At 44.7% G+C, this 72,089-nt stretch overlaps 1 protein-coding gene across 1 annotated transcript; it reads right to left on the bottom strand.

Moving 5' to 3' along the window:
* Positions 1-12,938: 12,938 nt before the first annotated feature.
* Positions 12,939-49,026, bottom strand: USPL1 (ubiquitin specific peptidase like 1). The gene is made up of 9 exons (XM_056109879.1): positions 48,890-49,026; positions 44,981-45,146; positions 44,353-44,481; positions 35,518-36,139; positions 34,208-34,321; positions 29,669-29,798; positions 22,341-22,466; positions 17,315-17,472; positions 12,939-15,092 (listed from the first exon to the last, which is right to left on the bottom strand). The coding sequence occupies exons 2-9, from the start codon at positions 45,077-45,079 to the stop codon at positions 13,192-13,194; spliced, it is 3,279 nt and encodes a 1,092-aa protein (XP_055965854.1). The 5' UTR covers positions 45,080-45,146; positions 48,890-49,026; the 3' UTR covers positions 12,939-13,191.
* Between the last annotated feature and the right edge of the window lie 23,063 nt (positions 49,027-72,089).

Genomic DNA, 72,089 nt, shown 5'->3' with positions numbered 1-72,089 from the left:
CACTGCCAGGAGTGATTCCTGAGTGCAGAGCCAGGAGTAACCCCTGTGTATCGCCAGGTGTGACTCAAAAAGAAAAAAAAAGTTAAGCTTCATTTAAGATTCCATTTCTTCTATTTCAGAGAAGCCTCCTTGGTGAGTAGCTCAGCATTTTCAGAATTGTGAAAGTCTCAGTGAGAAATGCCAGGGAAAGAAAAGTTTCCTTCTGCCTTCCTAGGCTCTCGAGGCTGGTCTATCAAAGGGCACAGAGCAGAAGATGAACAGGAGAAGCAAAATTAGTTTTGCAGGTGGGGGAACACCACAGAGGCATGGGGTTTCTCAAGCAAATGAGCTGCCTTCTTAGGTGAGGGAGAGTCCACAAAAGGTCTGGGGCTTTAAAGAGGAAGAAAATCCATAGGAAAAGGCCGGGGGGGGGGGGGGGGGGGGGATGGGGGATGGAGGGTGAGAGGGATGCTGGGACACGTGGTGGTGGAAAATGGGCACTGGTGGAGGGATGGGTGTTTGATCATTGTACAATTGAAACCCAAGCACAAAAATTTGTAAATCTACAACTGTACCTGATGGTGTTTCACTAACAAAAATTTTTAAAAAATGTAAGTGATGGAGAATGGGCACTGGTGGAGGGATGGGTACTGGATCATTGTATAACTGAAACCCAAGCATGAAAATTCATAAGTCTACAACTGTACCTCATGGTGTTTCACTAATAAAAATTTAAAAAATAAACAAACAAGCAAAGACTTGCCTTGCTTAAATCCCTTTAGGCCTACCACATTGTAATGTCCTTCTCTGTAGTGAGTTTGGGCCCTTCCTCACCTCCCAGAGGTTCCTTTAGGCATTTAAGGGAGCAGTAAACTCTTCCTGCATGCTGAGTTGCCCTGAGCTCTCAGCTCAGCACAGTCAGCATGCTCAAGGGATGTACTTTAGGGATGACCCATTTTTCCCCTCTCCACATGTTCATAGCTTTTTAAAAAATAAATTGATGTCCTCCCCACCCCAATGAGACCCCAAGTCATCGCCCATGAACGGCCTCTCTGGCTCTTGATCAAGCTGCTTAACGGCCATGATCTCAGAGACTCAGAAACAAATCTCGAAACCCACCGGCTTTTGGCAGAAATGCGTCGAACCCCACAGTAGGTTACTGTTGCCGGGCCACCCCAGAGGGGAAAGGGTGTTGTCACTCCGCCTGCTCCCCCTTGGCGGCTCAGTGGCAGTCATCCTCCAGAGGCCACTGGACAGTCAGGCTTGGGCCCGCAATGACAAAACTTGTTGGGCCTCACGGGATGGGGGTGGAGCCGGTTCTGTCCTCCCCGTCCCAACAAGACCCCAAGTCATCGTCCACGAATGGCCTCTCTAGCTCCTGATCAGGCTGCTTAACGGCCATGATCCCAGAGACTCAGAAACAAATCTCGAAACCCAGTGGCTTTTGGCAGAAATGCGTCGAACCCCACAGTAGGTTACTGTTGCCGGGCCACCCCAGGGGGGAAAGGGTGTTGTCCCTCTGCCCACTTCCCCCTGGCGGCTCGGTGGCCGTCATCCTTCAGAGGCCATTGGACAGTCAGGTTTGGGCCCACAGTGACGAGACATTTTGGGCCTCACTGGATGGGGGTGGAGCCGGTCCTGTCCTCCCCACCCCAACAAGACCCCAAGTCATCACTCACGAACGGCCTTTCTGGCTCCTGATCAAGCTGCTTAACGGCCATGATCCCAGAGCCTCAGGAGCAAACCTTGGAACCCAGCAGGTTTGGGCAGAAATCCCTCCAGATTTAAGTGTTAAAATTTTGGAATTTCAAAATCGCGTGGCCACTACTGCAGCCACGTGACATGTTATTCATAACCAGCAATAGAAAACAAATTGTCTACTGTTGCCTTTTCAGCAGATCTGAGTGTTGGGGTAAAATCTCAAATAATAATGGTGGGTCTGGTGTCAAAATATTGAATGTGATCAAAGTAGAGAGAGAGTAATGCAGAAATCATCTGCCCCACAGGTAGGGGGAGGGTGTGGTATGGGGGTATACTGGGGTTGTTGGGGGTGGAGAATGGGCACTGATGAAGGTGTGGGTGTTTCATTGTATGACCGAGACTTAGACCTGAAAACTTTGTAACTGCTCTCATGGAGATTCAATAAATAAAATTATATAAAAAAATATAAAAAAGTAAGGTGGAGTTAATGCACAATTCAATCAGTTAACCAGTGGCTGAATAAATAGCAGTACTCTTACATAGGGCTGGAGCGATAGCACAGTGGTAGGGCGTTTGCCTTGCATGCAGCCAAAATGGCCAACCTGAGTTCGATTCCTCCTCCCCTCTCGGAGAGCCTGGCAAGCTACCCGTGACGTACTCAATATGCCAAACACAGTAACAACAAGTCTCATGATGGAGACATTACTGGGCCTGCTCAAGCAAATCAATGAACAACGGGAGGACCGTAACCGTGACCCTGGTTCATAAAGGCCAAGTGTAGAGCAGGGTTAACAACGAGGCCTGTACTCCTACATAAAAAAAAAAAAAAATTGAGCACCAGAGTAATTGTACAACTGGTAAGATGCTTGCCTTGTATGAAGTCAACCAGAATTCAATCTCAAGTGCCCAATGCAGTTTCCCAAGCCCCACCAAGAATGAACCCTGAGCACAGAGCCAGGAGTAAGCTCTGAGCATGACTGTAAAAATAAATAATCAAGAGGTAGTTCGGTGGGTAGGGCATTTGCCTTGCATGCAGCTAACAGGGGTTTGATTGATCCCCCAGCACCCCATAGGGTCCCCTGAGCCCAGCAGGTATGATCCCTAAGCACAGAGCCAGGAGTGAGCCCTGAACATTGCCAGGTGTGACCCCAAACCCAAATAAATCAATTGAGAAGACATTTATTGAATAATTGACACAACTTTGCTGTTTCACAGTTCCAAAATCAAGTTCTTTCTTTTCTTTTTTTGGACACTTGATCTGTTCTTTTTCCCATACCCTAGTCTTGGCCCGCTGACTGTCCTGAGAACCCTTTTGAGGTAGGCATGTAGATCGGGAAAGGCCCTTGGCAAGGAAACATGGATTAACAAAGTTTCATGGAAGAAGAATTCTAGGACTGATCCACCTTGTGGATACAGAAAACAAAGACCTGGTAAGACCATCGGCAGACCCTGGGGATAGAGGCCCCCTCCCCATGAAGTTCCTCTTTTTGAAAATCCTCAGACCTCGCTTTTAATCCGATTAACTTCAGTGACCCAGCCCCAAAGAGATTCCAGAACATCCCGAATCAGAAAGGACTCTCGAAGGATCTATAAAAGCCAGCCCAAGGGCCCATTTGAGGCTCTCTCCAGCCTTGGAGAAGCCCGCGTTGTCTCTGAGCGCGTTACTCTGTCTCTTACTCTCCATTCCCCCACTTATCCGTTTACCCCTTTCTCTTTCTCTCTAAATAAAACCTGTTACTTCACTGCTTGTCTACTCCTGAAATTCTTTTCTGTGAGCAAGACAAGACCCCTAGAAATCTGGGTAAGGCCTGGGACTGGCCTCTCCTTTCCTGCAGAGAGCAAATCCTTGCCCCAACCGGAGTCTGTGGCTCCCAGAGCAATTGGGTGGCAGGGATCAATTCCTGAGAAGACCAAGCAGACTTCAGGTGTGGCCTGACGGTCACCTTGTGGGGCTGGCGGGGCTCAGGCCCAGGCCGAGCAGGGGCTCATTGCAGACTTTACTGGTCCTAGTCTTCCCAGGGACTCCTGGGTGGCAGAGGCAAAGTGAGGGAGGGTGGCCGTCTTTCTCTCCTCCCGACTCGCGTGAGCCACCCGTAGGGTCCACCGTCATCACTTTCACGGTGCATCTTCGGCACGTCTCTCCCTTTCCAGCTCTGCTCTCCATTCCTTTCTATAGCTTCTAAGCAGAGGAACTGGTGACTGCAGGAGTGGGTCAATGGGACAGTCCACACAGCCAGGGAAGTGGCTCTTCCTGGAGAGTTTCCTCCTTCCATCTCCCCCTGAGCAGTTCTATGATGTGACACATCTGTACGGCAACCCCCTCTGCAGTGTGGCACTGCCCAGCCTCAGCCAGCGGCCGCAGCATCAGCACCCTCACAGACGGTTGTGTATAATGTCCCCGGGATTCTCTCCGCAGCAGAGTTCTTGCCCTCACCCCACCCCCACGACACATGCACCAAGCTGTGCTCAACCCCAGAGCGCTCCTGGCAGGCTCTGGGGACCATATGGGACACGAGGCATCTAACGTGGGTTAGCCACGTGCAAGGCAAGCATTCCACTGTACTACCTCTCTGGCCCCCGTGTTATACTCTGGAGTGAGCAGATAGAAAGGACAAAATACATTCATTGTTGCTTTTATAGATCCCATCTACAGCTCTTTATAGAAACAGAACCATTTTTCACTGATTTTGGCCTGTCAAAGAGGACTCTATCCCCCAATAAGTAAATCGGAGACATACACTGCAAAACAAAGATATGCTCAACTTCTTAAAAGAACAGCAGCAGCAGAGATAATTACATATCATATATGTGTGGGCATTGTGATGGTTTATGTACACTTAATTGAACAACATACTTCCTTAGAGTAAAATAATGGCTGCTTTGCTCATTCCAATTCATTAAAATACACGTAAAGTGAAAATCTGCAGTGACTAATATGCAATACAGAACTGGGTTTGAATGTGGAATTCCACAATATTACCCAGCTCAGGGGGGGAGACATCTATTTTCAACCACAGCATTCCACCAAGCAGCTGAATAGACATGGCGGAAGGAGTTTTAAATACCAGGTGAATTGTAGAGACACTTGAACTTCCTCAGCATATTCAGATAATCTCTGCCTCCAAGCCCAGTGGGAAGGCTCTAATAAGGAGAATGATGGGGAGAAGGCGCTTTAACCCCCTATTAAGTGCCTGCAAGAATGCCACTTGCATTTTATTTATTTATTTTTTATTAGTGAAACACCATTGGATTTCAATTATACAATGATCAAATACCCATCTCCACCAGTGCCCATTTTCCACCACCACGGGTCCCAGTCTCCCTCCCACCCCCATACCCCCATCCCACCCTGCCTCTGTGGCAGGGCATTCCCTTTTGTTCTCTCTCTCCTTTTGGGTGTTGTGGTCTGCAAAAGAGGCATTGAGTGGCAATCACGTTCGGTCCCATAGTCTACTTTCAACATGCATCTCCCCTCCTGGGAGGATCCTCCAAACACCCTTTATTTGGTGCTCCCTTCTCTATCTGAGCTGCCACTTGCATTTTCATTTGGAGATTTGAAGGATTTCCTAGGAGCTTCCTTTTCTCTGATGACTTCTTGCTTCAGTGGTTATATTTAATCTTCTGATTATTTTAAACATCTCTGATACCAGATTGTCACTTTAGCACTTTCACTGTCTTAAGGAACTTAATAAGCACCTTTCTGGCCAGTGTGCTTTACAGAGCCGCCTTCGGGCCAGCCTTGCAGCTCCTTGCCTGGGGGAATTCTGAGAGGGAGAGGGGTGCAGACCTCCAGGTGTTGAAAACCCAGAGGGCCAGAGATGTCAAAGAAGCTTGCTGAGAACACCCCTGGGAAGACACAGCCCTGTCCTGTGCTGGGTGATGGGGTGGGGGGGGGGGGGGTGGAGGGGGGATGGACTGCAGGAAGACTTGCTTCTAGAAACTTCCCAGAAAAAAAAATTTTTTTGGACCACACCGAGCGAGGCTCAGGAGTTACTCCTTGCAGTGATCAGTGGCCAGATGTGATGCTGGGGATTGAACCCAGGGTGGCTCCGTGCAAGGTAAACACCCTGCCCACTGCACTACAGCTCTGGCCCCAGAATAAAAACATTCAATTGACGCCAACTGGCCCTGCAGTTTGTGATTATGAAACCACCAGTGTGCTGTGAGCCACTGGTGGTACACGCCAGCAAAACTGTTACCACACTTTGGAGGAGGGAAGATTTGTGCCACACCCAGTGGTGCTCAGGGATCATTCCTGAGTACATATGGAGGGCAGGGGATGGGGACGCTGAATACCACGAAAGCCACTGGGGCACCATCTGGGCTGCTGCTGATCAAATCCAGGTCTGCTCCTTGCAAGACAAGTGCCCAACCCACTTTACTATCACTCAGACCCTGTCACTTCTTTGGGCTGTTTTCTACCATCAATTCCCACCACCCTTTCCTTCCTCGGCTCCCAAACATTTAAGGAACAACAGCTACTGGCCCCCAGACTAAGTCCATTTTGTGTTGTTTGCTTTTGTGGTATTTAGCGCCCCCACCCCCGCCCTCCAGATCTCCAAGTATATATAGTTTTCACTTGCCATACTTTTTTTTTCTGACTTGCTGAGTATAGAAGCAAACAGTTACATTCCTAGATTTTTCTTAAGGAAATATCAGTATTTATTTACACTTCATTAGCACTATACACTATAAACCATGGCTAAATGTCTTCCCACCTAAACGTCCTTCCTACAAGAATGGAACAATAAATGGAACATGAAAGAGATAGAAATGGTGTGTTCTGAATGGTTAAAAAAAAATACAGTAAGGCTATGCAAGAAATGGTATCACTATCATATCACCATCGTCCAGTTGTTCATTGATTCACTCAAGTGGGTGCCAGTAACGTCTCCGTTCGTCCCAGCCTTTGAGATTTTAGCAGCCTCTCCTTACTCGTTTTTCCCAATGCATATTGGAGGCTCTTTTAGGGTCAGGGGAATGACACCTGTTATTGTTACTGTTTTTGGCATACTGAATACGCCAGGTTGCTTGCCAGGCTCTGCAGTGCAGGCAGGATACTCTCGGTAGCTTGCCGGGCTCTACAAGAGGCATATATATATATGCCTCTATGATTTGTTGCCTATTGTTTGAACCCCATCATACATGGTGTGGTAATTATGGAAAATGGGTAGGCTGTTTCTCCTGGAAGGGAGCATAAAAATGAGGCAAGAAATGGTATGTAAGCAAATTCAAGAACTGTTGAAAGCAATTTACTATCCAGTGGAAAAGAAACCTTGCTATAGTACGTCAAGCCAAATTACATTCCTAAAAGTACTAAAATACCCTTTTTGCAAAAAAAAAAAAAAGTGAGGAGTGGGAAGAAAACCCCTAATTCATTAGTAGATAGATGTGGAATGAAATCCATACTCTGGCTCCTTGCTGAACCTCTGCAGTAGAACTAAGCAAGCCACAGTGTCACCGGGAAGGTTCAAGTCCATGGCTACTGGAGGGTCAATCAAATGACCCTCCAGTGGTGAATCAGAAAGGACTTAGGGCCATGGTGGATTCATGTCCTCAAAGCAACTGTTTTCCCTGTGCTGACCGCGAGCCTACAGGGAAAGGGAACTGGACACACACTTTCAGGAGGGGTGGGTTACAGGCCTGTGCCCACCTGGGTGATCAATGCATTCGTCCAGGGTCTCATCCTGAGGCACACTTCCACTGTAGACTGCAAATAAAGATTTCAGATCGTGGTTTCTGCCCTCATCTCTGAGGACAAGGTAAAGGGGACCGCTCAGCGATGCCCAACCAGATAGGCTTTCTGGCTTTTCCCCCTCGGACTCAATTCAACACGTTTCGTTCCTCTGGCTTCAACAACAGGTGCAAGACTGGGCCTGGAATAGCCTGATAATAATGCACCAAGATGGACCATTAGTGGAGAGAGCACAGTGGGGACAGCACAATGGGGACAGCATGGCCAACCAGGGTTTGATCTCTGGCATCCGAAAAGGTCCCCGAGCACCACCCGGAGTGATCCTTGAGTCAGAGCCAGGAGTAAGACCTGAGCACCACTGAGTGTGGCTCCAAAACAAGAGTGAATCATTTGCCTTCTCCCACACCTCAAATGTTTCCCACTTCTGCGAACGGAGATCTCAAAATCCAAATGCACTTTTTCCTTGTTGAACCAGAATGTTGGGAACTATGAGTTAGTGAAAAGACGTGCTGGTTACTTCAAATTTGGTATTTTCTTGTGTTGAGATTGACCCACTTGCCAAAATGGCACCGCAGCACCGTAGCACAGTCCTCCCATTGTCCCACCGATTTGCTCGAGCGGGCCCAGTAACGTCCCATTGTGAGTCTTGTTGTTACTGCGTTTGGCATATCGAATATGTCACGGGGAGCTTGCCAGGCTCTGCCGTGCGGGCGAGATACTCTCGGTAGCTTGCCGGGCTCTCTGAGAGGGGCGGAGGAATCGAACCCGAGTCTGCCCAGTCAGCCGCGTACAAGGCAAAGGCCCTATCCGCTGGGCTATCGCTCCAGCCGCATAAACCAAAATTTGCATTGGAGGGACAGGAAAGCTGATAGGCAGAACTATTTGCTGCTTCTGCTCAGAAATCCTAAGCTTAAAACACACAACACAGGAAATTCTCTTTCCAGGGGCCTGAGGGACAGCTCAAAGGGCAAAGAACAGGCAAAGCATGATTTGCCTGCAGGAGTCCGAGGTTCAGTCCCCGACACTGTGTGGTCCTCCTGAGCCCTGCTGGGAGCAATAGACCCACAAATAGCCCTGAACACCATGGGATGTGTCCCCACCCCAATCTCTTTTCACAGTGGTGATATTTTAATATATATGTAAAACTTCATTATCTGGATAAACATTATGCTCAAGGGTCACTCCTGGCTGTGCACTCAGGAATTAGCCCTGGTGCTGATGGGGAGGTGAGGGTCTATATAGGATGCCAGGGATCAAAGACCCCAAACCCAAGTAGGCTACCTTGGAGGCAATGCCTTACCCGCTGGACTCTCTGGTCCCACATAGCATAAGGTTAATACTATGATCCCACATAGTATAAAGTTGCCTGCTGACTGGTCACAGCTATGTAACTACGCTTTTCTCTTAATGTACTTGTTAACAAAAGCAATGGCTCTAGAGCCAGGGAACCAGGGTAGGAGAGGAGAGACTGACCCACAAACAGCTAGACTCTTCCCTGACATGGGGCAGAAGAGGCCAGCTTGCAACCCGGATATTGAAGAGGGAGCGGGGATGGAGAGTCCCCGTGTCCATCCACGGGTCCCAGGTTCTTCAGTATTGAGTAATAAAGATGCTCAGACTCAAGAGTTAGAAAACAAAGTTTACTGGAAAGTAAATCAAAGAGAAAGAGACTCCCCGCAGGAGAGGAATGTAGGAATGTAGTATAAGACTTAGTATGGCTTAAAAAAAAAAAAAAGGAAAACTGGGTCTTTTGTGTTACTTATCAGAGTATAGAGGATTCTCACTCACTTCTCAGAGATGTTGTTACCCTAGGGTCCATCTGTGTTGTTAAGATAAAACTAACACCCTGCATGACGTGGTTAGGACCTTTTATTTAGTTGGCCATGTCCCTGGGTATTATCCATCATCTCTTGGTCTCCTGTGAGCCTAAGAGATGGTGCAGAATTTATGGTCTTTGGAACATGTAAAGTTCCATCTTAAACATAGTCCAGGAATTTAGAGGGAAACTTCCTCAAGCCTAACAAGCTCCCTGCATCCACCCACCGGACTGCTCCAGTATCTTTTTCCTTACACCCCTCCAGGGCCTTTGCAGCACAAACCGTGAACCACACACCAATGACTACCAGCTGCCACTCATGGCATTCTGCCTTCCCTTGAGGATTTTTAGCTAGCCTCTTTCCACCCAGGCCATGGTTGTCATTTTGCCTCCCACAACCATGCTGAGCCACAACCACGCACCACTCTGTCACCGAGGTTAACAGCTCACTGCTCATTGACTTCACTCCCAATCTTGGCCATACACTTTTTGTGTTCCACTTCAGACCTCATCATCGCCAGTAACTAGTGTTTCCCCCCCATGCCCCCGCCCCCACCAAAAAAGAACTCACTTTCAAGACACTCCATATTTAAGTTAAATTCCTCCACTAGCCCCATCCTGATGTTCTTTGAACTCATCTCCAATCCATTGAGATCTGCGGTACTTTTCTGTTTAAGTGTCCGTCTACACCCGGCAGTGCTTGAGGCAACTTCTGACTCAGCTGAGGGTCTCTGCAGTGCTGGGGATCAAACCTGGGGATTCTACACGCAATGTGTGTGCTCCAGCCCTTTAAGCCACCTCTCCACAGCCGACCAGCATTTTTTAAGTGGCCATCACCTCCAATGTCCCTATTTCCCTCCCTGTCCATCACTATAATCATTTTGTGTAAAAACCTGAATTCCTTTCTCCTCTATCTCACAGCTCTGACAATAGCTCTTTGAGTCCAGATCTGATCTGTCCTGCACTGAGCAAGCACAGCCGGAGAATAAAGCAGCACCATTTTCACTGATCTGTTCGATGGATGCCCACATATCTCTGGGGGGCTTTCAGCACTGCCCAGAGAGCCTCCTGCACATCCCTAATTAGCCTTCCCAATCTTCAACTTCTCACCACTAGCTGATTTTTACCGTTCTGAGAATTACAAAACCCTTCTTAATCTCTGACCATCAAATATCCGATAACCCAGTATTATCAGCATTAAAGACCATTCATATTAAAATGGCTCCACCCTGGAAACCCTGGAGAAACCTACTCCCACATTTGTTTTCCTGCATGAGACATTTATGGCCATATGTAAACACTGCGACAGATGGGAAGTCCTAACACTGCACATCTTAAAACATGTAAGCCAATGTTAGTTAAAATTTTGTATTATTAAAAAAAAAAATCAACAAAAGCTGAGCTCCTCTTTGCTTTCTAGGCACCAGGGAAACGTTTCTGGGAGCCCCACTGCAATGTCCCTTGCTCAGCATGGACTTCTCTCTTGAAGCCAATTCCAGTCTCAAGCCAGTTACTCAACTCAGCAGCAGGACAGATCAAATCTGTCCCTTAAAAAAATTTTTTATTTTTTGCTTTTTGGGTCACACCCGGCGATGCTCAGGGGTTACTCCTGGCTTTGCACTCAGGAATCTCTCCTGGCAGTGCTCGGGGGATCATATGGGATGCTGGGAATCGAACCCAGCTCGACCAAGTACAAGGCAAACGCCCTACCCACTGTGCTATTGCTCCAGCCTCATTTTTTTTTTAAATTAAATCACTGTAAAATAGTTACAAAGCTTTTTGATTTTCAGTCATACAATGATCAAACACCCAAGATCTGTCCCTTCTTAAACCTTGCTTTATCTGATTTTTAGGCCTCCTCTGGTTTTCCTCCCCCTTTCCACTCTCCACAGCTTTCAACTGCCTAAAGGAATCCATCCTAGATGGTGACATTAAGTAGGACTCATGTGCCCGTTAACTCTCAAATGAATATAAGCTTTGTGCCTGCCTCTGAGGTTCAGTATCGCACATCCAGCTTCCATCAGCTCTACTTGAAGGTGTAACGGCAATCCCAAGCAGAATAAATTCCTTCCTTGAATTCTTTTTCCCAAGTCTGTCCCCTCCTAGTAAACAGCACATTTGCACAGGCCACAAAGCCTTTCTACTTACCCACACTGTCTGCTCTACCTTGAAGAAATCCAACGATGACTTCTGGTCACTGGTGGAGATAGTCTAGGTCGCTGTAGATGTGAGGCTTTCTCTTTACTATTCTATACTCTGACCCAATCCAACTACTTCTAAATCCTCAGACTTGCTATTCTTCTGTAGTCATTCTTCATACTTCAGTGAGCCTTTCAAAACTCATTACTGCGTCATATTAGTCTCTGCCTGGTGGCCTTCTAATGGCTTTTCATTATTCTCAAGCTAGACAGGACCCTAGGACCCACTAAGCCGTATTTGGATCTGGCATCTGTTCACCTTTCGCCACGCTCTTTGCCTTCTCAACCACAACGGCCTCCTCCCTGGCCTCAATTATGCCAACCGCACTTGCTCTACTGGCCTGTTGCTCTTTTCGGAATGCCCTTCACACACTAATTCCTAACATCATTGTGGTTCCCAGTGCAATTACCCATACCCAACACACACTCCCAGAGTCCACGTACTTGAAAACCACCCTCCCCTCCACTGATCCCCATTTTTCCCTTCACTGTACTGCAGTCCAACATTAGTTAACACATTATTCAGACTTGTTTATATTTACCTACTTGCTACTTGTAACCATAAAAATATTCATGGTGTTTTGTTTTGGAGTCACATCCTATAGTACTCAGGCATCATTTCTAACAGTGATTGAATGACAATACGTGTTACTGCAAACATCAGTCCGTGATGAAAAAGAAAAGGGTCTTAACACCTGTACTATCTCTCCAATTTATTCACGGTGTTTTTTGAGTTACTTGAGTCAATTAAACCCAACATTTCCAGTTGAGTTCATTACCACCTTTTGGTATTAGCTCTCGCTCTACAAACAAGTCTTCTTTTTATGTTCTATCTAACCATAAAGTACTAGTTTTCCTAAGCACAAAAAAAGTGAAACCTGGGATGTGGAGGTGCCATATAGAGAAAGTACGTGTCACATAAGCTTCATTCTAGCGAGGCTAGTAATATCCACGTTCAACACTAACACAGGCTGCTATTACTACTTTTGTCCTAGGGGCCAGAGCAAATAGTACAGCAAGTATGGAGGGCATCTCTGCCCCGCGAGCGGGCTGCCAGGGTTTGATCCCCGGCATGCCATATGGCTCCCTGGATGAAATGGAGTATTCCTGAGTGCAGATCCAGGACTGAGTCCTGGGGATCGCTGGGTGTGGCACCCCAAAATAAATAAACAAAAAGGTTAGATGGTGTCCTTGTTTTCAGAAACAGAAACACATTGGTAATGTGATTTATTTGTACATCAACACAAAAATAAATTACTTTTTCCTGTTATAGATGATTTAACATTAAAGCTCTACTAATAAGGTTTCCTAAAATCCTATTTAAGAGAAAAATGAGGTAAGTTGTATGAAGGATGCTAACATTCCATAACATTCTGCCAGTCTTTATGAAATAAGCTTATGCTGTTTTCTAAGACAGATTAGCAACTACGCATTCACATACCATATACTGCGGCTTAACTTCTGTTATAAATTCATGTTTTCCCTGAACCAACATAACCAAAATCTAAAATGTAGCTACTGATGTACCCAAATATACAATTTGCAAGAATCCAGACAGTAGTTTTTATTTTTAACATTTTGAAATTCTCATTCATCTCCATCCACAAAATAAAACACAACAAGGAGGACAGATTCTGGATCATTGTGCCTTATAAAATAGCTCACATGCTTTTGGGGGCAGAACCCAAAGTATGACCTTCAGCAGCTTACATTCTGTTTATGACAAAGTCAGTGTCTCAACACTACCTAAAAACAAGGAAATGTTCTAAGAGCAATAAATATTAAACTGAAATAAAAAGCATTCAACAACTTTCAAACAGATACTCATCAAAATGAGGTAAGTCTAATGTGTCATTTGCTAAAGACTCGAATGCTGAAGTGGAAAAAAACTCATCAAAAATATCAGTCTTCAGGGTACTCTCCAAGCTCAACGATCTCACACAGGCATCATTTGCTGGTGAGTCTAGCTGAACTCGACACTGATTCTTCTTGCTGGGGCTGCAGTAATTATGGTCCTGTCTTAGAGGAGTGTCTGGGGGAATATTGCTTAACTCACTAGTTACTGGTGCTGGGATGTGATTATCTCCCATTTCTAAATACCTAAAGTCAGCCTCCCCATTTTCTGAGAGCTCTGTTGAAACAACAGCTGCAGGAGAAAGCAATTCTGCTAAAATTTCTTCATGAGTCTGACCACTGCAGGGTGAAACACTGGAGTCGTCAGGGCATGCGGATTTATTATCGGCCATATCAATCTGATACTGCAGTTCTTTTAATAAGTCTTCTATTGATTCACATTCATTTGGAGAGCCTTGAGTCACAGGTTCTGAATTTCCACTCGGAAGTGTTCCATTTTTGGGGGAAGACGAAAGTGCAGCTAACTTCTTCTTTTTTGCTTTAAGCTTTTTAAGAAGTTTTAGACGAAGTTTGTGAATCTGGGCCTCAACTGAGTCTCTGTGGTTTGCTGCAGAAGCACCATTATCACAAGAAACACCATTTTTAGTTTCAGGAGAACTGTGGTTGAGCTGAGTTCCAGAGGAAGTGTTTCCAGCTTTCTTGCAAACTTCCGCACTGATGCTAACATCAGCAGGAGGGTGACAAATCATGCCACTCGATGACTTGCTTGTGCTCCTGTGAGTTTTCTTGGCAGCCCGGCTGGCCTTCTGATTTGTGCCTTTAGTTTTAAAGCCACCAAAATTACATGCCCCCTTAACGGAAGGCTGCAAGTCAGTGACGGCATTCCTACTATGTGCCGTGACACAAGGAGGCATGAAAGAAACACCTCTGCTGAGTAAGCCTTTGACCCAGCTGCCCACAAAGGGCTTCTTCTGATTTTCTTTCGGAGAGGGAGTCGGGAGCGATTTGACTGTGACCGTCCGAGAGGCTACTTTCGGAGAGGGAGTCGGGAGCGATTTGACTGTGACCGTCTGAGAGGCTACCACTGTCTCTTTCTTCAGGTTCACTTCTGGAGATGAGTGCGGTACTAGTTCCACACTCTGGGTTTTTGGTGGAAGGAACTGTTCTAATGAAGCGTTCGTCTCCAGACCAACAGATCCCTCCATTTCCACTGATTTCACTCCCTGCGTGGGGCCAGCAGCAGGGTCAGTCCCCACCGTGCCAGCACCAACAAAGTGCTTGGAACTGAGCGGTCCTGACTGTGTGCTGCTATTTACAACTGCAGGCGGAGAGCTGAGAGCCGCACAATTACCCGGGGAGAGTGGTGCCCTGCCTGCCGCCGACACCAAAGGCCTTACCGACTCACACGACGGCCGAGTATCTAGCTTGACAGGCCCCGTGGCTTCTGCTACAGGTCTATTATCCAGTAGGAAACCTTCAGAGTTAGCCTTGATTTCTTCAAGTGTCAAAAGGAAAATGTTTCCATTAACCGAAGTATCACTAGGCGCTACAGCTGCATCCTGTGAGTGAGTTTTTGGGGCCACAGACACATCCACAGTGTGAACGCTGGAGGATATCTTAGCTGAGGCAGTCTGACCCACAGAATTCACTGGTGCAGATACTTGTCTCTCACCACCCAAAGCATGCTGATCAATGATCTTTTTACGCGGAAGACAGGCAGCAGCCTTATCTGTCATTTGGGAGATTTTTCTTTCCCAAATAACAATATGGATCTCTGAAGCAGGCACTTCAAATTTCTCACGCCTCTTAGAACAAGGCCCCTTTAGGTCATCGCATTCCAGCCAACTTCCTGGAGGAGGGGGAGAGAAGAATTTAATGAAAACTGACCACCTTTCGGTCCTTAACATTATCTTTTCTTATTCTGCCAGATGTCAAAGTCCTTATTCTGAAACACAAATGATCTCAAAAACAAAAACAAAAACCCACAAAGCATTCAAAAACTGAGGTCAATTTCTATTTTTCCAAAAACAACTATAAAAATCACAACTATTATATAGTACAGCGGGTCGGGTGCTTGCCTTGCACACAGCCAACCTGGGTTTTATCCCCAGCATCCCATATGGTCCCCTGAATCCATCAAGAGTGATCCCTGAGAGAAGAGCCAGGAGTAACCCAGAAGCACCACTGGATACCCGTCCCCACACCCCCCAAATCAGGACAAAAATAAATTTAACTTTTGGAATTAGACTACAATATTGCCTAATGTATCCAACACCATCTGAACACGTAGGAAGTTGTTGGGTATGTATGAATTTCCAAGATTAATGAAGCTCCCTACCTCAAATACCAATTAATTTTGATGCTTATTTCTGAGGCTGTTTTCTCATTTATCAAGTGAGAATGAGATGAGGGATGAGAAGCAAAGTGATTATCCTGCCCCTTGCACTCAGAAACACTCAGAACAAAACTATTTATTATGTGGTTTCTGTGGAGACACCTTTGCACACGACTTGAGCCCACAAGTTCTTATTCGACACCCACGAACACTTTGAGAATCTTTCCTTTGCCTCTGACAGAGATTCTCTATCATGCATGAACATCAGAATCCACTGACTGATATTTAGGCCAAATCAATTACCAGAGGCTGACTCACTGGTTTAAGGTAAGCCTCATTTTGATAACAATCTATGATTTTTTAAAATAATGCTGTCAGAGTTGGTGGAACCAGGCGCTGGCTGAAGAGAACATTCCATTCACTTGAGCGCAAAAGAAGACAGAAACAAGATTGTTTTCCAGGTTCACTTATGTTTTTGAGACCCATTTTCCCTCAAATTCTGAAGCAAAATAAAACTTAAAAAGTACCATCTTAAAAGTATAATCCTATCTATGGATTTGAGTGTGCAAAGTATTTTTCTTACACACCGAGTAGCCATCCAAACCATCTTAGGAGAAAAATATTAATTATGAGAAGTGATTAAACAGAAAAAAAGGGGAGGGGGAATCAAACAATTCGTGTCAACTGTCTGAGATAACATGACAAAAAGATTGGTTATCCTGTCTTTGACAAAGTATACATTCTGAGAAAAATAAACTCAGTAACAAATAGGTTGGGGGTGGGGGGGTACATAGTCAAATTAAAGAGTATGTATAGATGCTTTGCCCTGACTCGAGCTCTTAGCAAACTAGGAACTTCAGATACTCAAATATTCTCTACCTCACAACGAGAGAAACTCCAGTCTGCTATGTCTAATGGTTATTAAAAGAAGTATTTTTTTTTTTACTATTACAAACTAAGAAAACCTTTATTTTTGCCATTCCTCCCCCTCCATTAAGAATACCAACATGGGGGCTGTACACTGACAGTACACTGGTGGGTGAGGCAGGGGGTGTCTAGCTTTGCCTTGCATGTGGGTCTCCAGCACCCCGTATGGTCACCAAGCCTCCTAGGAGTGACCCCTAGGAGCACAGCCAGAAGCCCTGTCCATTGTGGGTGTGGCCCCCAAACAAAAACTGGGTCTTGGTTGCCACATGCAAGCCACGGGGCTTGACTCCTGAACTCTTTCGGGCCGCCTGTTTCTTTCCTTTTTAAAAGTAGCCACCTGGAGCTGGAATGAGAATACAACAGGAGGGTGCTCGCCTTGCATGCTGCAGACCATGTTCAATCCCCCACATCCCATGTGGTCTCTCAGGCCTGCAAGGAAGATCCCTGAACACAGAGGCAGGAGTAAACCCTGAAACTGCTGGGTGTGAACCCAAACAAAACAAAACAAAACAAAACAAAACAAAACAAAACTATATATAAAGCAGTCATCTAAAAATTTAAAATTGGGACCACTCATTATTCTATACTGAACATGTTGATCATATAGAATGTTAATCATGTAAGAACAAAAAAATAAAAGCATAGATGCCGAGTGGAGGAAAAAAGTAAAACAACAGAAGTATCTGACCTCATTATTTGCTTAAATAAAAAATATATAAATATATATAAGGCTAAGCCTAAGTTTGTCTGGAATACAACATAAAAAACTAGTGTCTAGTTGCTCTTATTGTAAAAGAAAAAACACTTACCATCAGCACCTAAAATCCATGTTATGAAGTGATTATTTGCTTGGTACTGAATCACGGAAGTGATCTGATAAAGACAGCCTTCAAAATGAAACGAGTAGCACTGCAAGTCATTCTGCGGCAAGCCCTCCACGAAGTGCAGCATGAATACGGAAGAGAGACTGGGGGCGGAGAAGGGCAAGAGAAGTCAAATACATTTCATGCCACATGCCTGGTTTTACAAAAGAAGGTCTGAAGCCAGAAGTGCCACCTGACACTCAAAGCTCATGCGCCGATCCTCCTGGAGGACCTCCCAATGTGTCCCTTTGTTTGAATCTGGGAACAACTCAAGGAGGATGCAAGAGCAAGCCCCTCGAGCGACAGAACCACCGACAGCTGGAAATCCTCATGCAATGAGGCCCTCACACAGAACATTACACAAAAATTGCTCTGTACACTGCTACGCTGCTTAGCCCCAAAGAAGATCTCTTGGTCAATTACTTAGCAGAATCAAAGCAAGAAATCCAGAGCTGAGATTTTCCTGGACACCCATTACTTAAATGGACTGCCTTTCTCAGATGAGGGGGAAGAATGTGAAAGAAAACAAAAGTTAAAATATTCAAATATATTTTAAAACAAGCACTAATTCGGTCTAGTAGGTGTTCTCAGGATACAGTGAGGGCCATCAAATTAAAATTCTGACTTGATAGAGAAAGTAGGATTTGTCATAAGTTGTGCAGAAAACAGAATATACTGGTTGATTTCCTAGAAGCTTCAAGACCAATAATTCTCAAAACATATTTGACGGTTACAGTAACACACCAAGCCAGAAATTCAGTACTAAGATGGGCCTCAAATAGCTAATTGAAACAAAACTCTCGGGAGTTAAGAAAAATGTTGACTCTTTCTTTCTCAATATTTAAACAGCTGTCAAACCTTCCTAATCAAAATTCACTCAGCTGAAATGAACCTGAATCAATGTCCAAAATGCAGTCTTCAGACTGACAGGAGGATAATTTACAAATTATCCTCTTGTCAGTCATTCTGTTAGAGAAGAATCAAGACTTCAAACCTTAAGTATCTAGGGGAAAAAAGGCCGACAAAACTGCCCATAATGCTTCCTAATGTTCTTTTTTTTTTAGGTTTTGAGGTAATACCTGTTGGTGCTAGCTTCAATTCCAGCCCTGCAGGTGACAACAGACCTTTAGCCTTAATTTGGCAAGAGATGACTCTCAGAGACAAGGACAAAGCGACAACCCGCCTCAATCATACAAACTGAAGAAGTAGAATTAACAGCACCTCCCACCATGGGACCTCAAGGATTCACCAGTGAATTCAACCTACATTTGCACTCGCTGCTAAACACACTGGTGGCAGCAGTGCCACTTGTTTTAACTGAATCACAGTCAAGTGTGAGCCACTAGTGGTACATGCTAGCATCAACAGGTGACAAGGCAGCCAAGCACCCATCCTTGGAAGATGAAGGCAAACAGGTTGGAAGAGGGCAAACAGGTAAGAGAAAAAGCAAGCATAAGGGAACACCAAGTGACAGTCACACAAAGGACAGAGTCACAAGCACATGCCTGGCATAAGGCCAGGGGTCTGAGCCCCCAGAACAGCTCTGGAGGCACAGGCCTTTGGAATTCCTAGTGCCACACGCCAAATGTGTGATCTCCACCACCAAGCAAATGCATGTGGAAGCACCACAAAGCAGGATCACAGCTCTTCACGAAGGGGAGGAGACAACAAGAGAGAACAATCAGTATCTTGAACTAGTTCTCCATTTTCATCACCTAATATAAAAATTCTTATATTTAGGGATAGAGCAATACTTCCGTGAGTAGGGGGCTGGCTTTGCACATGGCTGACTTGGGTTTGACACCCCCAATACTACAGATGGGTTTCCAAGAGTGCAAGCCAGGACTAAGTCATCTCTTGCCTGAGACAGCCAAGTGTGACCCTATCCCCACAAAAAAGCATATGAAAAAATAATGTGAACTTCTGAACTTATATAATATATGCTTAGACGGCGGTAGGCTTGCCTAGCAAGCTGCCCGCCTGTCCAAGCCGGGTTTGATTCCTCTGCCCCTCTTAGAGAGCCCTGCATGCTACTGAGAGTATTTCGCCCGCATGGCAAAGCCTGGCAAGCTACCCATGATGTATTCGATATGCCAGACACAGTAACAACAAGTCTCACAATGGAGACATTACTGGGCCCGCTTGAGCAAATCAATGAACAACGGGAGGACAGTGCAGTGCTACAGTGCTTAGACAAATAGATCTGCAAATGTAATTTTAAAACCTCATTATATTCCAGATCTATTACTAAACTATTGCAAACAGACAAAAACTTAATGGAGTAAAATCTCAAGTAATTAGATTAGTTCATATTAATGTCAGAAAACACACAACTGTTTAATAATGGTTTATGAACTGTTCTTTTGAAGAAATTCAAAGATCTTATAATAAAGAACTTTTATACAATAGTGAAGATTTAAACTAAGACACTATCTACCTATATCAGATTCCAGCCAAACTTTTATATGGAAATGTTTATATGATTAAAAAAAAAACACAAGGAGCTGGAAAGATAAGAGTGAGCCATTTGCCTTGCACACAGCCAACCTGGGCTCACCCCATGGTACCCCCTAACAGTCCCCCAAACACTACCAGGAGTAAGCTCTGAGCACTGCTGGGTGTGGGAGAAACAGCTCACTGAATCGAGTGCTTGCTTCACACGTGTTCAATCCTCAACACCACCCAGTGACCTCCAAGCACAGAGCCAGGAACAGTCTGACAAAACTGCTGGGTGTATATAGCCCCAAACACAAGATGAAGTCTCAAGGGGCCAGAGGTATCGCTTAAAGGGTTGTACATGGGAGGTCTGGGCTTGATCCTCTGCATCACATGGTCCCTTGAGCACTGCTGGAGTGACCTCCACGCTGAGAGCCAGAAAGTCTGAATGCTGGTGGGTGTGGTCCAAAGAGAAATCAAAGACTCATGCACAAAGCACACACACAATAAGGAAGGCAGTTTCAAAGTGGACTGCACATGCCGAATACACATCCGACAAGGGGTTGATATCAAGGATATACAAGATACTGGTTGAATTCCACCAGAAGAAAACATCCAACCCCATCAAAATATGGAGCAACGAAATGAACAGAAACTTTCTCAAAGAAGAAATCCGAATGGGTAAAAGGCACATGAGAAAATGCTCCACATCATAATCGCCAGGGAGATGCAGTTCAAAACAACAATGAGATATCATTTCACACCACAGAGACTGGCCCACATCCAAAAGAACAAAAGCAACCGGTGTTGGCGCGGATGTGGCGAGAAAGGGACCCTCCTTCACTGCTGGTGGGAATGCCAACTGATTCACCACTTTTGGAAAACAGTATGGACGATTCTCAAAAAATTAGAAATTGAGCTCCCATCTGACCCGGCAATACCACTCTGGGAAATATATCCCAGAGAGGCAAAAAAGTATAGTCGAAGTGATATCTGCACTTGTTTGTTCACTACAGCACTCTTTACAATAGCCAGAATCTGGAAAAAACCCGAGTGCCTGAGAACAGATGACTGGTTAAAGAAACTTTGGTACATCTACACAATGGAGTACTATGCAGCTGTTAGAAAAGATGAAGTCACGAAATTTACATACAAGTGTTGCTACATGGAAAGTATCATGTTAAGCTTTGAAATGAGTCAGAAAGAGAGGGACAGACATTGAAAGATTGCATTCATCTGGGGAACATACAGTAACAAAATAGGAGACTAACACCCAAGAGTGGCCGAGATTAGTACCAGGAGGTTTGCTCCATGGCTTGGAGGCCAGCCACACGTGCTAGGGGAAAAGTCAGCTCAGATAGAGAAGGGAGCACCAAATAAAGGGTGTTGGGAGGACCCTCCCAGGATGGGAGAAGCATGCTGAAAGTAGACTGTAGACCAAACATGATTGCCACTCATTGCCTCTTTTGCAAACCATACCACCCAAAAGGAGAGAGAGAACAAAAGGGAATGCCCTGCCACAGAGGCCAGGGGGATGGGGGAAGGGGGGTGGGAGGGATGCTGGGACCAGTGGTGGTGGAGGATGGGCACTGGTGGTGGGATGGGTACTCGATCATTGTATAACTGAAACCCAAGCACAAAAATTTGTCCGTCTACAACTGTACCTCATGGTGTTTCACTAATAAAAATTAAAAAAAAAAAAGTGGACTGTGCACAGAGGAACCAATCCCTAGCACCTCATGACTTCTTGGGTATAGCCCTGGAGACCCTTCAGCACTGCTGAAGAGGCTCTTGTGACCTGTGGCCCCACTAAACCCCAGCACAATGGCCAACTTCACAGGGTGTGTCCCTGCTCCTGTACGCAATGTTTTATTGTTACTGTTTTGGACACCCAGCGGCCACTCTGGTTGTTCAGGGGCCTGTATCTGGTGCTGGGAACTCAGGCCAGGCTCGTAGCCATGCTGTAAAAAAGGCGTCTTCATCCCTTCACCCTCCAGCCCCTGTGCACATTTTAGTAAACTCTATACCCATGGAATGCCTTAGTTCTCTTCTTACTGCTCCCCAGCATTTGTACAAAGACACAATGTGTACATAAATAAGGTGCTCAAATGACAAGCCAGGAAAGGAAATTTACATGGAGATTAGAAAGCAAAGATTTGAGAAAAGATGGAGATTCAGACATAAAACCCTGCTGATCTCTGTCTGAATCATCTTGCTTCTTCAAATGGGCTTAAAGAAATGCCAGGATTCCAGTGACTCCTGGCACCTGACAGAGAGAAAATGGAGTTTCCTATCCTGAAAGGAAGAGGCAAAGGACGGCAGGACAGGAGAACCAAGAGGAAATGACCACCAAAACCAGCTCCTCAAGGGTGCCCCTCGTGGGAGCTGCTGGTAGAGAGAGGCACAGCATAAGTGCCGATCAACTCACTCTTCTCCAAAGCAGGTTGCAGGCATCACTTTCCTTCAATTCAGTATTGAAAACAATGTTAAGCTACCACCGTTTTGTTCTTAAGTTAGTAAAGCCGTTTAAACTCACTTTTCCAATACCATTTTTCTTATTTGTGGCTTACTGCTGCAGTTGTTACATGGACCAAAGTGGACAGCATTAAGTGGGTGCCACTTGGGGATGACATTTGTAAAGGTGACCAGATTCTTCGTACACCTAGAACAAAAAAAAAAAAAAAAGGAGACATAACTTAAAATTCTATTCATTTATATTAATTTAAATCAATGCCAAAACTTGCCTCGCTGGTTATTCAGACTTTCCAATTTCCTCAATCATGTAAAAGACTAATTTGCCAGTATTCTTCCCTAATCACAAAAGGCAAGCCACAGAGGCGAGAGCTTCCTCTGCCACAAGCCATTTGATCTTCACAACATCACTTGTGAGCCGGACAATATGAGCAGGCGGGCTGCATCGTGAGAAGCACCCGTGTCTGTCCTGCCCCACTCCAGGGTTAGAACCCAGATGTCAGAGCCTCCACAGCTCAGACTCAGCCCAGGGGGTGCAGGAGACATTCAAGGAAGGGTTCTCAGGAAAGATCACGGCCACGTGGGGCTGGGCAGTTCACTACCGTGGACACAGCGGGATGACTATCAGCACTGCTAGCCTCTGTGGACTATGCGCCAATAACAGCCTTGAGCGCTGGGGCCAGCACCTCCCCATACTGCCCAACCCCCCACAGAAGGCACACGGTCCCTGAAAGCCCTGCTTGCAGGACTTCACCTTTACTACAAGCGTCCTCCATTACTCCATCCCTTACTGGAACTCCTCACATTCACTATGTATTACTGGCAACAAGAGCAGCTATTTATAAAATATAATATAGAATGTAAAAACAGGTTACATTTCTAAAGATACCATCAGGAATACATACACTTGTAATCGTATGTCTATTAGCAAAAGAATTTTGCTTTGAGAAGCTACGCAGTTCTTAGTTTGTATTTTAGTCAATACTTGGGAATAAGAGGTATCAAAAAAAGGAAAACATTCAGGATATACCCTACAATTCAACGGCAGTCTTTGAAACAACACTTATTACCTAAGAGACAGTAGTTTCTTTTCCAAATAACAAATATTGATAAACGACAAGATGCAAGTGAGAGCAAACACTGGTTGTTAAAAATAGATTCTCAGGGATGGTGTGTGAAACGCAGAGCAGCATTAAGGCATCAACAAGTGCCTTCCCGACTCTAGGATCTCACAGATAATGGCTAAGTAAAAGCTCCTGCGTATTTACAAAAGAGAATTTTTGATCTTAGCAAATAAGCCCTACTGCCCACATAATACTCAGCCTTTTGGAACATTTATAGGACAAAGCAGGCCAAGAACGATCTTCCAAACACCCCCTGCGGTGGGGACTATTCTCATCCCCACTGCAGAGATGAAGAAAGTGAAATACAGAGAGCGCATCAGATGGTAAATTTACATGGTGAGCTGAGTACAGGAAGTGAGGCTCCAAAGACTACGTTCTATTTAAGTAAAATCTGAAACTGGGAGGGAGAGAAGACAGGAGGGTGTAAGGGCAGAAAGGAGGGGGGAGGGGCAGAGAGGGAGAAGCAGGGGGAGGAGAGGGAGGGACAGAGAGAGAGGGAGAGGGAAAGAGCGAGAGCGTGCAGGGATGAAAGCACTTGCTTTGCGAGTAGCCAATCTGTTTATGGCACCACAGATGGCTCCCTGAGCATCACCAGGAATGACCCCAGAACACAGAACCAGGAACAGGCTCCACCCCCTCACCAAAACCCCCTATACTAATGTTGAGAACAGCTGCACAGACAAAAAGGAGCCTGCTGGTGACTGGCAGTCAGTCAGAATACACAGAGCTGTGACATGCATGCATTTAAGGATGGGGCAGGAGCGATAGGACAGCGGCTAGGGTGTTGGCCTTGCACACAATCAATCCAGGTTCAAGTCCTGGCAATCCATAGGGTCCCGAGCCTGCCAGGAGTGACCCCTGAGTAAGGCTATGACCCCAGGAGTAAGCCTTGAGTACTGCTGGGTGTGACTCCAGAACAAAACAAAACAATTAAAACTTCTTTAATGAAATGCCACTCCATTTTCATTTATCCCCCTTCTCTGGAGGGGAGGGGCAGCCACATGCGGTGCTGCTGAGGGCTGCTTGGGGCAGTACTCGGAGGACAACGCAAGTGTCAGGGATCTGACTTGGCTTGCCTGTGCAAAGTACACTGTGTGCGCTCAGCCTGTGAGCTATCGTCTGGTTCTAGTTTCCCCTTTATAACTTAAATTTTTATTTTATTATTATGATTATTTTGCTTTTTGGGTCACACCGAGCAATACTCAGGGGTTACTCCTGTTTCTGCACTCAGGAATTACTCCTGGTGGTGCTTGGGGCATGACCTGGGATCCTGGGGATGGAATGTGGGTTGGCTGCTTGCAAGACAAATGCCCTACCTGCTGTACTCTTGCTCTGGCCCCCTATAACTTGGATTTTTAGAACAAAATAACTGTCTTTTAAAAATTTTTGGAAAAGCCTGCATCAAGTGCCGGAGGGGGAGAGGGGGTTGTCTCCTTCCAGGGAGCGCTGTCCTCTCCACACACCTGGCAGACACTCCCATGTCGGACCCGGGGGCTCTGTCCTTCCCACACACCTCTAAGAGACATTTCCTACATCAAAATCGAAGCAGCCTAACACACTCAACAAACCAATAACCTATCAGCAGCCCTGTAGTACGTCTATGTATGTCATCTTGCTTTGTGAAGTCTGAACTTGACCAGCGTAAAGATTATTTCTGTTCAGTTCCTGGCAGGTAGCACTAACAGAAAGTGGGGAGACCAAGATGCTGATTTTTGAAAAGCTCTAATTAAACAGATTTTAACCATCAAGCTTGTTTATATTATTTAAAGTCCAGGTGGTAATTTTGTGGGAATAGGTTGCAATGAGCAAGGAAGTCTTAGTGGCCAAAAATCTAAGTCTGAACCGTGGCTCTGGCCACTCTCTGGTGTCTGGTTTCGACCTTCTAGGTCCAGTTCTCTCCCTGGCCGATGAAGAATGATCAGAGCGTCTACAAGTATCAATGACAACAGACTTAGAAGCTGGTATTTCCGTTCTCATACTCCTTCAATCACCAGCACGCTGAACATCCACTGAAAGTGAGACACCAACACTTCCTCTGTTCTAGTACTTTCAAGTGATCTGCTAAAAAGGAAATGTTTGCTAGTTTTGCTGGTAGAATTCCATAGATTTTTTAAAAGCTCAGTTTTGACTCTTCTTAACTGGGTCCCTGAGTAACTAACAAACACAGGGCCCAGGGCAGCTGCGAGGTGGCAGGCAGCACAGACACCATGACCAGTCTTCACAACCACATAGAGAGCAGGGACAGGGCCTGGGAGGCGCAAATTTCTTAAAAAAAAAAAAGGGGGGGGGTACGCCAGCAGGTCAATCTGTACCTGTGATGCGAGTGCACCAGCAGCCTGATGGTGCCTTCAGACTTCCAGATACTCCAAAACTGCTCCTGTGCCTTTGGCCAGACCCCAACAACTTATGGCCAAGTTTACCAAGAAAGTAAGCGGCCAAAATCTAGGTATATGGGAGACACACCCACAAACCACCTCTGGCTCAGCTATATAACTGGAGGCAAGGTCGCTCTGGTTCCTGATCCAACTGCTTAACGGCCACGATCCCAGAGACAAATCTCGGAACCCAGCAGCTTTTGGCAGAAATGTGTCTAAACCCCGCAATAGGTTACTGTCACGAGGCCACCCCAGGGGGGAAAGGGTGCTGTCCTGCTGCCTGCTCCCCCTTGATGGCTTGGTGGCCGTCATCCTCCAGAGGCCACTGGACAGTCAGGTTTGGGCCCGCTGTGACAAGACACGTGGGGGGGGGTGGGGTCATGGGATGGGGGTGGAGCCGGCCCCTTCCTCTCTGCCCCAACGAGATCCCAAGTCACCACCCACGAATGGCCTCTCTGGCTCCTGATCAAGCTACTTGACAGCCACAATCCCAGAGACACAGAAACAAATCTCAAAATGCAATGGCTTTTGGCAGAAATGCATCTGGTCCCTGCAGTAGGTTACCGGTGCTGTGCCACCCAGGTGGGAATACGTTTCATGCCTTGCCCTGTTCCCTCTGGCGGCCCAGTGGCTGCCATCCTCCAGAGGCAGAAATCCCTCCAGATTTAATTGTTAAAATTTCGGAATTTCAAAATCATGCGGCTGCTACTGCAGCCACGTGACATCATGTGTTATTCATAACCAGCAACAGAAAACAACTTGTCTACTGTTGCCTTTTTGGCAGATCTGAGTGTTGGGATAAAATCCCAAAAAATAATGGTGGGTCTGGTGTCGAAATATTGAATGTAATCAAAGTAGAGAGTAATGTGAAAATCATCTGCCCCACAGGTACGGGGAGGGTGTGGGACTGGGGGTATACTGGGGTTTTTGGTGGTAGAAAATGGGCACTGGTGAAGGGACAGGTGTTGTTTCATTGTATGACCAAGACTTAAACCCAAAAGCTACTCTCACGGTGATTCAATAAATAAAATTATATAAAAAAGGGAAAAAAAATAAGGTGGAGTTCATGCCCAATTCAATCAGCCTAACCAATGGCTGAATAAATAGCAATACTCCTAAAAAAAAAAAAGCTCCAAAAAACCACCCATGTAGATCATGAATCTCCAAGTGATATTTCCCTCTCATATTTATTACATCTTATAACTAACAACTCCAGATTTTCTAATGTGTAGTTGGTGAGTATGAGGAAAAAAGGGCAAAGGATTATCTCCTTTATTGTTACTTGAAGAAATGAGAAAGCCAGGTTGGTAATTTCACAACTAACTGCCAGCCAACAACACTCTCAGATACAGATTAAGTGAGGTTTATCATTTCTGATGAGAACTTTCTCTCCTTAGCTCTTAACTTTGTTGTTCTTAAAGGTCATGGCTGGTGATGATAAGGGAACTAGGAGGTAGGCTGAGGATTGAACCCAGGTCAGCTGAGTGCAAGACAAGCACCTTACCTGCTGTACTCTCTCTCTCAGAACAAACAACTTGCATGCAATCATAAAACTCCCTGACCAGCCAAAGCTATTCAGAGAAAAAAGATGACAAAAAGAAGAGATACTGCAATTTTTGATTTAAAATTATACTATAGAGCAAGAGATCAATATAGATTGGTCGTAGAAAAAAGACATATTCTCAGACCAATGGCATGGAACAGAGCACCCAGAAATAAAGTTTCAGGTTTACAGACAGTTTATCTCTGACAAAGGAGCTTAGTGCATGAAGTTGAGCAAGGAAAGCCTCCTCAACAGATGGCGGCTCTTCAATCTCGAGGGAGGGGAGGGCACGGGGGAGGATCCACCTCATATGCCTTACACGAATGTCAACTGAAAGTGGAGGGAAGACCTGGAGATTAGACCAGAGCCCAAAAAATATGCCGAGGAAAAATGTAGGCAGAATGCTTCGGGGCAGGGACCTCTGAGACATTGCTCATGATTTGATTCCACTGGCTGAAATAAAACCAGAAATATACAAATGGACAAATTCAACGTATAACAAATTAAGTTTTTGCTTGACAACAGGACCTCGGGCTAAACCCAAAAGGCACCCTACCAAATGAGAGAAAACATAAGCACACACACATTAAGTAAAGGGCTAATATACAATATATATTCAAAATATATCAAGTATGCACACAGCTCAGAAACAAAAATGCTAATAGTAACCCCACCCAAAAAGGCTGAGAGTCGACACTTCAACAAGGATGACATACAAACAACCAGTAAGAGTGTATGAAAACGTGTTCACTGGCACTTGGTACTGAGATGCAAATTAGCAGAATAATAATGAGACATTTTCCCCCCTTTTTTCTTTAAGTTTCTGGATTGTAACTTAATGCTCAGGGATTACTGCTTAAGGCTTACTACTGGTTCTGTGCTCAGGGATCATTCTTTGGGAGCTATATAGGGTGCCAGGGATTGAATCCAGGTAGGATGCAGGCAAGTGCCCTACCCGCATGATATGCAGTTTTATCTTGCTTTAAGAATGGCTTATTTATAAAGGACTGGGTACAGTCAGCATTAATGAGGATATATGTGAAGAAATTCACTGTTGGAATGTTTGGAAACAAAACTGAGTTTCCAAATAACCCACCAATACCCCACACAAAACTAGCCCCGTGTGCAATAGTCTGAACACAGAAACAACCCAAAGCCCAGATCAATATATGTCATATATGCATTTATACATACACATCCATACATATATATATGTACACAGTGGAATACTATATAGCCAGAAGAAAAGATCAAATCACATCTGGACAGAGATGAATAGAACAGAGGTGCCATGAATTGGAGGGGTTTAGGGGGATGATGCGGGAGACTAAAAGTGACACAAAGACACCAGTAACAGGTCTTGGACACTTTGAAGGTGAGGTGTGAGCTAACCGTTGTCTATCAAAATCCCAAGCACCAACATTTCTGTAAGCATGGGACCCCAACTATAATTATCGGAACAAATGGGGTGGTCTGCTAAGAAGAAGGGATGAGGTCAAGAGGACCTCGGACACTGGAGGAGGGACACTGGGATCAGCTCACTGTATGCCTGAAACTCTTATCATTCGCAGCAATATTGTAAATCATAGTGCCCAAATAAAAGTGTGTGTGTGTGTGTGTGTGTGTGTGTGAGTGTGTGTGTGTATGGTCAACAGGGACCCCCAAAACCAAAGCCTAATTCCCCCCTTCATTATACTGTATGTGTACAGAAACTATTGCATCTGCAACTTCTCCAAATTATCCATTTCAGGGTCATGTCTATCAATTATGACCCATCTAATCCTCACCTAGATGAACAGGGAAGTGGAAGGCGTGGCTGGGACAGCTCACATGTAGGAGGATGCTGGTTGTGGCTGGTTTTTCAAGAGACTAGGGGAAGGAATGGGAAAGCATTAAGTTACCTCTAAGAGATTCTGCCCAACTCCAGGAGCCAAAGGTCAGTTCCATAATTAAAAACATAACAAAATAGAAACCCTAGTTAAGAACACAGGAGTAAACAAAACAGGCCCTTTCAAGGAATTCAGAGATATTCTTAGTGAATACAGATGAGTGGAGAAAAGTATGCAACTATTACCAACGCCCCAGTTTTCCCACTGAAGAACTAAAGAAAACACCTACTAGTAATCTATCAGGCAATGGGTTTTAACAATTCTAGTTTCAAGAAAGTGAGCAAACGGCAGCTTCAAGTGCATTAATTTTTCCTTTAAAGCATAATGGTAACAGGGTGGGAGATTTTTAACAGGAGTAAGAAGTTAGAGAGTGCACTGCTACCATGACAAGAATTTTCATTCAAATCTTATAATTCAAAATCATCTTTGACAGAATCTGTTTTAACAACAGAAAAACCAACCTGTTTTGATATTTGTGGCCACACTGTGAACATTCAAAGTTCCAAGAAAAAGAATACTTGAAGAGGTTTTCCACCTGGGGCTCCATTTTTAAAAGCAGGGGAAATGCAAACACGGGGCTTTCCATATCACCTTCAAAGAGGAAAGGGACGGACAATTAGTGCTCACAGTTAAGCAAGAAGTACAACTATGTTACAACCATCCTCACTATATTCACAGTATGAACATACGTAAGTTTGCACATGTACTGATGACAGAGCAGTGAGTTAATGATAGTTGGACAAGGGAAAGGTTCAACTTTTAATGCACATTTCCAAAAATGTCTATCATAAAGATTTTGTTATTGGGGCTGGAGAAACTATACAGTGAGCAGGGCACTTGCCTTGCATGGCCAATCTGGGTACAATTCCGGCACGTGGTTCCCCAAGCACTACCAGAAGTGACCCCGGAGCAGAGCCAGGAATCAGCCCTGTGCATTACCAGCAAAATCCCGGCCCTACATGTATGTGCAACACCATACATATAAAGTGTTTACTATAATAAGGTTTACAATTAGTTATCAGCCTTTGAATGCCTACTCTATCACTATTAATTTAAAAAGAAATTCACATTTTGTAATGTCAACAGAGTATCTTTATGTAGTTCACAATGAATCAAAATATCATGAAATAACTTCAAAAACACAATTAAGTTATATGATTACAGCTAATTCTGGGCAATTTATGTAGTTTCTACATTGATCTTATTTTTATTTTGATAGATTTTGATGGAAATTAAGTACAAAGTATGCTACTTACTAGAGAACATGTAAAACCAATGCATAATTTTAATTTCCTTAACTTCCTGCTTCAATTATTTAAATGGTTCCTTTTCCCCTAGTACCTTAAGCCCAACTCCCCACCCTTAGTGACTCCAACCCAATGATCTAATTTCCCTATTTTCTTCTCTAAAGCACCTTCATTTGCCAAGATAAGACATTTTTCATCAACTCTTTGTTGTCTAGCAATTCAATTCAACTGAAGCTCCTCTGTTAACTGGCCAACTTCGTCTTTGGGGGGCCTTGCTCAGGGCTTACTCCTGACTCTGCACTAGGGATCACCCCTGGAGGGTTTGGGGGACCATATAGGGTGCTGGGGATCAAGTCACAGTCAGCAGTGTGCAAGGTAAATACCCTAATTTGCTGCACAATCTCTCCAGCTCGCCTTTGGCTATATTTTTTATCAGGCCATTGTTTTCTTTTTTAACTGGTGCCTAAAAATTCTTTGTAAGATATTGCAGACATTATTCTTTATTTATTCTGATGCTGGGGATCAAACAGAAGATTTCAGAAATATGGAAATACATTCTACTGATCGGCTAGACCCAGGTCCTTAATTCTGCTACATCTTTATCCACTAATTTTAAAGGGTTTTTTTTTTTGGCCTTTTTGGGCCACACCCGCAATGCTCAGGGGTCACTCCTGGCTCTGCACTGAGGAATTACTCCTGGCGCTGCTTGGGGGACCATATGGGATGTCGGGGATAGAACCCCGGCAAACGCAAGGCAAACGCCCTACCCGCTGTGCTATCGCTCTGGCTCTTAATTTTAAAGTTTTAATGTATTCCTAATCATCAATCTTTAAAAAGCAAATCCTTCCTACTCTGAGCAACAGAATGTTCACCTATTATTTTCTTCCTAAGTCTTACAGCTCTGCGTTTCATGTTTAGCAGGGACCCAACTTCTTCTCCATGAGAATCCACTTCTTTTCAGATCTCACTTATCTATGTCACACTTTTCAGCGGCATGAGGTAAGCAAAAGAAGAGGACTTGACGCTTTTTACTGGAGGGTCTTTATTTTCAGGTTTTGGGGGACCACACCTGGAGGTATTCTGGGGCAATTCCTGGCTCAGTGCTCAGGAGTCACACCAGGCAGTGCTCTGGGAACCAGGTATTACCAGGGGAAATTTGGGGTCAGCCCAGTGCATGGTGAACACCTTAACCCCTGAGCTATATCCTGGGCGAAGAATGGTCAGTCTACTGTCAACTGATTAAATATAATCAAAGACTAGACACTACTCTAACTTAACAAAAGTAAACACGGAAACATTATCTTTACCTTAAAAATAATAATTAAAAAAATAGAAATAAAAACACTGAAGAACATCCAACAGAAGACAGTAACTGCTGTCATGGGGAAAGAATGACAGACTTTAAAGAGTAGACCAAGGGCTTTCAGTTATATTTCTAGTACTTTTCATTTTTATGGGGTGTATGGGGAAGGGTGTGAGGGTATTAGGTGGGGAGCATGGCCCCATGTTCAAGGCTTGTCCAGCTACTGTTCAGAATCCACGAGGGTCACCGTGAATTTAGGGACCAAGGGTCACCATGAATTTAGGGGCCGAAGGCAGAGACGCGCTGACAAGGGGCCAAGGATCAGATTTCAGGCCTCCAATGTGCTTAGACACAGGCTTGGAACACTTGTGCCATGTATCCCCCGCTCAGAAAATGTGCCATTTCTTTAATTCTGGAGAGGAAGTGCAAAGAGGGTAGTTCATAATGCACTTTTAAAAAATAATGAGACTGTTAAAATGTTTAACCACCATTAAGGGTCAAGAGATTCTACTTCTTAATATTTTTAAATATAGTTAAAAAATAGTTAATATTCAGGATGATGATGCATGCACTGTTAAGATTTTTAAACTGATTTATGTAGCTGAAATCAGATGTCAGCCAGATTTTAAATTCTAACATGGTACTGCTGAACGAGTAGCAAAAACACAAACAGTAGAGGGATTCTGTTTTAATTTTTGCATTTTATGCTCGTTCAACTGTTATCCCTTCACAAAATAACTTAAGAACCTCTTCACTATTGCCCTGAAAACCAGACCCAAGGTGGCAGTGGAGAAAAATGCAACCAAATTCCACATATAATATCTGGGATGAGAAGCGAGGCGTCTCAGACTGATGGAGAAAGCCATTCTTTAACTTGATCTGGAATCATAACAGGGATTCTAAACGAAACCCTTTGGGTTACTCCAGGAGAGAGCTAATATTGACAAAAGATACCAACATGGGATTCCTTCAATCTATTCTCCAGTGACCTACTGATACGGGTCCTCTGACATGAATATTCTCCCGACAACAGACCAGTGGTTAAGCATCAATGGCTCACCATAATCTCAGAACCAAAATTTTCTAGGACAATAGGTAACGGCTCTGTTTTTAAGTTCTGAAGTATAGTAATGGTTATGCCACCGTATCTAAAATAGGTGTAAAAAAAGGAAGAACACACATTCCATCTGAGACCCTCACACCCAATTAAGAATTCTAACAGTCCTTTAGACTTTTAGAAGTCAATGTCAGAGATTTGGCACATGGAAAATCAGAATATGGATTTTTACTCCTTAAGAATAGAGTAGGGGCTGGAGCAATAGCACAGCAGGTACGGCGTTTGCCTTGCACGCAGCTGACCGGAGTTTGATTCCCAGCATCCCATATGGGCCCCTGAACACTGCCAGCGTAATTCCTGAGGGAAAAGCCAGGAGTAACCCCTGTGCATCACCGAGTGTGACCCAAAAAGAGGCATAAAAAAAAAAAGAGTAAATTTATATTTGTAGTTTATCTGAAAACTAACACAAATGACACAAAACAACTCAGGGACCAAACTGTGGGACAAAGTTATACACAAAAGACACTGCCTATAAGTAGAGCATCTGGGGTCTGATGAAATAAATGTCACTCAGAGAAAAAAAAAAAAACGAAGGATATGGGTAATTTACTAACAGGGGAATCCTGCTACTACAACATCATATTAATGTAAGAATAAAGAAGAAGAAGAAAAAACCTCACTCCAAAAACAAAACGTACTGGCACCCTTCTACAATGACAAAATATCTGGGAAGACTGGAGATTCTGTTTTCCACTCTACTCCCAGAAGCCCACTGCCTACAAGTTGACAAGATCAAGAATTTGTTCCAGGGACTGGAGTGATAGTATAGCAGGTAAGGCATCTGCCTTGTATGCAGCTGACCCAGGTTTGATCCCTAGCACCCCATATGGTCCCGAGTTATCCTGGAGCACAGAGCCAGAAGTAAGCGCTGAGCACTACCAGGTGTGGCCTCCAAACAGAAAAACCGGGGGGGGGGAGAACTATTAAGGTCTAACTCCCATTCCTGAGATTCTTATTTATTGGACCCTTGGATCCTTAATAGTAGTTTTTACTCTTAAATTCCTTAGGGCACTTTTTATAATACAGTCAAGGCTGGAAATCCTGGGTAAAAGGTCTAGAGAGACACATTAAGAAAGCATAAACTCCCACAAGCACATTTACTGGGTTCTGAGATCTGTACTCACTTTCCAGGGTATAAAACACAGGTTGCATATCGATATAGAAAAACTGACCACCAACAAGTAACGTAACCAGTGGAGGACTGCAAACTCAAATGACCCAGATTCTCTCTCTCAAGAACCTCTCCATACAAAGTAAAAAGAGTACTGTATTTCTTATGCTGCAAGGATTTATGGGAAATGAGCGATATAATTAAACCACACAAGTTACTTACCTAATGTGCATCTAAGCTGAGGTTGAAGTCTAGTAAAAATGTCATCTCTGATTTCATTTAAGGAGGTCTCTATCTTTCTAAATACTTCTGAATTGAGCTTTTTACACTCTCCACCTAAAATTAAAATATAGGGCATTATCAATTTCTCATCAAATCTGTTTTTCACAGAAAAATAAAGACATTGCTAAGTATCAAAGTTCGCCAGTCAATAATTCTTATCAGTTAAGTAGCAAAACTTTGCAAAGAATATTAAAGAATACAACATTTTATTCACGCCTCCTCCAATCTCTGTGGCACACCATATACTCCCTCGATACGAGTTTACACTGTGAACTTCCTTCTTCCTGGATAAAATCTTAGTGAAAGCCTTTCTCATTCAAATAACCACAGGATTAGGAAAAGAGCAAAGCCTTCATAGATGGCACTGCTCAAACAGCTGACATTTTCTCTTAGAACACATGATTCTAACTTATGTTTGAGACATCAAGTAATGTAATTCCACTTGGGAACACATTATTATCGAACCTGGGTAGATCACAGGAGCTGATGAATCTGTTAACAAACCTTAACAAGGCTGTGATTATTTGCTAATATTTTAGTTTCTATTTTTGTTTATAAACGTCGTTTCCTCCTGTTGTTTTTTAAGAAGGGTGTAGAGGAGTCTCCTCATGACAAAGCATTTATACAGTTCCACATCCTGCTTCTTCATTAGAACCACTAGGCTTGGGGTAGAGAGAAGGGGTAAGGTGGTAAGGTGCTTGCTTTGCATGTGGCCAACCCCAGTTCAATCCTGTCCATTGCAGGGTCCCCAGGGGCAGACCCAGAACAAGCTTGGCACAGAGCTGAAAAGGGTCCCCCAAACAGAAACAACTCCAGGCTCCTACCTCAAACACTCCAAAGGAACCAGTTTACTTAATCACTCACTCCCCAACTACTCCCCCCCCCGCCCCAAGTATTAATACTACCACAATAAACGTCTCTGTTGACTTGTAGTTACTTCTGTATTCTTCTTTACAGAAACTAAAACTCTTAAAGCTGACCTTGGTGAGTTCCATAAAGACCACCAAGGCACAGGCAGCGGAGACATAACCACAACATCTGCTCTCTATGCTTCTGGGTTTTCAGAGACAGCCGCTGGGAAAACGTTGCTGCAAGTAGCGTCCTCAAGCGCCAGGACATTAGCCCTGGGTGTTGAGTCCCAGGTTTTGACTTAAAACACAGGCTATTAATGGCACCCAACTTCCCAACATGCTTTGAGAGGAGATTTCACATGACCCTGGCCTAGAGGACAATCAAATACCGGCACCTACCTGTAGCTGGGTCGAGCCGAGAGCTGTGCAGCAGCTTATTGGCTTCTCTGAATCTTGCAAACAACCTCCGGAACACGGATTCCTCCTGGGCACATAGGTCTAGCACTTTGTTTTTGAGCACTTGCAAATGCACCAATGCTGAGAGTATGCAGTCTAACCAACAGAGAGCGTAAGCATTCTCCCACTGCACATACGAAGTCTGGGCCACCACGGTGCCCTCTGAGGACGGTTCAGGCTGAGATGCACAGCCTTCATTCCGAGGGGATGTCTCTCCAGGTCCAGAGACACTGACCCTGGGCGGGGCTCCGTCCACAGCCACCTCCACAAGGTCAGTTTCCAAAATCTCAGTTTGCGCCTTATCAGTCGTTTTAAAGGAATTCTGCTGAGGATGGGCCTGTAAACTTGGTGAGGCTCTGGCATACACTTCTCCACTCTGTACGTCCTTCAAAGCGTGTTCATCATCAGTTTGGTGTTTTGTCTTTTTGGAATTTGCTGAAAGAACCAAATCTTGACAGTTGGTTTCCAAGACTTTTCTTTTCTGAGGCTTATTTGGAGTGTGACAATCATCCAAATCAGGAGAAATTAAGTTCTGAAGTGATTTAAAGCCCAAAGGGTAGATGCACTAGAAAAAAAGTGATAAAAACTACAAGCTCAAGTATGACTTTACAATTTCTAAGTCATAAAATTATGTATAAAATTTTAGCACCACTTGACGTGAGAGGGCATAACATTATCGATTTAAATTTGAATGAACAAGGAATAAACCATTTTAGTAAAATAAGGGGGGGGGGAATCCCAAAAGAATCGTACTAATTTGAATTACACTAGGGAAAAAGTTAAGAAGGAAAACACATTTTTTTCTTTAATAAAATACCTAATGTTGAGCAGATTTAAATCTTTATAATTTTTTTTGGTCACCCCCCCACTCCCCAAGTGCTAGGGATTGACCCAAGGGCCTCAGCCAAGCAAGGGACATGTTCAGGCAATAAGCTACCTCCTCAATCTAAAGAGTGCAACAGTTGAAACTGTTTAAACTGAGTTGGGGGGAAATAAAAGAACTAAGGTAACATTAAAAATCAGGACCAGCAGCCAGAGCTGGGAGGGCACTTGCCTTGCACGTGGCTGACCCGAGTTGGATCCCCATCACCCCACACAGTCCCCATGTACACCAGGAGTGATTCCTGAGTGCAGAGCCAAGAGTAATCCATGAGCATTGCTGGGCATGGTCTCAAAACAAATTTGGGTCAGGAAGGTGGCGCAGGCCCCAGGGCCCATGCCCTGCAAGGACAGGCCCTCTATCATGTGGTAGGAGCTGGCACTGGTGATCCCCGGCAGAGCAGGGCACAAGCAGCACATCCCTTGGACCTAGCACTGACCCATCGAGCCTGACTGGCTGAGGATCACTAGGAGCAGCCTCAGGCACCCCGACCACTGGCCGGGAGGTCTAGCTCCTTCCCCAAAATAGAAAAAACAAACAAACAAACAAAAAAACACCATTTTTTTGGCGGGGGGTGGGGGTGAAAGGTATGGGGGGTTACGACAGCAACGGGCCATGCTCAGGACATACTGCTGACTCTGCTCAGGGATCATTCTTGGAGGGGCTTAGGAGACCACTGGCAGTGCCTGGGTTTAAACCAGGGTCACAGACACGCTAGGCAAATACATTAGGAAAGTCTTTTTGAGTTTTATGGGGTCAGAGCAATGGCTCAAAGGGTTGGAGTACATGCTTTGCATGGGTAGCCCCAGGTACAATCTCCAGTGCCATATGGTTCACCCAAAAGCAAGATGTATGGAATAATTTCAATATTACCAAATTTTGAAATTAGAATATTAATTTGAGGGCATATTAACTTTACATTCTTACTGTATCCAAGAGTCAAAATGACTCAATTTTAATGACTTAAACTTAATCAAACCTCAGGTACAATAAAACAATTTCACTGTAATTTGTCTTATGTGAACATGAGTAAAATATTTTACAAAAATCTCCACACCACCTGTCCTCACTGAAAATGTAATATCACCAACACAGTGTGGCAGACTGCTACATGTTGTATGAACCAAAACACCACATCCCAGGTATTCACCCGCAATCTCCTGCCTTTTTATAAAAGTTTGGGTCTATCCGCTTAACTGAAATGGATGAATGGGTAAGAAAATGTCAACACAGTCTCATTCAGAATTGAGAGGAAACCCTGTTCCATGCAAAAATATGGAGAGCCTGAGGACAGCGCGTAAACATTAAATTCAAAGACCCTAATAAAAAGATACCCTGTAATCTCTTTTATATGAGGTATTACGGTCCTCACATTTACACAGATAGAAGCAGATCCTGGGTTATTAGGGGCTGGGTGTGGAAGCACAAAGGAAGATGGCTAATGGTGAAGAAGTTCAGTTCTGAAAGATAAAATGTCCTAGGACTCTCACGCAACACTGGGAATAAATACACCTAACGATTTTGATTGGGGAAACAGAATTACCATTTCAAAATGGTAAAGAAAGTACACTTTCATTATTTTTCTGCAATTAAAATTTAGAACAGTAGTACGGTGGGCGGGCTGGAGCCACAGCACAGTGGGCAGGGGGTTTGCCTTAGATGAGGCAGACCCGGGTTCGATTCCTCCACCCCTCTCCAAGAGCCCGGCAAGCTACCGAAAAGTATCTCATCCGCACGGCAAAGCCTGGCAAGCTACCTGTGACGTGTTCGATATGCCAAAAACAGTAACAAGTCTCACAATTTGTTGTGAGATGTTACTGGTGTCCACTCGAGCAAACTGATGAACAACGGAAGGACAGTGCTATAGTGCACAGTACAATAGGCAGGGCGCATGCCCTGCATACACAGTTGACCCAGGTTCCATCTCTAGAACTGCAAACTCTTGGCAGAGGTTTCCCTGCACGAGGGGCACGTGCCCCTCGCCTGCCTTCCGCAAGCCCGTCCAAGCCATCCTCAACCATAATGCCTTCGCCCTGACTATCCCCTTATGTAAATGAATGCTTTCAGATCTGCCAGGCTATATGGGTCAGGACCTCCAATACCAAACACATATGTCTCTGCCCTCTCAACCTTTGCCCTAAGCCCTGCTTTCAGTTTTTTATCTTTTTATACCTGACTTTAAAAGTTTCTATTTCAGTTTCAGTGAACACATATCATTAAAATAAAATCTTTCAGCCAGTCTTCCCAAAGAGACAAAGCACTGACACACAAAGCATTAATTTTTTTAGTCTAGTCCAACCAACTAGGAGAACTTAAAAAAAAAATAGTTCTGGGTGGGAAAAATCTAACACGAGGGACTGGAGAGATAGTACAGGGAGTAGGGCACTAGGCTGGCATGTCGCCAACCTGGGTTAGACCCCCAGCATCCCATACTGTCCCCTAAGCAGAGCCTGGAGTGATTCCTAAGGCAAAGCCAGGAGTAAATCCTGAGCACTGCCAAGTGTGAGCCCCCCGCCTCCCCAAATAATCTACCACCAATTTTCAGAGCACTTTTAACAATCATATTCCCTTGAGTAAGGAATAAGAAAACATAACACAGGGTTGGAGTGACAGCACAGAGGGGAGGCGTTTGCCTTACAGCGGCCGACCCACCAACTCAGATTCAATTCCTCCACCCCTCGGAGAGCCCAGCAAGCTATTAAGAGTATCTCGCCTGCAGGGCAAAGCCTGGCAAGCTACCCATGATGTATCTGATATGCCAAACACAGTAACAAGTGTCACAATGGAGACATTACTGGGACTGCTAAGTAAATTGATGAACAATGGGGGGACAGTGAGAGGACAGTGACCACAGTATCTTATATTTGGATAAACATATATAAGGTGCGGTCAAAGACAAATTATTAAAATGTTCTTTTTAAAAATGAAGAAAAAAAATAAAATACAGCTCAGTGCTTGGGGTTGCTCCTGGCAGTCCTCACGGACCATTCGGCACTGGGGACTAAACCAGGCCTCTGCATGCAAAGCAAGCATACCATCAGGAGGCAGGTCAACGTAAATACACGATCCAAGAAGGGGCTCATCACATGATTCTTTTGTGATTCATCACTGAAAACACAATGTTCACTGGACTGCAATTTTTACAGTAAAACTCCCAGAAAGTAATAATTTAGTTAACTTAAATAATTTGATTCAGATGAGCCAAAGGTATTGGCGAAGCTTAGCTCTAAGGCCAGATGAATAGTTCAGCCTTTGTGAGAGATTTAGTGTGTTGTAATTACCTAATCCTACTGTTATAGTATAAAGGTGGCTATATACAATATGGTTGACTGTTACAGAGACATTACAATAAAGTTCTATTTATAGACATTTCACCTGTATTTATAGATTAAGATTAGAATATTTTCTAAAAATTAAATCATTAATGGCAGAGTCTCCTGCCCCTGCACCTGGCTGTCCTCACCGGGGCCCCTTGGAGGGGAGTGGGTTGAGTTTCCCTCCCCACCCCGACCAGGGCTCCGGCAGCCAAAGACCTCCAGAACCAGCCACCACCATGCTGAGACCACTCTCCACACGCATGAAGGTACCGGCAGAGGAACAAAGGCATATTGGTCCCGGGGCTGAGATCTCCAAGCCTGTTCGGATCGGGGCTGAGCATCCTCCACCCAGATCCTCCAAATTCTAGTAGGCGGGGGTCACACCCACCAACTGGCCCCCTGGCGCCGTGTAATCCCATCAACGGCCAAGACCCAGAGACTATAAAACCCAGCTCCATTTTATTATCTCATTCTTACTTTGGACATCCTGGCAGGCTACCAAATGTAACCTGCCCACACGGCAGAGTCTGGCAAACTCCCCGTGGCGTGCCCAATATGCCAACTACCAGTAACAATGACGGGTCTCATTCTCCTAACCCTGAAAGAGTCTTGAATATGGCACTTTTTAAAAAATCTCAGGGCTAGGACGAAGAAGACGTTACTGGGGCCTGCTTGAGGCAATCGACGAACAACAGGATGGTCATGATTGTGATCAAAATCATTAATATGCAAAATTTTTTATTTGCAAAGTATGTACTTCAAAATACTTCAAAATTCTTAGTTATATGTATTTTCCATCCCTAAAGTGCTTCAAAACCTGAAATTAATCACATGTCTAACCTTAACATCTGAAATCTATGCCTTGAGGCCAGAACTATCTCCATTCTAGTAGCACAGTCCTCCCATTGTTCACAGATTCGCTGGAGTGGGCCCTGTAACATCTCCATTGTGAGACTTGTCACTGTGTTTGGCATATCAAATATGTGACAGGTAGCTTGCCAGGCTCTCCGAGAGGGGCGGAGGAATCGAACCTGGGTCAGCCAGGCTGGCCGCATGCAAGGCAAACGCCCTACTGCTGTGCTATTGCTACAGCCCTAGTAGTCCATGATTAAAGAAATCTCCTAAACTCTATGGGGATACTTTCCCCTTGAATCAGCATGGTTCAATTTTTCTCTAATGTTCATAATTCTGGGGCTGGAGCAACAGCACAGTGGTAGGGCGTTTGCCTTGTGCGCAGCCAGCCCGGCTGAGCCAGGTTCGATTCCTCCGCCCCTCTCGGAGAGCCCGGCAAGCTACCGAGAGTATCTCGCCCTCACAGCAAAGCCTGGCAAGCTACCCGTGACGTATTCGATATACCAAACACAGTGACAACTGTCACAATGGAAATGTTACTGGGCCTGCTCGAGCACATTGATGAACAACGGCAGGACAGTGACAGTTCATAATTCCACAACTTTACTTTGAATTAATCAGTAAACTCTATATAGTACAGTAACGGTCTACAACAGATCAACTTTCATTCTCTAAAATCAAGCTCTCCTTGAACAAAAGCCCCTCTCTCCTCTGCTTCAAGGACATCCCGCCAGCAAATCTATTTCTTCTAAGGCTGTTCTCAGGGCTTACTGCTGGCTCTGAGCTCAGGAATCACTCCCGGTGGGCTAGGAGACCAGCGTACTGGGAACTGATCCTCCGCCAGCTGCATGCCTTCCCACTACACTACTGCTACAACCTTCCTTCAGCCAACTCTGTGACTTTCTTTTTCCTATCTTTAGTGGATAGTCAGAATAGAAACTAGATGTTATTTTTTCCCAATTTGAAAGAAATTAAAGCCCTTTTCTTTTCAGATACCACATTATAGTCATACTTAGTTACTGTACTCCCACTTTCCATCACCCTGTCCAATCCAGCTCTTACCAGCTACTACTTTGCCAAAATTATGTCATATTCAAGATCTCCAAGGATCCCCACAACACATTACTATACCTTGCCTCTTTTGTTACATGCTTCCACTTTGTAGGATAACACTGGTTTGTTCTTTCTCCCTGACCACAGGGAGCTTAGGTTTATCAGGTTACACCCATCACAGTGCTCCCGAGCCACTCCCATTCCTCTGTGTTTATCTTCTCTGTGCTCTCCTCCCCAACCAGTTAATCACCTTTCCCCCATAATCAGATTCTGTTAACTTTAAGATCAGATCCTTTTAAGGACACTGAACTTGTAAATTATGTCTTTTACATAGCTTACCTTAAAGCAATGTCCTTTCTGTATGGACACAGGAAGAGTTAATATCATGCTTTTGTAACTTGGGAGTTGACGGACTCCAAATAATATTTACTCCTGGGCATCTGCTTTCTTGACTCAGTTGCCCTTAGTTCCTAGCAGTCCCAAAGCAGGGTCCCGACGAGGGACTGAATGGGCCCAGGGCAAGCTGCGAGCTACCCTGGCATCAATATGGGCCAAGCCAAAGCACCATGATACTCAACTATAAGTTGAGGGCGTGATCATGGGCAAATGCTGTCATGATCCAAAAGTAATGACGAGATTAGGACCCTGCTGGGGCTAGAAGACTAAGCTGGCCTGAGGACTGCAGTCTACACACACACACACACACACACTGCGGTATAGTGAGACATCCTCAGGAAGAACCAAACCCAAGTTTATATCTCTTCCTGTGCTCATACAGAATGACACTGCTAGACATATTAGAAGTAGATTTACTAGAACTGTTTAAGGAGATTACTAGCTGAGGAAAGAAGAAAGTGACACACCCTGGATGGGATCCCGCCCTTGAGTGGCTCTCCTAGTAATCCGGAGTAATCTCTTTAGATGAGATTTTATCCTTAAGTTCATCTCCTGGAGGAGTGGTCTTACCTCTCTATGTTGATTTGTTCAACCCACCTTTGTATCACCACCCTATGTGAGTGCTATATGAACTAGGACTGTAAGAGCGGAGGCGGCAGAGTCAGATCCAGAAGCCCAAAAAAAATGAGGGAGAGAGAAGGGGGCTCGAGAGAGAAACAGGAGAGGAATCACAGGAGAATGGAGAGGAGATGGGAATAAACTACAACTGATACCAACCAGCCTGGCCTTCATCCCTCCCTTTGCCTACCCATTGCCGTTCGCCTCCCCAGGGCGGGGGAAGCAGAGACCACGGAACACAAGCGGCAGGAGAGAGAGCACATCACTGCCCTTTGGAAAACACACACAACTGGCTCCTAGGACAATGAACTCTCACCCCCGGCTTTACTATCCTTCCCCCTCTCCTGCCCCACTTCGTCTCCCCAGGGCTTTAACACAGGAGTGCCCCAGGCTGTAGTTCTTGGGTCTCTCTCCATACTTCCTACAGAAACATGAACTTAGGTAGAACTCATGGCTGCACACACTTATTTCAAATCTCAAAGCTCTCCACCGTATATTTATGCATGTATACACCGTATACATGCATAAATTCAACTGTTTATGCCACAGAGTCAGACAACAGATGTCGAAGCAGTACGGACCCGGATTAAAAAGAAAGCACAGCAGAACACTACGTGTTTAGCAAGCTTCCATATACAAGTTACATCAAGCAATTACTTTTATTAGCTATTATTTTAATTAAGTCTACAGGATAACTGGAGCCTTAACTACATCTATGCCCTTAATACTAACAACATAGATTAGTAACTTTTCCAGCAAGTCCTGTTATGAACAGAAAAAAAAACACCCAAAACGAAGCCTGCTCATTTTATGGTAAGAGTTAAAAACCTAACCTAGGGCAGAATGAGGTCAGAGACAATACAGTGAGTAAAGTGCTTGCCTTGTATGGCGCTGACTGGGGCCGTCCCCTATGATCCCCTGAGCACTGCCGAGAGTGATTGCTGAGTGCAGAGCCAGGAGAAATCCCTGAGCATCACCAAGTACAGTCCAAAAACAAAAACAACCCGGGCAAAAGATAGTACAGCACGTTGAGTGCTTGCTTACATTCTGCTGACCTGGATTTGATCTCTGGCATCCCATATAGTCCCAGAGCACCACCGGGGTGATTCCTGTGAATAAGCCCTAAGCAGCGCCAGGTGTGGCCCCCAAACAAACCCAAAATCCCACCCAGATCACAAGGGGCAGAGGACACAGGAGGTCTGGGTTAAGGTGCCCAGAGCACTACCAGCATCACAAACTAGGAAGGGCCCCTAAGTAGCGCCAGATACTGACCCAAATCAAAAGATCAGTAACAGAAACATATCTAGCTTAATAAATCAATTAGATCACTAGATCTGTTAAATTTTTTTTAATCACCTCAAAGTTAATAAACCAAAGGAATAAGAATTAACTACTTCATATCAACAGTCATCAGTACTTTCACAAGACAAAAAACAAACTGGGAAATGACTACATTTTCTCCTTACAATAAGGACAGTAGCAGTAAATATCTCCATGCACCACCTCAGGAAACCAGGGAGAGAGAACACGGAAAACACGGGAAAATATGTTAAATCACACACCAGGAAAATTTAGACATACTGATGACCTATGCATTAGGAAGTCAGTCTAAAAAGAACAAAACTGTTTTCAAATTTAAACACCTTAAGAACAACACTTTACCTGCAGATCCTCACATAAAAAGATAGACTCTTGAAAACTAATTCGGTAAGTCTTCAAGGCTTTTAACTTTCCTTTCTCTCGACAAGCAGGGCAATACCCATCTGATGGAACTTTAGCTGAATCATAACTCTAAAACAGAAACGAAACAGATTAAAAGACATTTCTAGATTGCATCGAATTACCAACAGGAAGCATAAAATAACCAGCAAAAAAATGGTACTATTTTAGAAGTGTTCTGGCAAGTTATTTTAAACAATAAATAAAGGAATGAACATATTTCTTTTCCAATACATCTATTATTCCAAAGAGATACTGCAGTTTTAAATGTAGAATTTTAGGTGTTAAGAACAGCATCAGTTTTATTTGCAAGAAAAGAGTAATGTCAACTGCCAGGGGGAAAACACATATTTCAAATTTGTATAAGAATAAGCCTAAGTCTTATTTATTTTTAATATATCAAAAAAACACAAAGAAGTAAACACATTAAAACAATTCTTTCGCCATTACTGTAAGATTTCCGTGGAAGACAGTTTTTTTTAGAAGTTAATTGATAAAATTGAATTTAAGTCTCACATATAGGAGGAAAAGACCTCAACTTTGCACTGAGGCAAAAAATAAGTTCACTAACTTTTCCCAAATACCCCACCATGTGGAGTGAAGATTTCCCTATATCAGTCCCTGGTCCAATCACAGGCAAACCATTTCCAATCTTCTGGGAATCCATCATTCCGAGTCATTGGCTAATTTATGTCACTTGAAACATGTCAATATCACTAAGGATTTTTCAATGAACCCTGAAAAAAAAAAGGTCAATAGACAATAAATAATCCCATTTAAGAAAGCCATGCTACTTTATACAAGTTTATATAAAAAGCACAGTTTTATGTCCTAGATAAACATTCTAAAATTATAATATCGTAAACAACAAAAATGTATAAAATTACCATATCCATGAGAGGAAAAGCAGAGACAGGCAATAGGAGCAGTTTCCATAGTTGATTTATTTCTTAAAATCTCATCAAAACTTTTAACAGAGGCGACTTTTAAAGCAAACTATATTAGCCAGAATTTTGGAGATCTATTTTTAAGTCTATATACCATTTGAAACAAAAATGTCAACATTTTACCTAAAAGATTCTTCTAAAATGCCCTATTCATTTGAACACTTGGCAGGGGCAAAAGGGCTACCCTATTACTATCAATTTCAACTACCAAGGATTTATTATCAACTGTGAATAGATAAAGCTACTTTTTCAAAGCTGCCAAAGAAGATCTTACTCTGTATCAAGTACAGTAGTTGTCCTTATTGTGGGAAGAAGGCTACACATTCTAGACACACAGTGAATGTGAGCCTACTGATTATACCAAACCCGATAGATACTGTGTACTGACACAAACAAAGCGATACACAAACTTATAAATTTAACTGATAATTAAGGCACAGGAACAGATGAGGACCCAGTAATAAAAAAGAATCCCAAAGATACACTGCGATGAAATTTACAAGGACATGCCCACTCTCTAGCACTCTCTCCACCCTCCCCCTTCTCTCTGGCTCCCTCTTTCTTCAGCTTCCCCTCTGTTCCCTCAAAATCTCTAAGAATACATTTGTTCCGACTACAATAAAAGGTAACCAAAACCAGGACAGAGCTACTATAAATGCTGGCACCAGAATAAAATACATGTGATGTCCAAGTACAAATTACATATTCATAAGCCGTTCTTAGTAAAGTCCCTTGGAGAGGGGGTAAAAACCCACATTCAATCCGATCCCGAGAATGATGTTTAGGTCATCTTGAAGAGCAGGTGTGACAGGAGACCTTTAAGCTGAGGAAACACTCAACTATCTACTGTAAAATGATCTCAAGCTCCAATCGTCTCAAATCTAAGAATCACTGGTTCTATGATACCCATCCCTGGGAAACTGAAGCAGCTTAATTACTTTAAAAAACAAGGAGCAATTTCAAAACTTTCTCCAGGAAGTTCTCCATACACGTTTTCCAATTCTCGATGGCCTAAGCCAGGTGTCGCAACCACAGCAGGACACTTCGGCCCAGGTGAGGGCTGTGTGGCCAGTGTTTGCAGGCACTGCTCGGCAGACCTCCTGGCTCAATGTCAACAGCATTCACAGGTCACTGTGACAACTAAAAATGACCCAAGAAGTGGTCAAATGTCCCATGCAAAATCACCCCTGAGCACAATGTGAAAATAAGCCTGGAGCTAATTGTTTTTATTTTTAATTGGTTCAGAAAAAATGACAATCAATTCTAGTTGGCTGGCTCTATTTGTTATCTCCTTGCAAAAATGGAGCTCTGGAGAAAAGAGGCACTTTTATGGTTCCAGAGTAGCGAAAAGCACAGGTTTTACACCTGGAGATCTAGGTTCAGACATTTACTGTCAAAAGGATCAGGCTAAGAATTCAACACTGTAATAGATGTAAAATGCTCTGCAATTTTACAATGCATTTCCAGTGCAAAGAATCTTGCAATTTTACATGCAATTATGATAGGTTTATGAGGCAGTGACCTTCCAATTCACTATGTAAAAAACGATGCAACAAACCTTGTAGAATAATCTACAAAATAAAAATCGGAAGAATGTATGTCCTAAGTGAATTGTTTTTGATAAAAATTTACATCTGTGGGACGGAGCAGTAACAGCAGGTATGGCATATGTCTTGTACTGGGCCAACATGCAGTCAACACCCAATCCCCAATCCCCAGGCCCACCAGGAATGATCCCTAAGTGCAGAGGCAGGAGTAAGCCCTCAGCACTGGCAGGATGCGGCCCATCTGCAAACAAAAATTTCCATCTGCCTAAGAGTTCTTGAAAATTTTCCCAGCAGGTCTCATCTCAATTTAAAGCCAGTCTTCCTGTCAGCTCAGCTGATCCGACTACCCAAAACTTCAAAAGGAAAGGCAGGTAGCTGGTGGAAGAAATCCTGAGTCCAAAAAAAAAAAAAAAAAAAGCCCCAAACAAAATTCACTGCAGAAAACAAACAAAAACCCAACACCCAGACCAGTGATGCAGCTCCTGAGCATGTGCTCTGGTTTCCACAGCTCATTATAAACATTATTTCTTAAACGGAGGTAGGGTGCAGTCATTCTGACATCTGTATCACAAACTTTAACATTACTGTAACAACCAAAACAGAATTATTAAAAATAAAATGCCATGGACTAGAACAATAGAACAGGGAGGGCATTTGCCTTGCAAGCCTGGGTTTGATCGCCCCAGCATCCCATCTGGTCTCCTGAGCACTGCCGGGAATAATTCCCTAGTGCAGAGCAGGAGTAACCCCTGAGCATCACAGGGTGTGACCCCAAAAGCAAAATAAATAAAGCACTTATTTAAAAAATAAAATAAAATGCCGGAGAGACCCATTCAGGTCTTCAAATACAATTCACAAACCCTGTTTTGCATAGTCCCTAAATGTCTCATCCTCTTCCTCCAAAAGAACCTGTTCCTTCCCTTGAATTTTAGCTAGACTGCGGTCTCTCCCTTCTTCCAAGCACAAATTGTAGCAGGGAAAACTAAAGGAATTCTCTCCTCTTATTTCCCTCTTCTTCCAGCCCTTGTCACCAAGTCCCGCAAACAGTTCCTGGGGAGCTCAAATCCTCCCCCACCTCCCCGCGCTCTTCCCCACACCTGCACCTCCTCGCTGCTGAAAAGGCTGCCCCAGCAAACTAGTCCGAGTCCCGTCACCGCTCGCAGCTTCAAACCATCTAGGAATCAACGGCTTGAGGGCAGGAAAGTGCAAAGAGCTCTGATGGCCTGAAGCTTGGAAGTTCCAAGGCCTCAAACTCACTGCACGGTCCACCAGGCTCGCCAGCCCCTGCGACTGCACTGCACCCCCCACCCCCTCCCCCAGGAGCTTCCTTCCCGCGGTCCCCGTTTCATTCATCTCGGAGCCACTGCTGCTATCCTAGAAGCTCGAACGGCAACTACTAGCCCAGAAGGGACCCAGTGGCACAGCAGGGGCGGCGAAGTCCCGCCTTGGCAATGGCGAAAGCCACATAACTGAGGTTCATTCAGTCCCACGTGCAAAAAAAAAAAAAACCACCTGGGAAACCGCAAATAGCTGTTGCGACAGGCGCTTACCTTCGGACACCAAGGGGGCTTAGCAAGCTAACTGTCCAAAGTGAGGCTGCAAATGCTTCGAAGCCGAGCTTTAGGGTGCAATAAGTGGGTAGCAAAGGCCCCAACCCCACGGCCGTCGGGAAACCGAGAGCCCCAACCTTGCAACCTTGCAAGCCCACGGAGGCGCGGGATGCCCGCGCCACCTCCCCGCTCCCTAGGAGGAAAGCGGGCGGTGGGGACCCACAGAACTCTGGTTTCTCTTCAGCGCTGACCTCCGAGCCCACACGGAGACGCAACAAGACGTCGGTCCTGCGAGCAGCAGCCCTTCCCGCCCGGACCCGGTGCCAGCCCCTTCCCTCCCACTTGAGCGCGCAGACCCTCCCTCGAGGTCACCCCGACACTCGCCCCCAGTCCGGACGCCGGGCCGGGAAGCAAACGAACTTCTCCCCGCCCTTACCTGCTCGGGGCACTCGCTTTCCGCGCGCCGGGCCGGCCCGAACTCCCGTTCCAGCTTGAGCTCCGCGCACCAGCCTGCGTGCAACGTCCAACACACGTTCCCCGCCACCCGCTCCTCCCCCACCGGCGCCCGGGCCGGGAGAGCAGCTTCCGGCCGGAGTCCGCGGCCAAAGGGTTCCCCTTCCTGCCCCGCGCCGGGTCCGAAAGGCGACACGCCGCGGCGGGGACCGCAAAGCCGGGAGCACTTCCGGCCGGCGCCCCCACCCTCCCCTCCCCCGCCAGCCCCGGGCTGGCGCAGGCGCAGTCACGCCCGCGGCGCCCGCCCTCGGGGAGTGGCGGCGTCGGGAGGCGGCGTTTCTGGAAGCTGCTGGAAACCGCTCGCGGGGCGGAGGTGACGCCGGCGGCCGGAGGGGCGGGGGTGGGGCGTGATTAAAACTAGTGCGCGGCCCGGCTGCGGAGGGATTACGCCCGGGAGAGACGGCGGACGCCTCCCCGGGCCCACTAAGGAGCCGGCGGGCTGGGCCGGGCCGCTGGGCACAGCCAGGGGGTCCCCGGGCCGGGCGAGGATGCTCTGGGGCATCTGGGCGCGCGCGCCCCGGGGGCACCCACGGCGGTATCTGTTCGCAAAGCACCGCGGGAACCGCGTTTGGGAAGCCCGAGGGTCTCCCCGGCCGGGCGCGGTCCGCTCTGGTCTTGTCCTTGGGCCCCTCCCGCAGCTGGCACGGGTGCTGGGGGCGGGGTCCAGGGCCACGGGACCCCGCGCGGGAGCCGCGTGTCTGCTGCCCCCAGGGCTCCGCTGGGGATGGACGAGGGGGTGCGCCCCCCGAGGCCGCCCCCGGATCTCGGGCCACTCTGACTCAGTGTCCCAGAACGAACATTGGTGGCTTGTGACCACTGCCTGACCGAGTTACCCGCGTTGGCATTTCGGACTAGGGTGTATTTTTTGTTTGTTTGTTTGTCTTTTAATAGTCCCGAGCGATTCTAGTCTGGAGTAATGCTGGTGATGTTGATGGGGTGGACAAAGGAGAGGAGATGCCAAGAAATGGTTCAGTGAGGATTTTCGTTTTCACTTCGACTGAACGCAGATGGGCCAAGGGAAATTCAACAGGGAGTTCGTTTTTGTTTTCCTCTCGGCTCAGAAACAGGCTTTTTTTTTTTTTTGCTTACCTTTTTTTTTATTGTATACTAAATTATTCACTTACCGGTTTATTAGGTCTGCTTAGATTTAAAAAAAAAAACTATTGATTAAAATGAGTAATATTTCCTTCTTGCACTAGTAGCCCCAAATCTTCACATTCACTATTGCTCTTCTTTAAAAATGGAATACACCATTTTTTTGAATACACCATTTTTTTGAATAAACATTTGCCGAGGTTGACTTTAAAACCCGAACAATTGATTCATTTAAACTGTAGTTAAAATTTTAAGATAGAAAAATCAACATCACAACCAGAGCAAATTATAACACTAAAACGTTGGTATCCACGAAGTTAATTTATAGTCTTTTAGTGTGTATTTGATTTCCTGCCAGGAAAAGAAAGGTATGTAATGGTAATAAAATGGGGGTGGGGATTGGTTATGGAAAGAAGAGATATTAGTGTGAACTGTGTTCTGACTCAAAGCTTTTTTTTCCCTTGAAAAGTGGAGGTAAAAGGAGCCAAGCATGGAAGTCAATCGGGAGAGTTTGACTAGAACTTTCCCTTTTATTTACATTAAGGTAATATTCCTTAAAGATACACATGGAGGCATCCACAAAGGGCCAAAGGCAACACAAGGGGAGAACTGATCCACGCAGTTGAGTTTGGCAGTGTTGGAGTGGAGTGTTGGAGTCCTTAGGGAAGGAGTGTGGCTACACAGGCTAGGTGTGGTGTTGGAATTCTGTGCATGAGAAGCCATTATTGATAGTAATGTAAACCACAGAATCTCAATAAATTAAAAGTTGTTTTTTTTAAATCGTCCCAAACTAAGAAGGTTATATACAGGCAGAAGGTTGTTTCTGCCTGTCATTAGCAATTTGTGGGGTGTCTCTGTATACTGTGAAGCCCCAAATTGTGTTGCAACTGTCTTCATCCCCTTCTTAGCATTGTGGGGCAAACGTTTTTATCCCCCTATTTCCTTTTAAAAACACATACAAGCAATGGTAGTTGTTATTAAGTGCATGAGCAGCTACAATAGGAATGAATGTACAATTAGGACTTTTTTTTTTTAGTGACTTAGGGATGTGGCTGAGGTGTCAGATCCTTGGGCTGCCCCACTCACACCCCCACTCTGCAATGGCCCCTACTCCTAACAGCAAAAGAATAAAATTATCTTGTCATAAAGTCTGTCAACCGTGGGTTTGGGTCTGTTTTTTTTTTCTTTTGGTTTGTTTTTGTTTGGGGGCCACATCCAGAAGTGCTCAGGACTTAGTCTTTCTCTGTCCTTAGGGATCATTCCTGGCCATGGCTTGGGTCTGGGTTGAAACTCGTTTGGTTAGGTGCAAAGCAAGCACCCTGCCTGCTGTACTATCTCTCATTTTTTAATTTTTAATTTTTAAAATTTGTTTCAGGGCCACACCTAGCGATGCTCAGGGGTTACTCCTCGCTCTGCACTCAGAAATTACTTCTGGCCATGCTTGGGAAACCTATGGGATGCTGGGAATCAAACCCACATCAGCCACACGCAAGGCAAGTGCCCTTACTCATTATACTATCGTTCCAGCCCCTGCATTGGCATTTCTTAACCACAAAACAAGTCTTGGGCCAAAACCTGAGATGTAAAAGCTGCCCGCTGTGATTGCTTGTTCTGGTCTCATCAGAAAGATGAGGTAACTAACCTTATTTTCTAGTAGCAGCCTTTGAAAGGGCTGGAGCGATAGCACAGTGGGTAGGGCATTTGCCTTGCATGCAGCCAACATGGGCAACCCAAGTTCGATTCTTCCGCCCCTCTCGGAGCGAGGCAAAGCCTGGCAAGCTACCTGTGATGTAAACATAATAACAACAAAGTCTCACAATGGAGACATTACTGGGCCCGCTTGAGGAAATTGATGAACAATGGAAGGACAGTGATAGCCTTGTCATAAAGTCTGTCAACTGTGGGTTTGGGTTTTTTTTGTTTTATTTTCTTTTAGTTTGTTTTTGTTTGGAGTGCTTAGTACTTAGTCTTTCTCTGCCCTTAGGGATCATTCCTGGCCATGCCGTGGGTCTGGGTTGATACTGGTTTGGTTATGTGCAAAGCAAGCAGCCTTTGAAAATACAATCTTTGGAACCAGAGAGTTAGTAAAGCAGGTAGGGTAAGGTGCTTTCCTTGCACATGGCCATCCCGGGTCTCTGCACCCCATATGGTGCCACCACCACAGGCCCCTCCTGTGAACACTGCCAGGAGTGATCCCAGAGTGCAGAGCCAGGAGTAAGCCCTGAACCCTGCCAGGTGTGGCCCCAAAACCAGATTGATTACCTTTCCAATCAAATGTATCAAAAATACAACCTATAATATTTGCTCTATGCGTTACTTTGGTTTTGTTTTATGCATTTCTCTTTTCTCTGTGTGTGTTGGGGGGGGAGGGGAAGAACCAGAAATTTAATCTGGGACTTTATAAAGTGCAAGGCAAGTGCTGTACTGCTGAGCTACATCACACTGTGTTTATTCCAACATATTCCAACATATAGAAGGTTCTGAAAACCAAAAATATTTTGAGCTTGAAAAAAATTCCACTGGGTAGCAAAATCTGATCTGAAAGAATGAGAAATTATATGTAGCAGTTATCCCATGAGTTTTGCTAAAGAAATACGAATAGGTTAATGACTGTTGCCTTGGTTCAGGAAGTATTACATGATTTTTTTTTCAATTTGGAAAACCATGTTGCTCCAAAGATTAAACCAGGGCTCCTGCCTACAATTCAGTCCTTTGAGCCATTTTCTCAGGCCTCTAATATACTTTCTAAAACAGCCCCTGGGTTTTAATTAAGGACTATGAAGCTATCTTCGAATCTTTTTATTTTTTATTTTATTTTATTTTTTTCTTTTTGGGTTAAACCTAGCGATGCACAGGGGTTTCTCCTGGCTCTGCACTCAGGGGTCACTCCTGGTGGTGTTCAGGGAACCATATGGGATGCTGGGAATCGAACCCGGGTCGGCTACGTGCAAGGCCAACGCCCTACCTGCTGTGCTATCTCTCCAGTCCCTTTTTTATTTATTTTATTTATTTATTTTTTTTGCTTTTATCTTAGAATCTTTTGATTGCACATTTGTGCTAGACATTTTCCCCTCCTTTGGCTTTTTGGATCACACCTGTGATCCTCAGGGATTACTCCTGGCTCTGTGCTCAGGGCACCATCTGGGATGCCAGGAATTGGACCCTACTCACTGTACTATCACATAAAGACATTTTAGAGACTCAATATAAATCTCTCAGAAGAGACCACAGAACAATACACCGTAGCCATGCCGCCAGACCCCGGGCCAGATTGTTTCATTCGGGGCAACCCAGAATGGGGTGGTAAGGGCCCTCCCCACCCCAAAGAAGCCAGCCCTGGCAGCTGAAAATCTCCAGAACTCAACCACCGCCATGCTTACTGCCACTCTCCACATGCTCAGGCAAGCCTCACCCATGAGTGAATCTATTCCTGAATCACACAGCCATGCAACATCTTATACTTTACATCACCAATATACCCAAAGTATCACACCACATTTGATTGGAAAGGTAATCAATCTTAAGGAGTAATATATGATATATATATATATATATATATATATATAAGCACACAAGACTCAACTTTATACAGCATGTTACTAATCTCTTATAGAACGGCTTAATGGCTCCTGGGTAAAATACAACAATCTTCACACACTTTCCTTGAAGAAACCTTTTTGGTCTCATTTTTAGCAGAGAATTTATGACAAGCAGTACAAAATAAATTAGTTCAGTTCTGCTTGGGGGACAGGGTTTGAGGTTTGGGATGGAAATGTGGTGGGAAGGTATAATGGTGGTAGGATTGGTGTTCAAATATTAAATGTAATCAAATATTGTGAACAACTTTATAAAATAAATTTTTTTTTAAAAAGACTTTTAGGGACCTGAGAATAGTACTGAGGATAAGGTATTTGCCTTGCATGCATATGATCCAGGTTCGATCCCTGTCGCCACATATTGTCCCCCAAACTTGCCAGAAGTAAGCCCTGAGCTCAGAGCCAGGAGTAAGACCGAGCACCTGTGCGTAGCCCCCCAACAAAAATATAAAAAAGAAATTTTAGTTCTTGCCCTCAGTGAATTCGGTTGAATTAGAAGGATCAAAAACAGCTTAAGACACTTGTCTTGCATGAGGCCTATCCAAGTTCACTTCTCTCACTGCATGGGGTCCCCTGAGCAGACCAGGAGTTATCCCTGAGCACAGAGCTAGGTGTAAGTCCTGAGTACCAGCAGGTGTGCCCAAGCCTCCCCCAGGAAAGAAAAATGAAAATAGTGTATTTTGTCATTATGTTGATAGATACAGGTACAACCTATTTCTAAGTGTAGTCATAGAACAGCCAATCATCCAATAATGTTTTGCTCAACATCTTTTCATTTATAACATCAGAAAGAAAAACATAAATCAGACCAACATGGAGCAAAACACAGTTTTAACACTATTGAACTTTCTACATTTCCACAATGGCGATAAGCAAGAACTGAGGGACTCAGAGTCATTATATACTTATATAGTTATATACGTCTCGGGGAGCTTGCCAGGCTCTGCCGTGGGGGCAAGATACTCTCGGTAGCTTGCCGGGCTCTCCCAGAGCGGCGGAGGAATCGAACTTGGGTTGGCCATGTTGGCTGCGTGTAAGGCAAAGGCCCTACCCGCTGTGCTATCGCTATGGGCTGGAGCGATAGCACAGCGGGTAGGACGTTCGCCTTACAAGCGGCCAACATGGCCGACCCGAGTTCGATTCCTCCGCCCCTCTCGGAGAGCCCGGCAAGCTACCGAGAGTATTCGATATGCCAGACACAGTAACAACAAAGTCTCCAATGGAGACGTTACTGGGCCCGCTCGAGCAAATCGACGATCAACGGGAGGGCCTTTACCTTACCTTTACCTAACTATAGTTCTTAAATAGTATAGAATGTCACACCCTACTATATAGTCTAAACTGACCTGGCTCTAATTTACCCATATAAAATGAGAGGACAATATAATAGGTTTCTAGAATAGTTATTAAAATATCTGATTTCTAGTTCTAATACCTGTTCTCTTACATATTCTTGTACTATACATTTATAAATATTTAAGTGCATTTAATATATCATTTTATATGATATAAAACAATATCTTAATGAATATATTAAATATTTGAAAATATTAAATATATAAAAATATTTAATATATATGAAATGGTTCATTGGAAAGTAAAAGGGAAAGGAAAAGATACTCTCCAACCAGCTGGAGGAAGTTGACATTGGTGTTGAAATATGCTTAAAATGGAATTATCAATAACTTTGTAAATCATAGTTCTTTAAATTTAAAAAGAAAACATCTAGCCAGGAACTTAGTATAATGACTTCCTCATTCAGGGCACCCTAGAGGGGGCTAGGTAAGCCCAGCACCCACCCAGAGTCCCAACAGTCAAAAATCTCCAGAACCCAATCACATGCTCACAGCCAGACTCCGCAGACTCAGCACGAGACTTATCCATGAGTGAATCTGTTAAAAAAAAAAAAACTCAGGTATAGAGGCTTTGTGATCAAAGTTTCCAGGCTTTTACGGAGTCGTGGACAGGCGTCTTCCCTCCATCTCCCTGTTCTTTCGGGAGTCTGGCAGTCAAACCCATGAACTGCCTCTGAACGCCATATAACCTCATTAATGGCCATGATCCAGAAATAAACCTTGGAAGATATCAACAAGCTACAGAGATGCTTCTGGACCCCAAGTCACCATCCAGTTAAAATTATAACTCCAACCTTATCACCCTATTTAAAATTTTAGAAGTTGTGGTGCATGTGGCCACAAATATGGCCCCACAACATCTCATACCCTATACCACTAAGGTACCAGGTGTGGCACACCACATTGGATGAGATGTGAAGTAGAAGGCAACCTATCTTGATAAAAAAGTATATATGCACATATATAAATATATATATATATATATTAGCACATAAGACTCAACCTGTAATAATGTTAGTAATCTCTTATACAAGGGTTTAATGGCTCCAGGGTAAGATACAATAATCTTCACATACTTTCTTTTAAGGAAACTTTTTTTGATCATTTTTAGAGGTTTATTCATAAAAGGGAAAACAAAATAAATTATTTAGGGCCTCCTATTGGGGCAGCCTTGGGTGGTGGTTGAGAAGATTCAAATTAATGGTGGTGAGAAGGTATAATGGTGGCGGGATTGGTGTTGGAATGTTGAATGTAATAAGTTATGGTGAAAAACTTTATAAAATAATTATAATAAAAGACTAAAGACTTTATGTGATTTTATATCAGTTTCCAAGACCTCAGGTTCTAGAAAGTGAGAAGTGTGGGCAGAATGAGAACCTTAAATAAGGACCTTAGAGTACATCATTCTACTTGCCGCCCATTTACCTTTGGAACTACTGCCCAGTCCCCTCCCCATGGGTGGTGGGGATGGGGAGGAGATTCCTTGATCCCCAGCTGAGCCTGAGGATGTGGAGCTGCTTTGCTGGTGGCTGCAGGGCTACAACCAGCTGGGCTCCACTGAGGGACCCTGTGGTGCCTGGGATCTGCTGCCAACCATGAATCGTACCTTAACTCCCCATTCTCTGACCCCAACATTTAAAAACTGTTTTCCGAACCAGAGAGATAGTCCAGGGGTTTAGGCACTTGCTTTGCAAGCGACCCATTTGGTGAGATCCTGAAAACCAAAAGTTTTCTATTAAAAACTTGATCCCAGTGGCCAGGTATATCGTTCAGCAGTAGAATATTTGCCTTGCATGTAAAAGGCCTTAGGATCAGTCCCTAAAAGAATATACTCCCATTTTATCTCAAACTCCTTTCTTGCTGATTTAATTTTGGTGGTTTTGGGGGGGTTACTTTTTCCATTTACATGGTTCAGCCTGAGAGAGTTTAGAGGGGATGTGCAGTGGATGACCATCCTTTTACAGCTGCACCTCAGCCAAATAGTTCCTTCTCCGGTGAGCAAACAGTGCTCAGATTTCCTTCCATATACCCAGCTCCTCCTCCTAATTTTATGTATATATAAGCAAATAGATACTATAGCTTATTCTTAATACAAATGGTGCATACTATGCAATTTACATAATTTATATAACCTTATTTTTTCTTTTTTAAAAGTTATTCTGTACCATTATAACTGAGTTTACATTTTAACAATGTTGGAAATCAAACCCAGGGTCCTCTCCTCGCCCCCAAAAATATATAAGTTTTGGGGACCACGCTTGGTGGTATACAGGGCTTACTCCGTGTAGTGCTTACGCAGTGTCAGTACTAAACTCGGGGCTCCAACATGTCAAGTATTTGCTCCATCCCACTGAGCTCTCTCTTCTCGTATCATTATATTAGATGCTTTCTCATTCCTTTTTATAGTTAGATAATATTCCTTTGTAAATGAACATCAACCAATTGCCATATTTTTGACTATTTCTGTTTCCTAAACAATGGCACAGCTATACTTGGATTGTGACACAATTGATAAAACATTACTTAGGGGTCCAGGGACTTATCTCAAGGGGGCTTCAGTGCATTCCTCACACATAGTGGGCCCTGAGTACAATCCCCAGCGCCCCAGGCCATATCCAGAACTACTAGGTATGACCGTTGGTGGCCTGTGGACCACTAAACAGGAGCACTGAACCATCAGGCCCACAAAATCGGTGAAATATTGACCCTAGTCATCCCTGACCCCCTGAGCACTTCTTGGAATGCTCAGAAAGACTGGAGAAAGAGTATAGTGGGTAAAGTACTTTCACTGAATGTTCTGACCTGGTTCGATTCCTGGCATCCCGTATTGTCCCCAGAGCACCTTCAGGAGTAATCCCTGAATGCAGAGCCAATAATAAACACTGAGCACGGCCAGGTATGTCCCAAAAACACAAAATAAAAGATAAAAGTTACTTAACCATTAATAATAATCTGTAGATGAGTTTAGTGGGGGCTCAGGGAGATGTTTCAGACATTGCTTTGTATGCATTTGAGCCCTGGCACTTCCATCACCCCCGACCCACAGAGGGTCAGGACAGCGCCACAGGAACTGCCAGCTGGCTTAGCTGAGTATGGCTGGGAATGGACCCCAGGCCACTGAACACTACTTGGAAGACCAAAAAATAAATAAAAGTAGTACATTTTTAGGATTCTGTCACCTTTGACTTATGTATTCACTATGTCAGTTTGATATGGTGGTGCAAATGGAGTCAGCACCATTTCTAAAGTAAGTCAGAATCATATCACTGAGGCTAGATCCATAGTACAGTGAGTAAGGCATTTGCTTTCCATGTAGCCAACCCAGGTTTGATCCCGGCATACCAGTACGGCCCCCCTAAGCACCACTACTTAGGAGTGATACTTCAGTGCAGAGCCATGGGTAAACCCTGAGCACCACTGGATGTGACCCAAAACAAAACTAAAAAAAGAATAATCATCTCATCTGACTGTTTACTCTTTATCCCTTGATAAAAGCAAGTGGAGGATGTGTAGGCACCTTGTTCTTGGTCTAGCGAAACAAACAGGTAAATCTTAAAACACTAAAATCCTATGGTTTTTATGTGATAGAGCAAGGTGAACAAGAGGCAGCTAAGGACTAAGTCTGATTGTTCAAACAAAAAGGTTTTTGCTTTCCATTTCATGCGCACACCATCGGCCAGTGTCTATGCTCATTGGTTGTTGTTTATATTCATGGTTTCTTTAAATGTTTGCCAAGCACACATAAACGAATTTGTGCAAGATGCAACTTTTATATACTCCCACTTGACCAAGAAAAGAAGTAAGCCTAAGAGAAGCAAATAACTTAGCCAAATTTTCAGAACAAAGAGTTAGACTCTAGTGGCACCTACACCCTCTAATTTGTAATCCAGAGATCTTCTTAATATCTCACATGTACCCTAGTTTTACTTGTCATTTCAGCAGTAGCACTGTAGCACTGTCCTCCCGTTGTTCATCGATTTGCTCGAGCAGGCCCAGTAACGTCTCCATCGTGAGACTTGTTGTTACTGTGTTTGGCATATCGAATACGTCACGGGTAGCTTGCCAGGGTTTGCTGTGCGGGCGAGATACTCTCAGGAGCTTGCCAGGCTCTCAGAGGGGCGGAGGAATCGAACTCAGGTCGGCCATGTTGGCTGCGTGCAAGGCAAACACCCTACCACTGTGCTATCGTTCCAGCATGTGGGATGAGTAGACCCAGTGGTTAACAATTGCTTTGGTTCCATTCACACTGACTAAGCAAGGGAGCAAACTCAAGTTCAGAGAATAGCTGTTTGTTTTTCCACTGACAACATTCTATAAGCAGTTGTGGAAGTAATTACACAACATGTTGAGTAGCAATCAGGAGGGCTCCGAATCAAAACATTAAGCTGACATAGAGAAACTCTCTCTCTAATTGGCATATAGTCATCACTCGGAGGTGAGTCAGTCATTGGACTGGCAAGAAATTAGAGTTATTTGAAAACTGAATGTCTTAGATGCCCCAGAACTCATGCGCTCATCTAATTTGACTGAGGAAAATCTAAAACGTTACTAGAAAAGGAGAAACCATGATAGAAATAACAAACAGAACTGAAAATAAGGGGCCGGAGCTCTAGTACAGCTGGTAAAGAATTTGCCTTGCATGCGGCCCACCTGAGTTCGATCCTCTGCATCTCATATGGTCCCCCAGTCCCACTAGGAGTGATCCCTGAGTGCCAGGAATGATCAATGAACACCACTGGGTGTGGTCCCAAAACACCAATATACAAAATTTGAGGGTACAGCAGTTCAGCTGTTGCAGGCACAAGCCTGGTTTGGTCAGCACTAGAGTTTGTGTTTATAGCCAAGCGTAACTCCCTGAGAAAGGTTGGATGGTCTCAGCTCGCAGGAAAATGCAGAGTGATGACCTTTCGCACTCTCAGTTTTCCATATTCTATAGATTTGGGTCCTATAACTTTTAATAAATTCAGATCATCGTGCCATATGATTTGTGCCATATGCCACAAGTGACACCTAGATAAAGATAAGCATGCACCCTCACTCCCTTCCTTTCTTCCCAGCACTGGAGGGCAGCCAACAGGAGGCTTGGCCGCACAGTGAGAAGTGAGGGGCTCCTTTTCCATCTGCTCTCTCCCAGGCAGACCCTCCCTGTCTTGTCGATCAAGTCCCAGGCCACAAACTCGGAGGATGTGAGCATGGACAGTGTCCCTCTGAGGGCCCTGGAGGAGAGGTGGACAGGAGGACAGGCAGAACCTGAAGGACTCTGGGGAGTGCTGTTTGCCTAGACCAGGGCCTGGGCAGTGGAGCTGCCCTCCAGGTGGGTGAGGGGCACACGACAGGCCACTTAGATCTCTGACTTGGTCACAGTTCACTGAGTGTGGGTCACAGGTCCCCTCTGAGGCAGTATTGCCTCAGCTCTCTTTGTGGTTCTGGGCTCCCAGGAGTTGGTGTGTCTGGCCTTTATTCCAGGAGCGGGCACCTTTGTCAGTCTTGGGCCATTGTATTGGACAGATTTGGGGACTCTTAAGAGATAGAGCTGCTCAAAACAACAAAAGCAACCAGTGCTGGCGTGGATGTGGGGGGAATGGGACACTGTTTCACTGTTGGTAAGAATGCCCACTAGTCCAGCCTTTCTGGAAAACAATATAAACAGTCCTTCAAAAACTAGAAATTGGGCTTCCATATGACCCCGCAATACCACTTCTTGGAATATATTCCGAGGATGCGAAAAGGCACAGTAGAAATGACATCTATACCTTTATGTTCATTGCAGCACTGTTCATAATAGCCACAATCTGGAAACAACCCAAGTGCCCTATAATAGATGACTAGTTAAAGAAACTTTGGTACATCTGCACAATGGAATACCATGCGTCTGTAAGGAGAGATGAAGTCATGAACTTTGCTTATAAATGGATAGACATGGAGAGTATCATGCTAAGTGAAATAAGTCAGAGGGACAGACATGGACTGCACTCATTTGTGGAGTATAAAATAACAGAACATGAGGCTGAGAAACCTAAGAACAGTAGATACATGGGACAGATAGATTGCTCCATAGCTGGAAGCCTGCCTCATGAGCAAAGGGGAGGAGGCAGCTGGAATAGAGAAGGGGTCACTAAGAAAAAGATGGCTTGAAGAACCAGTTGGGATGGGAAATGAGTGCAGAAAGTAGATAAAGGACCAAACATGATGGCCTTTCAATGTCTGTATTGCAAACCATAATCCCCCAAAGTAGAGAGAGAGCATGGGGAATATTGTCTGCCATGGAGGCAGGGGGAGGGTGGGAAAGGGGGGTAGGGGAGTATATTGGGGATATTGGTGGTGGGGAATGTGCACTGGTGGAGGGACGGGTGTTTGATCATTGTGTGGTTGTAACCAAAACATGAAAGTTGTAACGATCTCACGGTGATTCAATAAAAATTAAAAACAACAACAACAAAAAAAAAGATATAGCTGCTCAGGACCTCCCTGCAGACCCCAACGGAGAAGCTGTGCCCAACTCTCTGGCACACACACTAGCAACCCCTCCTCCCTGGTAGAAATCCTTATTTCTCACCGCAGAGGACAGGAGAAGTTCCTGCAAAGCTGTGTGCTGAATATTCTCCTCCTCCCAGAACAGTTCAGGGCCTGGTGCTGCCTGCATGGACAGCGATGGGGGAGCCCTGGGATTGGGGGTGTGAGGAAGGCCCTCAGGGGAAGGCAGGAGGCCATTGTGATGTCATAGGCCTGGGGCCTGGGGGAGGGAATGCAGGTGGGGGCCTCTATGCCATCAGTCCTTTCTTCTGGCTCCATCCTTGTGCTCTGTGTCATCAGGACTAGCCATATCTGGGCTGCAGACATCTGGGCCAGCCACAAGACACCCCTGGCCTCTGTCTCTCCCTGTGTCCAGACCGCCTGATCTTAGAAACATCATCTGTTGTGGCCTCAAGCCCTGAGTTGATGCCATCCTCTCTCTGACCCTGTAGGCACTCTACCCATTGCAGGACAATGACATCAACTCTTGGCCCTCTCTCCAGGGGAAGGAGCCCCCCTCCCTCATCCCCAGATACCTGCTCTCCAACATCAGAGACACACACTGTGTCCCACTGACACTCCTTGCTCTGCTTTCCTTGGCCCCTCTTCACAAGGGTCTTTTTTTTTCCTTTTTGAGTCATACCCAGTAATGCACAGTGGTTACTCCTGGCTCTGCACTATGGAATTACTCCTGGCAGTGCTTGGGGGACCATATGGGATGCTGGGGATTGAACCCAGGTCGGCCGCTCCAGCCCTTTACAAGGGTCTTTACCACCTTGAGTCCCTCTTCCTCCGGCACACCATCCCTCCCATATGTCCTCCTGTCCCCCATTGTCCACCCGCTCCTGAAGTACTTGTTGTTTCCTGGACAGTGTGTGTGTGTGTGTGTGTGTGTGTGTTTGACAAACCACTCACTGGAGTCTGTATTTCAAGCCACAGACATCAGTGTTGTGACCAAGATCCTGCCATGGGTCTAGCCCTGAACTCCAGACCCTGCCTAGGTCCACAGGGCCCTGGTGGTAGGACTCAGGGGCTGGTCAGGCTGAGAGGCACTGACCATCCTTGCCTAGCCTTGAACTCAGGACCCAAGCCCAGGCCCATGGGCCCCTGGGTGGCAGGGGCTGGGGACTGGCTGTGCTGGAGGCATTGACCATCCTTGCCTGCCCCTAGGGCTCAGCATGGTGGGGACTCAGCCCCGCCCCTCTGTCCTTGCTCCATGCCTCTTCTGGGCACCAACTGTTCAAACTACTCTCTGCTTCCAGAGATTTGTTTCTTTGGAATTTTTGGATAAATTCCCAATAGCAACTAAGCACCCGAAAGTTCACCTCCAAGTCTCAGTGATGATGCAGGGCACCTCCCAGGGCACCCAGGGGACCCTGTGTGCTGCCAGGTCCCTTGTGGCTATTGACACAAGGCTCGGTACAGACAGTTGGTTCCACCCACAGGGTAGAGCCTGGTGCCCATCAAGCTGTGGGGTGACCAGAGTCTTAGCAACTTGCTAAAGAGTCGCCATTTAGGGGTCTGAAACAGCACAGCTGAACTCCCTGCTCTCGTCATGGCAAGGACTCGCCATTTAGACCATGACTTGGCTGGAACTGGCTAGTTTGTGGGGGACACTTTGAGCCAATTTCCTCTTATTCTTTTCCATTTCCCTCCTCTGCCATTATGTGCAATACCAGCTCTTGGGTCCCTGTTCCATGCCTAGTATTTCCCAGTCCTGTCCCGACCCCTCCCTCTTCCCTTCCCCCAGTCTCCTGCAGCCCTGACCCCATCCCAGCCCCAACATTCCCAACCCTTTCCCAGGGTCTCATGCAGACATCCCCTCAGAACTCCTCTGCTGGACATCAGCCAGCATCTCCTGCCATGAGCCGGTCCCTCCCCATAAACAAGCACCCTGGCTTGGTTGCAGAGCCACAGACCCCGCATCAACTTACCATGCTAACTTGGGCTCTGTGGGAGCCCAGGATGAATTTCATTCCCGAGGGGGACATGGCAGTGGCAATTTCTAGCTGAAGGCAGGAGACACAACCTGACCAGTCCCTGTTCTTTGCACAGCCCAGGGTGGCCTCTTAGACAAAATGTGTTTATGAGAATCCTGCTTACCCTCTGCTGATGGACATGTTCAATGGAGGAGGATCAACTAATAAACCAACCATCCTGATGACGTCACTGGTTTTCCCAACACTCTGTGTAGTGGGGGAAGAGAGAAGATGGGGTTTGAGTTCCCTGCCATCCCTTGGAGCACATTTGCAAAGCAGAAACCTGTTCTATCTCTCGGGTCCCTAAATTTCCAATTCTTTTTTTTTTTTAGTTGTTAGTTTTGTTTTTAGACCATACTGGGGTTAAGAATCAATCTGCAGAGTGTAGAATATAACTATTTGAAGATAAGATCTGAAAAGAGATGTTTAAGTTCAAGTGAAACCTTTAGAAGGGGTCCGAATCCAATCTGACAGGTTTCTAGAAGATGAGGTTAGGAGGTTAGGTCATGGGAGAGGGGGCTCTGAGGATGTGATGGGGATGCATGTAGCAATTTAAAGAGGAGTTTATCAGATGAACGCAGCCTTTCACACTGTCATCCTGAATCTCTAGTTCCACAACCGTGAGAAAATCCATTCTTCATCCTTATCCTCCTCTTCCTCCTCCTCCTCTTCTTCTCCTCCTCCACTTCCTCCTCCCTCCTTCTCTTCTTCTCCTCCTCCTCCTCTTCCTCCTCCTCCTCCTCCTTTTAGTGTGTTTTTCTTTTTCTTTTTGTAGGAGTACTGCTATTTATTCAGCCACTGAATAATTTAGCTGATTGAATTGTGCATGAACTCCACCTTACTTTTTTTTTCATTTTTTATAATTTTATTTATTGAATCACCGTGAGAGCAGTTACAAAGCTTTTGGGTCTAAGTCTCGGTCATACAATGAAACACCCGTACCTTCACTAGTGCCCATTCTCCACCACCAAAAATCCCACTCAGGTCGGCCATGTTGGCTGCGTGCAAGGCAAACGCCCTACCGCTGTGCTATCGCTCCCATAGCAGCGGAGTGATAGCACAGCGGTAGGGCGTTCGCCTTACAAGCGGCCAACATGGCCGACCCGAGTTCGATTCCTCCGCCCCTCTCGGAGAGCCCGGCAAGCTACCGAGAGTATTCGATATGCCAAACACAGTAACAACAAAGTCTCCAATGGAGACGTTGCTGGGCCCGCTCGAGCAAATCGACGATCAACGGGAGGGCCTTTACCTTTTACCTTTACCCCCATCCCACACCCTCCCCCTACCTGTGGGGCAGATGATTTCCACATTACTCTCTCTCTACTTTGAACACATTCAATATTTTGACACCAGACCCATACCCCAACACTAGGATCTGCTGAAAAAGCAATAGTAGACAATTTGTGTTCTATTGCTGGTAATGAATAGCATATGATGTTGCGTGGCTGCAGTAGGGCCATGTGATTTTGAAATTCCGAAATTTTAGCACTTAAATCTGGAGGGATTTCTGCCAAAAGCCACTGGGTTTCGAGATTTGCTCCTGAGTCTCTGGGATCATGGCCATTGAGCAGCTTGATCAGGAGCCAGAGAGGCCCTTCATGGGCAATGACTTGGGGTCTCGTTGGGGTGGTGAGGACAGAGCCGGCTCCACCCCATCCTGTGAGGCCCAACAAGTTTCGTCACTGCGGGCCCAAGCCTGACTGTCCAATGGCCTCTGGAGGATGACGGCCACTGAGCCGCCAGGGGGAAACAGGTGGAAGGACAGCACCCTTTCTCCCCTGGGGTGGCCCAGCAACAGTAACCTACTGTGGGATCCAGACACATTTCTGCCAAAAGCCCTGGGTTTCGAGATTTGCTCCTGAGTCTCTGGGATCAAGGCTGTTAAGCAGGTTGATCAGGAGCCAGAGAGGCCGTTCGTGGGCAATGACTTGGGGTCTTGTTGGGGTGGGGAGGACAGGCCCGGTTCCCACCCCCCCCCCCCCCCATCCCGTGAGGCCGAACAAGTTTTGTCATTGCGGGCCCAAGCCTGACTGTCCAATGGCCTCTGGAGGATGACGGCTGCCAAGCTGCTAAGAGGGAGCAGGCGGAGTGACAACACCCTTTCCTCCCTGGGGTGGCTCGGCAACAGTAACCCACTGTGGGGTCCGGACGCATTTCTGTCAAAAGCCACTGGGTTTCGAGATTTGTTTCTTAGTCTCTGGGATCATGGCCGTTATGCAGCTTGATCAGGAGCCAGAGAGGCCATTCATGGGTGATGACTTGGGGTCTCCTTGGGGTGGGTAGGACAGGACCGGCTCCACCCCCATCCCGTGAGGCCCTGCGTGTCTCATCACTGGGGGCCCAAACCTGACTATCCAGTGGCCTCTGAAGGATGGCAGCCACTGGGCCATCCATTTATAGGTGAATTCATTGCTTCATTTTTTCCTAACAGCTGCATAGTATTTTATTGTATACCATAGTTTCTTTAACCAGTCATCTTTTCTAGGGCACTTAGGTTTTATCCAGATTCTGGATATTGTGAATAGTATTACAATGAATGTGGAACTGCAGATGGCATTTCTGCTGTGTTTGGGCCCCTGGGGGTATATTTCCAGAAGTGGTATTGCTGGGTCATTTGGAAGCTCAATTTCTTGCTTTTTGAAGAATGCCCATGTTGTTTTCCAAAAAGTTTGGACTAGTTGGCATTCCCACCAACAATGGCTTTTTGACTTTTTTGGGGGGTGTTACACCTGGCAATGCACGGGGGTTACTCCTGGCTTTGCACTCAGGAATCACTCCTGGCGGTGCACAGGGGACCAAATGGGATGCTGGGAATCGAACCCGGGTTGGCCATGTGCAAGTCAAATGCCCTACCCGCTGTGCTATCACTCCAGCCCCCCCCCCCAACAATAAAGGAGAGTTCCATTCTCCCTGCATGCATGCCAACACTGGTTGCTCTTGTTCTTTGTGATATGTGCCAGTGAGTGTGAAATGATGTCTCAGTGTTGTTTTGATTTGCATCTCCCTGATGACTAGTGATATAGAGCATTTTTTTCATGTATCCTTTGACTCTTCATTGTTACTGGTATTTGGCATATTGGGTACGCCATGGGGAGTTTGCCAGACTCTGCCGTGTGGGCAGGTTACATTCGATAGCCTGCCAGTTTGTCTAAATCTCAGGGCTAGGATGAAGAGACGTTACTGGGGCCTGCTCGAGGCAATCGACGAATAACAGGATGGTTGTGATTGTTGTGATTGTGATCCTTTGACCATTTGTATCTTGCCCTCACGGCAAAGCCTGGCAAGCTACCCATGACATATTCGATATGTCAAAAAAAGTAACAACAAGTCTCACAATTTGTTGTAAAACATTACTGGTACCCATTCAAGCAAATTGATGAACAACAGGAGGACAGTGCTACAGTGCTACTGTCTTTTGGCCGTTAATATTTCTTCTTTAAGCCATTCAACCTGTGGACTTTTGTTATGGCAGCCCTGGCAAACTAGTACAGACGTATTTTTTCACCCTAGACACAATTATTGATTTTTTAAAAAAGTAAAGTGTTAAGAAGATAGTTGAAAATTATCAGGAATGGATTACAACAGTTTTTTTCTTACCAAGTAATCAAATTAAGTTATATGATCTTGTTATCTCCTTTGCTGTCTCTCAATCCTTTTTACCGTTCCCTATAACACCCTATTCCGTTTGGAAACAAGCACACCAGGTTCTTCCAACTTCTGTTCTTGTATTTTCAACTGCTTTTTAGGCCTTTGTTATTTTTTATTAAACGACAGGAATATTTTACACATTACTTTCCTCTTGTATAGAAAATAGAAGTTCGTCCATTGAAAGAGAAGGGAAGGTCTTAACACTTCTGGCACACCTATTTGATGCTAGATACTATGCTATTTGCTTTACAAAACTAGCTCCTTAGGATTGAACAGCAATGACACAATTTAGAAAAAGCACAGTATTCACCTTGTGATATCACTTTTGAACTTTGAGTCTCTTGCGCTGTGCTAAGCCCTTATTGCCATTTTCAGATCTACTTTACCTAATAGTTGTAGGGAAAGTACCTTATATGTAAATTTATGAATGTAAATCATCTTGCAAGATGTGAAAGCAGCATGTCCTTGGGTTATCCTTGGGGAATGGCCCTGGGAATAGCATAGAGGTACTAGTGCTTCTGCGTCTGCCTTTGACAGTTGTATGTAATTTGCATGAGCATGTCCCCTTCTTAATGGAGAGAAGGGAAAAGAAAAAATGGAAAAAGTTGCTAACCTCTGGACTATTGTAACATGATAGTTTTTTTTATACATATAATAGAATAGATAGAATATTTCAGAAGAGAGTGCTCTCTCTCTGAGGACCTTGGAAACATACTTGGCCTAGTATAAAAGTCTTCTACCTCATTATGGAAGAATTTGAAATAATTTTCTTGGGCTTGGAGTTTGAAGAAAAAGAGCCCAAGGGAAAATGAAGCTTGCTAACCACACAAACTTGTTAGCAAACTATGGCTAATGTGTCATATATGGAACAAGCTCTGTTTTTTTAATGCACCTGTGCCAAAAATGATTTTTATTTTCAAAAATACTTGACTGAAAATCAGTATGTAACAGACTATATGTGAACTACAATCTAAAGTATTTATTCTCTGACTATAGAAAATGTTTGCCTTTTCTTGTATATAAAGAATCTGCTTATTTTCTATTGAAAAAATGGTGATATACTGAAAGCACTTGAATGTAAAAAATCTTTGTGAACATCTGTAGTATTTTATAAAATTGTTAAGTTTGGCATCTTATAGGATGTTAGTGAGTGATAGATCTAGAACTGTCCAGGTGATCTCTGTTAGTTGGTGTTCTTTTTTCCCCCAATTGTGTTTATTTAATTTTGTGGGTGTGGGTTTGAGCCACACCTGTCAATGCTGGGACTCCTATTAGCTCTGTGCTCAGGGGTCACTCCTGAAAATGCATGAGGTCAACTACATGCAAGGCATGCAGTGTGCAAGGCAAGTGCCCTACCTGCTGTATTAGTTATCCAGTTCTGAAACATATTTGTATGGCACTTATTATTCTAATGAGGTATGAACAAATAGAGGGAATGAGTAGAGTCAAGAAAAACTATGGGAAACTGGTTTTTAATTTACTATAGACATTAGTGATTACCTCAACAGCTGGATTTTTTTTTTTTCCCCTTTATTTTATTTTATTTTTTTTTAAAGTTGTAGATTTACAATTTTTTGTGCTTTGGTTTCAATTATACAATGATCAGATACCCATCCCTCCACCAGTGCCCATTTTCCACCACCATGGATAATATCCCTCCCACCCCCATCCCCCCATCCCCCCGTCTCTGTGGCAGGGCAATCCCCTGTGTTCTCTCTCTCCTTTTGGGTGTTGTGGTCTGCAAAAGAGGCATTGAGTGGCAAACATGTTCAGTCCATAGTCTACTTTCGACATGCATCTCCCCTCCTGGGAGGATCCTCCAAACATCCTTTATTTGGTGCTCCCTTCTCTATCTGAATAGCCCTTTCCTCTAGGATACCCGGCTGGCCTCTAAGTTATGGAGTAATCCTCCTGGTGCTGATCTCAGCTATTCTTGGGTATTAATCTCATACTTTGTTACTTTATATCCCCCAGATGAATGCAATCTTTCTATGTCTATCCCTCTCTTTCTGACTCATTTCGCTTAGCATGATACTTTCCATATTGTACCACTTGTATGTAAATTTCATGACTTCATCTTTTCTAAGAGCTACATAGTACTCCATTGTGTAGATGTACCAAAGTTTCTTTAACCAGTCATCTGTTCTTGGGCATTCAGGTTTCTTCCAGTTTCTGGCTATTGTAAAGAGGGCTGCAATGAACAAACAAGTGCAGATGTCACTTCGACTATATATTTTTGCCTCTCTGGGATATATTCCCAGGAGTGGTATTGCTGGGTCAAATGGGAGCTCAATTTCTAATTTTTTGAGAATCGTCCATACTGTTTTCCAGAAGGGCTGAACCAGTGGACATTCCCACCAACAGTGAAGGAGTGTCCCTTTCTCGCCACATCCACGCCAGCATCGGTTGCTTTTGTTCTTTTGAATTTGGGCCAGTCTCTGAGGTGTGAGATGGTATCTCATTGTGGTTTTGATCTGCATCTCCCTGATGATTAATGATGTAGAGCATTTTCTCATGTGCTTTTTTGCCATTCGGATTTCTTCTTTGAGAAAGTTTCTGTTCATTTCATTGCCCCATTTTTGGATGGGGTTGGATGTTTTCTTCTTGTGGAGTTTAACCAGTATTTTGTATATCCTGGATATCAACCCCTTGTCAGATGTGTATTCGGTGAATATCCTTTCCCATTCTGTAGACTGTCTTTGTATTTTGGTCACTGTTTCTTTGGAGGTGCAGAAGCTTCTTAGTTTAAGATAGTCCCATTTATCTATCTCTGTTTTCACTTGCTCGGCCAGTGGCGTGGAATCTTTGAAGATACCATTAGCTTCAATGTCATGGAGGGTTTTGCCAACTTTATCTTCAATGTACCTTATGGTTTCTGGTCTGATGTTGAGGTCTTTAATCCATTTTGATCTTACTTTTGTACATGGTGTTAGGCAGAGTTCTGAGCCTATTTTTTTGCATGTAGCCGTCCAGTGATGCCAACACAATTTATTAAAGAGGCTTTCCTTACTCCACTTCACATTACTTGCACCTTTATCAAAGATTAGATGAGCATATGATTGAGGAGAGATGTCAGTGTATTCAACCCTGTTCCATTGGTCTGCAGTTCTGCCTTTGTTCCAGTACCATGCTGTTTTAATTATTACTGCTTTGTAGTACAGTTTGAAGTTCGGGAGGTTGATTCCTCCCATTTTCTTTTTCCCAAGAATTGCTTTAGCTATTCGTGGGGGCTTATTGTTCCATATAAATATCAAGAGTGTTTGCTCCATTTCTTTGAAGAATGTCATGGGTATCCTTATAGGGATTGCATTGAATTTATACAATGCTTTCGGTAGTATTGCCATTTTGACAATGTTAAGTCTCCCGACCCATGAGCAGGGGATATCTTTCCATTTCCTCATGTCCTCTTTTATTTCCTGAAGTAGCGTTTTGTAGTTTTCTTTGTACAGGTCCTTTACTTCCTTAGTTAAGCTGATTCCTAGGTACTTGATTTTCTGGGGCACAATTGTGAATGGGATTGTTTTTTTCATGTTGCTTTCTTCTCTCTCACTGTTTGCGTATAGGAAAGCCATGGACTTTTGGGTATTGATTTTATAACCTGCAACTTTACTATACGAGTCTATTGTTTCTAAGAGTTTTTTGGTGGAAGTTATTGGGTTCTCTAAGTAGAGTATCATATCATCTGCGAATAGTGAGAGCTTGATTTCTTCCTTTCCTACCTGAATGCCCTTAATATCTTTTTCCTGCCTAATCGCTATTGCAAGTACTTCCAGTACTATATTGAACAGCAGTGGAGAGAGTGGGCATCCCTGTCTCGTCCCTGATCTTAGAGGGAAGGCTCTCAGTTTTTCCCCATTGACGATGATGCTTGCTGTAGGCTTGTGGTAGATGGCTTTAATTATGTTGAGGAAGGTCCCATCTATACCCATTTTGGCTAGGGTTTTCATCATAAAGGGGTGCTGGATCTTATCAAATGCTTTCTCTGCATCTATTGATATGATCATATGCTTTTTATCTTTTCTTTTGTTGATATGGTGGATTATGTTGATTGATTTCCGAATGTTGAACCATCCTTGCATCCCTGGGATGAATCCTACTTGGTCATGGTGTATGATCTTTTTGATGAGTAGTTGGATTCTATTTGCTAGTAGTTTGTTGAGGATCTTTGCATCTGTGTTCATCAGGGATATCGGCCTGTAATTCTCTTTCTTTGTGGTATCTCTGTCTGCCTTTGGTATCAGTGTGATATTTGCTTCGTAGAAACTGTTTGGAAGTGTTTTTGATATTTCAATTTCGTGGAAAAGCTTAAAGAGTATTGGGAGTAAGTCCTCTTTAAAGATTTGGAAGAATTCACTAGTGAATCCATCCGGGCCAGGACTTTTGTGCTTGGGGAGACTTTTTATTACCATTTCAATTTCCTTGATGGTGATAGGTCTGTTCAGGTATTCCAGGTCTTCTTGGTTCAGCCTTGGGAGTCTGTAGGAGTCTAGGAATTTATCCATTTCCTCGAGGTTTTGATGTTCCGTGGCATAAAGCTTCTCAAAGTACTCCCTGAGGATCCTCTGAATTTCTGTGGTTTCTGTTGTAATGACCCCCTTTTCATTTCTGATTCGGTTTATTAGGGTTTTCTCTCTCCCTTTCTTTGTGAGTTTTGCTAGAGGCTTATCGATCTTGTTAATTTTCTCAAAGAACCAACAGCTGGATTTTAAAGAGTGATGAAATGTCTTGGCATCCAGATGACCTCAGGTGGTTTTCTTTAGCTTCAACATGAACTTGGTTCCAAATCAGTGATACCTTTCTGTAGAAATAAAGGATTTTCTTCTAATCTGTGGAATTTATTCAACAAACTTTATTGAATTCTTGTTATCTCATCCACACTGGAGTGGACCCTGGGAATACAAAAGAGAATCTAACAGACTCTGTACACCACACTGTGT

The sequence above is a fragment of the Sorex fumeus genome, unplaced genomic scaffold (assembly GCF_029834395.1).
Source record: "Sorex fumeus unplaced genomic scaffold, SorFum_2.1 ptg000008l, whole genome shotgun sequence".
Lineage (NCBI taxonomy): Eukaryota > Metazoa > Chordata > Mammalia > Eulipotyphla > Soricidae > Sorex > Sorex fumeus.
Note: the sequence above shows the minus strand (reverse complement) of the source record. Positions and strands in the feature narration are given on the sequence as shown.

Bases quoted from the DNA above. Each gene is read 5' to 3' on its own strand.
- USPL1 (XM_056109879.1), bottom strand. From the start codon at position 45,079: ATGATGGATTCCCAGAAGATTGGAAATGGTTTGCCTGTGATTGGACCA. The intron at 34,322-35,517 runs GTAGGTGCCGGT...TTTTAATTTTAG, and splicing joins TCGGCTCGACCCAGCTACAG to GTGGAGAGTGTAAAAAGCTC. The intron at 29,799-34,207 runs GTAAGTAACTTG...TCCTCTTTGAAG, and splicing joins TCAGCTTAGATGCACATTAG to GTGATATGGAAAGCCCCGTG.